The following is a 72,089-nucleotide window of genomic DNA, read 5'->3' as shown; positions in this document are numbered from 1 at the left end:
GACCTAACGTCGGTGTCAGGGGGCCAAGCCTCCTCCTGACACACCGACGGTGGCAGGGTTGAAAGCCCTCTGCCGACAAACGGACCACAGCAGGGGGGCGAAGCCCCCTGCCGATGCACCGTCGGCGACAGGGGACTAGACCCCCTGCCGACCGACGAACCCGAGCTGCGGGAAGGGGGAGAAGAACGCTTACCTGCAGCAGTCCGGCGGCAAGTCGCCGGAGAAGAAGGAGAAGGTGGCGGTCGAAGCGACCATGGAGGAGGGGACACCTCCCATGTGGCTGCCAGAAGGCCGATCGAACCCTCCCCGGTTGGTGCGTCGCCGGAGAAGAGCCGAGAACGGGAGAGAGAGAGAGAGAGAGGGAGAGGAAAGAGAATTGAGCGAGGGCGAATGCCCTCGCCCGAGGCACCCTAACCTTTTTTTAAAAGGGGGGTGTACCGGCTTCTCGAAAATTCGAGAAGCCGGGTCCGTGTCCGATCTGGGTCCAGCTCAGATCCGGGTCCAGCTCGGATCCAGGATCGCTAGCTGACCAAGACACGTGTCTGACACGTGCCTGGCGCGTGTCCGACACGTGTCATACTCGTTTTTTTTTTTCTTCCATACATTATATCCTTCCCTCCTTAAAAGAATTTCGTCCGCGAAATTTTATTATGAAAAGACTCAAGCATACAATTCAGGGTATTTATCCCTTACATCAGCCTCTGGCTCCCAAGTACACTCATCGAAGCCATGGTGTCGCCATCGAACCTTAACAAAAGGTATCGTCCTGGATCTCGTTATTCGCTCGCAACGATCAACAATCTCCACTGATTTTTCCTCGAAGGTTAGGTCATCTCGAACATCCACGTCGCCAAAGCAAATAACATGGGATGGATCGTGGACGTACCTCCGCAACATAGGCACATGAAAAATGTTGTGAATTTCAGCATATTGCGGAGGTAATGCCACCCGATAGGCCGTCCCACCTATCCGCTCTAAAACCTTGAAATGTCCAATATATCTGGGACTCAATTTCCCCTTCTTCCCGAAACGGAAGACACCTTTTGTCGGAGATATCTTAACAAACACCATATCTCCAACTGCGAAGGAAAGCTCTCCACGACGACGATCAGCATAACTCTTTTGCCGGCTCTGAGCAGTACGAAGAAGCTCCCGAATACGTTGCACTTGTTGGGTATAGTGCTGGAGTACGATGGGTGACTCAAGCCTTCGCTCACCTACCTCTTCCCAATAAACCGGTGCTCGACACGGTCTCCCATATAAAGCTTCGTATGGGGCCATGCCGATACTTGCGTGGTAGCTATTGTTGTAGGCAAATTCGGCCAAGCAAACGTGAGAATCCCACTCTCCATGCCAATCGATCATACAAGCACGTAGAATATCTTCCAGGGTCTGAATAGTGCGTTCCGACTGCTCATCAGTCTGAGGGTGGAAAGCTGTGCTAAACTTTAGTTTAGTTCCCAAGGCTTGCTGGAGCTGCCCCCAGAATCTTGAAGTGAACCTCGGATCACAGTCGGATATAATAGAAATTGGCACTCCGTGCAGACGAACGATCTCCCGAATATACATATCCGCAAGGCTATCGAGCGACTGGCCGAGACAGAAAGGCAAGAAGTGCGCGGATTTAGTGAGTCGATCAACTATTACCCAAATTGCGTCGTGCTTTTTCTTCGTTCGAGGTAACCCGACAACGAAGTCCATAGCGATATCCTCCCATTTCCATAGCGGGATCTCCATTAGCTGCGTGACTCCACCCGGTCGCTGGTGTTCGATCTTAACCTGTTGGCAAGTCAAACATCTAGACACGAACTCTGCTACTTCACGCTTCATGCCGCTCCACCAAAAACTCCTCTGTAGATCTTTAAACATCTTTGTGCCCCCGGAATGGATGGTATACTTCGATCCATGCGCTTCGGCCAAAATTTCATTCTTCAGGACAGGGTCACTAGGGACCCAAAGGCGATCTTTAAACCAAACACTACCGTCTTCCTTCAGACGGAACGAAGAACCGTCCTGAGCCGCACTCGACTTAAACCCTTCATAGCGTGGATCAACCCTCTGCCCAACAATAATTCGGGCAGACAACTCCGGAAAGACTATGAGGTTTGATAAACGCAACGAGCCTGTTGAAGAAAAGAAAGGTTTCCACGAGACAAAATCCTCGATCATCCTCTACTTAGCAGCCAATGTGCTGACCAAAACTCCAGAGGATTTGTGGCTAAGGGCGTCTGCTACAACATTCGCCTTTCCTGGATGGTAGGAAAGCGAAAAATCGTAATCCTTAAGAAACTCGAGCCATCGCCGCTGACGCATATTTAGATCCTTTTGAGAAAAGAGATATTTGAGACTCTGGTGGTCAGTGAAAGCTTCAAACTGCACACCATATAAGTAATGTCACCAAACCTTTAATGCAAAGACTACCGCGACTAACTCAAGATCATGCGTAGGATAATTCTTTTCGTGCGGTTTGAGCTGACGAGAGACATATGCTATCACTCGGTTATTCTGCATAAGAACTCCGCCCAGGCCCGTTCCTGAGGCATCAGTATAAATCACGAACCCTTCCTGGCCAGAAGGCAAGGCCAGGATAGGAGCAGAGGTAAGTCGCTCCTTCAGAGATTGAAAGCTTGCCTCGCAACTATCGTCCCATACAAACTTAGTCTCTTTCTTCAGCAGTTTGGTCATAGGTTGAGCAATCTTGGAGAAATCCTGGATAAACCGGCGGTAGTATCCAGCTAATCCCAGAAAGCTTCGAATGTCACGCACATTTCTTGGTTGTTGCCAGTTCAACACGGCCTCAACCTTCGCAGGATCCACGGACACCCCATCCTTCGAGATGACGTGCCCTAGAAACATCACTTCCTCGAGCCAAAATTCGCATTTGGAGAACTTAGCAAACAAGTGCTCCCTTCGCAAGGTCTCCAAGATAATGCTCAAATGCTCCCGGTGCTGCTCCCAACTCTCTGAGTAGACCAGGATGTCGTCGATAAATACGATCACGAAGGTGTCTAAGAAAAGCCTGAACACTCGGTTCATAAGGTCCATAAAAGCTGCTGGGGCATTAGTGAGTCCAAAAGGCATAACAGTGAACTCAAAATGCCCGTACCGAGTACGAAAAGCTGTTTTCGAAACATCGCCTTCCTTAATCCGAAGCTGATGATATCCGGATCTAAGATCAATCTTGGAGAAGACCCTAGCTTTCTGCAGTTGATCGAACAAATCCTCAATGCGCGGTAACGGATATTTATTCTTGATCGTGACCTGGTTGAGCATTCGATAATCAATGCACAACCTCAAAGATCCGTCCTTCTTTTTCACGAACAAAACAGGAGCTCCCCAGGGTGACACACTAGGGCGAATAAACCCCTGAATCATAAGCTCCTGAAGCTGCTTTTTGAGCTCTTCAAGCTCTGTAGGCGCCATACGGTACAGAGCCTTTGAGACGGGTGCAGTGCCGGGCAACAAATCAATACAAAACTCCACCTCTCGGGGAGGAGGAAGACCAGGCAACTCTTGGGGAAAAACGTCGGGGTAATCACGTACTATATCCAACTCGCCAAGGGGGATAAGTGACTCAACTGACTGAATAAGATTCACGAGAAAAGCAGAACATCCCTTCCGTAAGAAGCTCTGTACTTTAAATGCTGAAATCATCTTGGTCTCCCGCACCGACCGTGGAATCCGAAATTCCACCTTCGAAGAGCCTGGAGGAGACAGAACAATTCTACCCTCACGGCATAAAACCTTGGCATGGTATTTGTGCAACCAATCCATGCCCAGGACAACATCAAATTCAGACATCTCGAGCAAAATGGCACAGGCTGGCATATGTCGCTCAGCCATGACCACATCTAAATCTGGCAAGTAGGTGACGCAAACTGTATTCTTCCCGATCAGATTATAAACATCTAAAGCAGAGTCTAATCGAGATACAAGCAATTTCAATTGTGCAACAAAACTTGCAGAGATAAACGTGTCAGTGGCACCACAATCGAAAAGAACAAAAGCCGCACGATCTGCAACTAAAATCGTACCTTACACAAGATCTCCTCTAGTCAACTGCTCGGCCGTAGCTGTATAGACTCGTGCAGGAGCTTTCTTCACGCCGCTGGTCTGTGGCTGCTCTGGCTGGGTCGACGGTGGTGCCTGCAGCTGCAAGGGAGGCTGGGACGCACCAGGGGCCTGCCTGAATTCGTCTGCCGCCTTCTTGCGGCAATCGCGGATGAAATGACCCATCTTGCCACAATATAAACAACCGCCTGTCTTGCGGGGACAAGGCTAGCCCGCATGAAATCTCCCACATTTACCGCAAGCTCCACTAGGAGGTCGTCGTGGCGGACGGTACTGGTTTCGCTGCCTTTTTGTCGGGGGACTTGACCGTTTCTCTACTTCCATCTTCACAGTCAGAACTGGCTGCTACCTTCTTCAATTTTGACGGGCAACAATAGTTGCTTGGCCTGACCGCGTGGCTGCATCCGTCTTCGATCGCCACCTGTCGAAGGTGGCTTCCGGGTCTGAATGCTTTTGGAACGCTCCCAGTCATCATTGAGGAAAGTAGCTGTCTCGACAGCCGCTGCTAAGGTTGCAGGCATGCTAGTAAGAACTTGGTGCTTGAGTCGTTCATTTAGGCCTCTAATAAACTTCCTTGCCCGTTCACGCTCATCTTCGAAGAGGTTGGGACAATGCCTCTCCAGCTGTTGAAACTAAAATTCCACTAGAGGGGGGGTGAATAGTGAAATACGATGCAGATCGATAAAATAAAAAATAAGGCAATAAGGCACAACGCAATAAACACAAGATTTATACTGGTTCGACTGAGTTACTGACCTACATCCAGTCCCCAAGTAAAACACTTGAGCCTTCCACTATAACATCCGAGTTACCAGATAAATAGTACAACACCCTCTTCCTCAGAGGTCTACTTCTCTCAACAGAGAAGGGAAACACCCTCTTCCTCAGAGGTCTACTTCTCTCAACAGAGAAGTGAAACACCCTCTTTCACAGAGGTCTACTTCTCTCAACAGAGAAGGGATACAACAGAAATCAGAAAGTTACAACACTTTCCTATAGAACCTTCAGAATGATATGCAGAGTATGAATGCACGTATGAAGATTCTCAGAATGATCTTTTTCTTTTCTTACACACTCTTGTATTTTTCTGAGAGCTTTTCTTGACTTTTTCTCTTTCTTTTTCTAAGCTATTTTCTCAGAGTGTCGAGCAGGAATTTTTCTCGTTGAAAGCTTGCTTGTCTTTTCACACTGTTGTGTTTGAATATATATAGTCTTTAGAAAACTAGTCGTTGTCTTTTTGAAATGATTGTCCTTTTGGGATATGAGAAGTCAGGTCATTTCAAAAATAACTTAGTGTGAAAAAGATAAGTGTACTGTATTGCTTTTTCAAAAAGTCTTCTTTCCATACGAAGCATTTTTGGAGTACACTATTCGTTGGTGTATTTTAAATGAGTTATTCTTTGTATTAGGTCTTTTCTCATAATAAATGTTCTGTAGTATTTTTGAACGTTGAAGTGTAGTTTATCATGTAGTTTTGTCTTTACTCAATTTAATGGTTTGTAGTACATTGAACGTTGGAATATATTCTATCATGTAATTTTGTCTTTACTCAATTTAATGAATATTAGTATATTAATATTTTTCTTACAAGTCGTCACTTATAATAAATGTATGTAAGTGTGATAAATGTTTGTTGAGTACTTTATTTATAAATGGTCATTTCTTAAAAGCTTTTTGGAATAGCATTTAATGTTTACAGAAGGAATGGTGACTTTAAGTAAGTCGACATTCTTGAGTGTGGGTTTTATTTATAAATAAATAGTCATTTCTCAAATGCTTTTTGAGGTGACATTTAATGCTTAAAGAAATAAATGGTCATTTCTTATTTTAATAAAATAATATTTATTTTCTCAAATCGTCAATTCTAAAATGAATGGTTGTGAAGTACACTAAATGCTTGAGTAATACTTATATTACAAATAGTCATTTCTCAAATAAATGCTTGTGTACTATCTTTTCATAATTTGTCTTTTCTTACATAAATGTTTATGTATTATGAACCAAAATTTCTTACGTAAAAATTTGTGTATTATGAACTAATGCATTTTGTCTTTTCTTACATAAATGCTTATGTATTATGAACCAATACATCTTTTCACATTTTGTCTTTTCTTACATAAATGCTTATGTATTATGAACCAATACATCTTTTCACATTTTGTCTTTTCTTCATAAATGCTTATGTATTATAAACCAATACATCTTTTCATAATTTGTCTTTTCTTACATAAATGCTTATGTATTATGAACCAAAATTTCTTACGTAAATGTTTGTGTATTATGAATTAATTCATTTTGTCTTTTTCTTTCATATTTGAAATCATTAGCTTTTATATATTTTCAAGTTGTCTTTTTCATAAATGCATGTTAGAAGGTACAATTAATGCTTTTGAAATCATGAGCTATTATATCTTGTCAAAATGTCTTTTTCATAAATGCTTGTAAGAAAGTACAATTAATGCTTTTGAAATCATGAGCTATTATATCTTGTCAAAATATCTTTTTCATAAATGCTTGTAGGAAGTACAATGATTTGTTTCAAAAAGGTGTTTTTGAAATGCTACAATATACATAACGTATCCTTTTATGAAAGCTTAACTTTTTTAAATAAATGGCTTGTATGATTTCAAAGCATATAGTCTAATATGAAATATGCATGCTTCTGAAGGTTCTGTTACATATGACTCTAAAGAAGAAAAAAATCTTCATCTTGAGGTAGCCGATCTTCTTGGATAATCTTTATGAATGTATGGCCCATCAAGCTTTTTCTTCAAAGTAGTATGATTGCATCAAATAGTTGCACTTGATCAAGTTGTCTTCACTCTTCTTAAGTGAAATAACCTTGCATCAAATACTCGTTAAATACATAGCACATCATATCCAGTCATAATATAACATATTCAGTTTCACATATGAAAGCATATCATATTTATCATATCTCATGAAAGCATATCATGTATTTATCATGTATCATATATATGCATAATGAAAGCATATCATATTTATCATGTATCATCAAAACATAGTTTCTCAACAAAAACTTGGCCGCATATTCATTCAAAGTCAAGCTGCCCTGAGACAGCTCCAAAAACTCGATCTTCTTTTTCTCCCTTGCATGAGGGAGAAAATAATTGTCGAGAAATGCCTTTCTAAAAGTCTCCAAAGGCATAGTGTTGATGCTTGAGAATCGAATCCTTCGTGTGGTATCCCACCAAATACGAGCCTCATCCTTTAAACGAAAGGACCCAAATAAAGTCTTTTTCTCCTCAGAAACTGTGAGGACGTCAAAGACTCGTTCGATTTCACTGACCCAATATTCTGCTGCATCCGGGTCTGCTCCACTAGAAAAAACAGGAGGATCCAACTTTAAGAATTTCTCGAAAGAGACCCCCTACTCCGGAGCCTGACTTCTCTGCGTAGTCCCTTGATTTCGGATCGCTTCAGCTAACGAATTTAGAAAATCCATAATGAATCCCCTGCGTTCGAGCCCGTCCTCTGACAAATCCTCATCTGGTCGACGAGCCATCCTTAAAAATACACATAAGATACGTCAGAATACACCAAGACAATTAAGAAACAAAAGATATTTTATAGATCTTCAAGTCACCGCATATACAAAAATCCCAACGATGCTGGTATACAAGCCAAAAGAAAGAACTTTATCCGCATGAGAGTTCGCAGCCTCTCTTACAAAAATTGAACAAAAATTTACAAACACTTCCTTCTAGGAACATTCAAACTGTCGAAGGTATTCTCTCCTATTCCCCGTACGCCTAAACCTGCGTCGAGGGACAAAAGGGAGTGGCTCATTCGAGGGAACCTCCACATCATACATCAGAGTCGAAGGTGTGTAGTCCAGTTAAACCGAACCACTAGTGGACGAATCTAAAATGTTGATTAGTAAATCAACACCAGGAATTGGGAGAGCAGGGCCCTCAGAGACCACTGGGGGCAAAGGTTGTTCGAGGACCGCCAAAGGTAGATTTGGCACATTAAGGTCATGGATGATAGCTTCAGCAGACTCCTGGACTACAGTTGCTCTATCCTGCTCCTCTTTAAGGAGACAAAACTCTAAGGTGTGTCCGGAATCGCCACAAAAGAGGCACTCAAGTGGCACAAGGGTGGGACCACTACCATCTGAGAATTCCGGTGTAGCTTGCCGACCTGCCTGGACTTGCGAGGGTAGATGTCCTCTCATCCGAACATATACCGAGGACCAGGTTGCTGCCAAAGGTACCTGAAATTCTGGGGGCAGTGGGCTACCTGTCTCATCTGTGAAGATCAGTGGGGGTGGGCGATTATCCCAACACTCTTCCCAGGACACCATACGTCCTCCTCTCTCAACATAGAGGCCCCTACCTCTAACCGAACGAGCGCGCATTCTACGCCCACCCCTGCCGTGGTGGCCACTCGGACCAGCTGACGGATCCATTACACACAAGTACTGTTCAAAGTAAGAGCAATGCATTAATTTTATCAAAGCAAGAAAATTAAGCGTCTACTTACAGTGCGGTGGGAAGCTCGATGATCAAGGCTCAACCGTTCTCGTCTTGGCTCTGATACCAAAAGTTGTAACGCCCCAAAAGTTTGACTTGAGAGAAAAAGGTTTGCATAAAAATACCTTCAAAAATCAGAGTTTGCAGCAAGGATTTTCATAGATACCAAAGGATTTTAAAAACACGAGCCACTTCTTCTGGGTACGTTAGCAAAAAGACTCATCGCTAATACAAGTTCACTTTCTAAGCCAACAAGTACATTCATAGAAGAAAGAGTTTAATTTATACAAGGCAGAAGGGTGTCCACCCCCAAAACAACAAAAAGGTACAAAAAAACCAAATAGCCAGCGTGTCGACGAGAGAGGCAAAGCTTTGACCACGTAGCATCTGCACCACCGCCTATAAGAAGAGCTACCTGTCACCTACACCCATAAAGAATGGGGTCAGTTCTGAAAACTGGTAGGTACGCAAAAAGAATAAAATGAACTAATCTAAAGCATGCTTGAACAGAAGCAAGTAGAAACAGATACCATCTACACAAGTAACCAACAAGACTAATCGATATATCATAAATTCAAGCAAACTAGTGGTACAGTGATGTCAATGTAACTATAAACAATCATAACCAGGCTTATCATGCATACCTTCCAACTATCATAAACAACAAACGGATAATAAGGTAAAAGCAAGTAGTACGAGAATAAATAATTGTGAGCATGTCATACTGTGATCTGATTATTATCTGGACATTGTGGGTACGCACAATGTATAAACGTAGAAACAACCGAGATCCTTCCGGGGGTTCATTATGCCATGTATTTTATTATACCCTGAAGGACTGACTGAGTCCGCTCCTAAGGGGACGACCTGTGGTCGAGAGAGCAAGTCCCCAAAGGCTAGAAAGGGCCCACTGATGCATCCAACTTCTGCAGAAGTGCCGGGCGACTACCACCTAGGATACTTATGGTGATGCCATCTCCCCTACCTCCGATGACTGGGGAAGCCGAGTCTTTGCCCGTAATGGCAATGAATGGCCTGTCCACTAGAGGGTTTGTACCATCCATCCTCTCTCTTGATGAACCAGCCCGAACAAGAACAATGAAGGGTTATTTATCATCATCGCCTTGCTCTATATGCCCTGGTCTATTCGACCCATTCAAGCATCTTGCCTGTGAAGGCGCATGTTTATCGTTTAGTGAGATATTCAGAAAGCAGAACATGAGGCCCATTCACTTTGTGCTACGCATCATAGCATCGCATAGCACTGCCAAGAGATGTAGCGAAGTTTATAGCCACAAGTCACCAAGAATACTCAAAGGAGCTCAAGTGCTGACAGCAATTTCTAAAGGCACCTGCAAGGCAGAACAATAGCATAATCGAAGTCTATATGACACAAACAAGAAATGAGTCAGCATAAGTAAGCAAGGCAATAAGTAAGGTGCGAAAACATAATAGCCAGGGCGCATAAAGCGCGGGACAACAGAAAGTAAAGTGCTGTAAAAGTAAACAGGACAAGGATCGCGAAACCGCGTCTTTGAGTTAAAAAGACAGAAAAGAAAGCCTAGGCACATATAGCGCGGCGGCAGAAAGTAAAATACTGAAAAGTAAACAGGACAAGGATCACGAAACCACGTCCTTGAGTTAAAAAGACAGAAAGGAAACCCTTGGCACATATAGCGCGGCGGCAGTAGAAAGTAAAATGCTGGAAAGTAAACAGGACAAGGATCGCGAAACTGCGTCATTGAGTTAAAAAGACATATATATACGTATATAAGCAGATTGTTTAATTATCTTTCCTTTAGTTCAGTTTAGTTCATTTAAAGTCCTTTCACGCAACTTTCCCCTACCTTGGGGAGTCGCGGGTTCCTGCACGCCTGCGGGCGTAAGTTCGAAGGGTCTCAGACCATGAGACACGCGAGCGCTCCGTCGTGCAACCTGCACACGCTAAAGAGATTAGCACAAGTCAAAAGCGAAACAACCTTAACGGCAAGCTGCAGCAAGGGGCTGAGCCCTGTCGACAAACAGAAGAGACGACAGTGGGCCTCTGCCCCCTGTCGGCAAACAGAAACGATGACAGGGGGCCCCGCCCCCTGTCAGAAAACAGAAAAGCTCACAGGGGGACTTGCCCCTGTCGGCAACCAGAGCAATGACAGGGGGCGAAGCCCCCTGCCGACATTCCAAACAACGACAGGGGGGCTTCCCCCCATGTCGGCAAACAAAACAGTGACAAGGGGGCGAAGCTCCCTGCCGACAAACCGAAACAATGACAGGGGGACTACGCCCCCTGTCGGAAAACAGAACGTCGACAGGGGCCAGCCCCCTGTCGACAAACCGATGGTGACAGGGGGCCAGCCCCCCTGTCAACAGACCGAACAACGACAGGGGGGCAAAGCCCCCTGCTGGCAAACAGAGGCGACAGGGGGCTCGGCCCCCTGCCAGCACACGGAGGCGATAGGGGGCTCCGCCCCCTGCCAACACACAAACAAAGGCAGGGGCCAGCCCCCCTACCGACAAAATCGCTGGCGATAGGGGGCTAAACCCTCTGCCGACCCAACGTCGGTGTCAGAGGGCCAAGCCTCCTCCTGACACTCCGACGGTGGCAGGGGGAAAGCCCCCTGCTGACAAACGGACCACAGCAGGGGGGCGAAGCCCCCTGCCGACGCACCGTCGGCGACAGGGGACTAGACCCCCTGCCGACCGACGAACCCGAGCTACGGGAATGGGGAGAAGGACGCTTACCAGCAGCAGTCCGACGGCAAATCGCCGGAGAAGAAGGAGAAGGTGGCGGTCGAAGCGAGCACGGAGGAGGGGACACCTCCCAGGTGGCTGCCGGAAGGCCGATCGAACCCTCGCCGGTCGGTGTATCGCTGGAGAAGAGCCGAGAATGGGAGAGAGAGAGAGAGAGAGGGAGAGGAAAGAGAATTGAGCGAGGGCGAATGCCCTCGCCCGAGGCACCCTAACCCCTTTTTAAAAGGGGGGTGTACCGGCTTCTCGAAAATTCGAGAAGCCGGGTCCGGCTCAGATCCGGGTCCAGCTCAGATCCGGGTCCAGCTCGGATCCAGGATCGCCAGCTGACTAAGACACGTGCCTGGCGCATGTCCGACACGTGTCAGACTCGTTTTTTTTTTCAGACATTACAGAATTGGTCAACAAAAAATGAAATATCAAGCAGAGAATGGACAACATTACAGTTTCCTCTTTCAAAAGCATTGATACTAACAAATTCTGATGTGGGAGTGGCAGTTAAAGTCCACAAAATGTGCATGGATATGTCCAATAACCGTTTTGTATAATCAAGATAGCCAGATCTGATCTAACCGCTTTAATATCCATATCAGGACCACAATTATCATCTGTTATTATTGTGAGAAACACTACATTAAGTTTAAATGGCTGCTAGAGAAATACACATAATTTGTAAAGAGTTTGCTGCCCTAAGTTAGACTGAGTAGCTCTTAATTACTCAATGTCTGGTTCAGAGATGGTCCACCTTCAGCTCTTGGCTCAGATGAAAATTGATTATTTTTAACTATATACAATTTAGAAATTTCCAATAAATGGCTCTATTTTCATAATCACTTGATGAGATTGGTGAAGTTTACTGACAAAGCAAAAACTTCAAAAATTAAGCAGCTTCCATTCTATGTGAAAGAAAATGGGTATGTACTGCAAATTATGCAACTTACATTCCATGTGAAAGAAAGTAAATGTATATGTACCGCTTTTTCATCTTCATATAAGAAGTTATAGACAGTTTGTTCTTTCACTCTAGCTCTCTTTGTACGTGATGATGTAAATGTTTGTGGAGACCACCATGCAATGGTACCACATCATAGTTAACCAATAGTGACTAATAAAAAATTAGATACAGAAAATCTAAATGCTGTAGACATAAGCAAAAACACACCTTCTTTTGATCCAACAGTATTATAGTATCCTGCAGAAAACCCTCCAGTAAAGGCTCCATGGAATCTTCTACGCCCCTCACTGTCCCTCACCTGAAATTCAGGTCTTGCCCATTGAAGAAAAATACTTGCACCAAAGCAAAAGAAAAAAATGGTGGAATAAGATGACTGGATTGGCTAGAGTTACTCTGTCTTAACCAGAGGATCCAAGATTCAAACCCCACTGGGCATTCCTCAGCTTAGAGAGAGAGGGTACTACAAGCATTTCTGAACATGGTGAAAATACAAACTACACAGTACAAATAAGAATACTATTACATATTATACAGTTCTTGTCTGATTTTTGCATCATGGAAAATGTAGTTAACTCTAAGGACCCTTCTATTATATACAGTGGAAGGTGAGAAACTTAGTTGCAAGCAATACAGTAGAAACTTACCAGCTAGGATTTGACTACCAAACTCATTATTGTAACCAACTACTCACCTACATCAAAATATTGAGAACTGTTTCCTACCATCACAAGAGGAAGAAGAGGTGCTAAGGAGAGAAATAAAAGGCACAAAGCAAGGAAAACCTCATTAGCTCCAAATGAATACATGATACAAGTTCTAATTAGTTATAAGTAAACATATACAAAGAGTTTTGTTTGAAACAACAAGTACGTGAAACAAATTCAACACATGAAGCTACTTCGCTCCAAGATTCGGAGAATCATCCTCTTCATTGTCTTGATCTGCCCCTTCATCCATGCATCCATCAGCTCCTCTATGCTGATCATCTCTAACATCCTACAACAGAACCAAAATGTTAGTATTGATAAACAAAATATAATGAAATAAATTATATGCAATGCACCTAATCTAAGGCAATCAAAGTAACATGGCTAAATGAAATTAATGAAATAATATAGGCATATGCATATTGAAATCTAACAACATGAAACTAATGACATGAAACTTTAGATATATATTGAAATAAATGTTATACATACCTGACGAGCACCAGAACTCATGTTGAAGGCAGACAAAGTTTCTCTGTCCCGAAAAAAGTTGCACAACTCATTATGGACAAGGTTGTAAATGACTTCATGTAAAAAGTCACGCATTGTGTCCTGAAAAAGTTTGCGGACACCATTCCAAGAAATAGCAGGGTCAATCGAACATTGAGAGTCGATGCTGGCGGGAGAACTCTGAGAGCTCTGGCTGGAGGAGGCAATGACTGTTGTGGTGTTCATATTACTCCCAAACTCGAACATACGACCTTTTTGGGTTCACCGGTTGTAGTCACCCATGCTGTCGGATCAAAAGGCGGATGCTGAATGGAGTCATTGCCATATCGCTCTACCATCCGCTGCTCATATGACTCCTACAAAGTAATGATTACAATATGAATTAATAATTAAAAATTACAATGTTTATGATAATGTAATTCATGGTAACTTGTATATTACAATGTTTATTAATATAATAAATACATACCGTTGTCGCTCTCGCCTTCTCTAATACGAACTCTTTCATGCTCTTACGTTTATGTGTTTCAACAAACACATTTTTGTAAGGCACATGGCCTCCTTTTTTGGCTTTCTAGAAGGTTAAATGATAAAAAAATCAATTAGAAAGTATGCAGAAATACTTATAAATTTGACTATATATATATATATATATATATTGATGAGTTACCATTTTCTTCTGGTGGCTCCCAAAAGTCCTAGAACCACCTGTGTGTAGATGGGCATCAAGCATCTTTGCTCGGTTCTGTGCAGCCTTTGCTGAGCGGTTTCAAAATTCATGGCTCGCCCACTTGTTGCACATTGCATCCCTATAATCTGTCATGATAGTAGAAGGGCCATGACCCTTCTACCGTAGTGGATCATCTATCCCACCAGTTGCTTTTATTGCTGCAGTTTTTATATTGTGAAGCATGTTGGCAAATGGACTGACAACCACCTTCTGTGACAGTAGCCTCACGTCCTGCTCGTTCTTCTCAATCGTGAAGTGATTCGAAGCCTACAAATAATTTCAGAAAGTTAGTACACATGACTATAACAAAAAATTAAATATGAAATACATTAGCTATGATAAACGATTATATACCATAAATGAGGACCATAATCTGTCCAACACCTCCTTCGGGTACTCTTTCCATTGAGCGACCGATCCTGGAAGATGCTGAACTAGTGACTTCCTAATTTCTCAAATCACTTCTTGTGGCTTGAACCTCACACTGCATATGAATTGGTACACATTAATAATCGACTATCGATATACACTATTTATAAGATAAGTATTAGACAACTGACAATGAAATACTTACGATCGACTATTGATATACACTATTTCAATGAGTCATCGTGTGTCAGACTGAGAAGACCCAACATCTGTATGACTCTTTTGGACTGTTATACAAAAATAAGAAAATACATGTATACATTCTATCTACATGTTGAGTAAATAACTTTAACCATTATGGAACTATACATACCAATCGACGTTGACTCGTGATGTATATGGGTAGCTGATGTAGGTGGGTCATGTGCAAACAAAACATCATCTATAGAACAATGAGTTAAAAATTCACAAAATGCACATTTAAACTAATCAAGTATATAATTATTTAAATGATATACTTATCGAAGCGACACGTGAAGACGAAGGCTGAGACTGATGATCATTGAGCTGGGATCCACTGCGACCTCCACGAACCATATTCTTACAAATAAAAATATTATTTCGATGTGTTACATAACTCTTGATCTTAGCATTTCTTTGCTTATAAAAACTCCTCTGCTCTTGTTTGTTTGTGGTACTCTCTCTTGCCACTTACATACTCATGCATGTCATCAAAATATATGCCACTTGCATAATTCAAATTTGCATACTCATGTATGATATCAAAAATCAATGCAACTTGCATAATTCAAATTCACATACTCATGCATGATATCAAAGTATATGCCACTTGCATAATTCAAATTTACCTACTCATGCATGATATCAAAAATCTATGTCACTTGCATAATTCAAATTCACATACCCATTCATGATATAAAAAATCTATGCCACTTGCATAATTCAAATTTAAATTCTCTCATGAATATTTATAACAAATTTGTATTCATTTTCATGCATGACTCTATCATGTCATGATTTACTATACATGCTCACAAGCATATTTAGAAAGATGAAATCACATTCACAAACACGATACATTCATTTTAAGCATGTTTTCATGATACAATTTTTTATGCTACAATTTCACATGAAATGCATAATCAAATCGAAAATAAGTTCATGCAAGCATGGATAGTCATGTCAAACATTGCAATACATTCAATCATTCATATCACAAAAATGTCAAATATGTACCTGCAACAAACACACTTCAATATCCCGCTAACTACAAACATGACTAACATGATTTTTGAACTACAAAAATAAGAGCACTTCTATTCCTGTACATTCAAATCATGCTCAACATGATCTTCAAACTCCAACAAAACATTCCTAGATATCTACAACTAAGTGAGTGTGTGAGCATGAAAGTGTTGCATCCAAAAAAGTAAATAACCTGTAGTGCGCTTGCACCACTTACTTACCACGGGTATTTACTCGATTTGCATTCTTTTGTATTTACATTTTTTTTCTTTTTGCATGGCATTTTTTTAGCTGCATGCGATGCTTAGCACTAAGCATCGCGCAATTAGCTCAGCTACGCACCTACAATGCACATTTATATAGGCAAAACAATACAATTCTAACATTTAGATTTCTATCATACAACATGAATAACATTCTAAAACTTTAGTTTAGGAATCCTACTTTTTCGATGCGACGAAAAGTAAAATGAAGCTCAAAATCCTGAAAGTCCAATGCAAGTGCTACACGATGCAATCTACTCGTCCCTCTCACAAGGAGAGAACGCTACCGCTGCACACACAACGACCAACTTATCTAAATACGATCTCACATATGAGCGATAAAAACAAAAACAAACTTAGGTGACCCGATTTGCAAAAACCTTGAAGCGACACTCTAACAAGATCAAAATAAGTTTGGACAATACTCTAAGGTTGCACACTGCCCGTGCATCAACCCAGTGATGGCACACACATCTAGATACCCGATTCCAACCCAGTGATGACACAATGTAGTAGAGGCAGGGAGCTTGTCGAGAACCATGCGCCAGGAGAAAACCCCTGCCGACACGATGCCAAGTGGAGGCAAGGGTCTGCTTCTTCTTGACAAGCTCGACGCAGGAAGAAGGCAGCCCTCGCAGAACAAGAAAAACAGTTGGGATTAGCCCCTACCAAGTCGACAAGGCGATGCAGAAGGCAACCCTGCCGTCTGCCGGAAAGAGAAAGGAGAAACATAGAAAGAGGAGAAAAAGGGGTTTTACCTAGGAACCGCTAGCTTTAGGGTTCCGTCGAGGGTTGTTCCGACAAAAGCGATAAGAACGACTCCGGTTGGCCAGAGGATACAAGGAAGAAGGAATGGAAGGTCGGAGGTTGCTTTCACCGATCACGCTAGTCGACGGTGGTAGCAGAGAGGAAAGAAGGAGAGAAGAAGGTCGGTGGGGTCGTGCCGATCAGGTCGCCAGGGAAAAGAGGCCGTCAGTCGAGAGAGGCTTGTTGAATCATGGCGAGCAAGTGAGAGGAGGTGCGAGGGACTGCCAACGATGGTCGGAGATCGCCGGTGGCTACGACATGGCGAAAGGGGGCGACAGTGACAGAGAGGTCACCAACGTGGTTGTCGACTGCTCTGGTTGTTGTTGGCCGCAGGGAAAACGGGAGCCGGAGAGGAGGAGAGAGAGTGGCGATGTTGTCGCCGACAGCTGTGCTCACCGCCGGAGGCGGGTTGGGAAAGGCGACGAAAGGGAGATGGTTTGGGCATCGCTCGTAGGGGGAGAATTTCATGCCCTAGTTGGTCGTTTTATATCGAAAATTAGCGACATAAAAGTTTCATCTCAAAATTCATTGCTAATTAGCAATAAAATAACGACAAAAAAATTATGTCGCTCATCCGTCGCGAAGTTGTGATAGAGTTTTAGGCATAATGTCTTCGTCGCTAATTCGTCACTAATTAGCGACGGATTTTGAGACAGATTTTTTTTTACGCTAATTCCACAACTAATTTCAATTTTAGGGAAGACTAGTTTTCTCTAGCTAATATGTCACAAATTTGAGATGAAAATAATCCGTCCCGAATTAACATTTTTCTTGTAGTGATTTATTGTTTTCTGATCTTGATTATAATTACCACTGCGGTTTGTTTTTACCAACTATCCGAAAACTGCATTTTGAATCACGGCAACAACGTTTGGCAAAAAAATGTATTGTTGATTCAAGGCATGGTCTTTAATGCCTTCCATGAAAATCCAGGTTTAAGATGACTTGTTTAGTTGGTTTCCTTACAAAGATGACTTGGTCTTTGATGATTTTCATGAGAAACCAAGTTTAAGATTACTTGTTTAGTTGGTTTTGTTACTTTGTCATTTTGTTATAATTTACTACACGACTCGGTGGGTGACCAGAATGTGTAGCCTTCCTCGGCCGCTAATTCCCTATGATATCCATGGTTGAAGTATTTCTTTTTTGATTTTCTCCGGGGGGGGGGTCATTACCAGATACCTAAAGCGCTCTCTCTCTCTCATTTATTTATTTAGTTGTGCTTTTTGATTTAATAATTTCTATTAGAGTATTAAATATAGAGAGAAGAGGGAGAAAGAAGAAATGAAGTGCACAAGGTATAATGTGGTTTGAATCTTAGAAGAGTCTTAAGTCCACAACTCTTAATGACTCTCTCTCTCTCTCTCTCACACACACACATTCTTAGATTTTTGTGAAGATAGGTTCCCTTTTTTATATTCAACGAGTTATATATTTGATTACATTCCTTTTGCATTTTGTTAAATGTAAGATTCATATCTTCATCTCCTTACATTTTTATTTTCATTTCATTAGAGGTAGGGATCATCTCCGTCCACTTCCATTTCCTTAGATGTAGGGATATTCATAACAACTTTCATTTTATGTTCCTTAGATGTAGGATCATTTGATATATTTGATTACATTCCTTTTGCATTTCCTTGAATGTAAGATTCATATCTTCATCTCCTTACATTTTTATTTTCATTTCATTAGATGTAGGGTTCATCTCCTTCCACTTCCATTTCCTTAGATGTAGGGAATATTCATAACAACTTTCATTTTATGTTCCTTAGATGTAGAATCATTTGGTTGGAAGTTATCTTGGATTTCTGCAAAGTTCACCTTATCCCAACTTACCTTAACAACCCTCCTCAAGCTCAAGGGACATTGGTAGACATTGAGCTTGTCCCTAAGAAATTCCAGCTGAGTAGTGGGGAGGGGTTTGGTCATGAGATCTGCAAACTGGTCCACAGTAGAAATATATCGAACTTGTAGATGCTTCTTGGAGATATGATCTCGAATAAAATGAACATCAATTTCTATATGCTTGGTCCAATTATGATGGACCGGATTGGCCAAGAGATAAGCAACACCAATATTACACTACAAGAAAATTGGTTATTAGCGACGAAATTTAGAGATTATTCCATTGCTAGTTAGCGATGGATTAACGAGCGAAACACATCCGTCGCTATAATCAATGAAATTTACGAAAATAGCGACATAATATATTCCGTCGCTAATTAGCGATGGATTTTGTGAGGGAATATTTTGTCGTAACGGACCCACCATTTAGCGATGTCGTTTGCGACGGAAAATCTTCCATCGCTAATTAGCGACGAAATATATTCTGTCGCCAATTACGTGTTTTGATTTACGACAGCTTAGCGACGGAATTAATCTGTCGCTAAGTCGTCGCTAATTGTCGCATAACCCTAATCCCAACCCTTTTTTTCTTTTCTTCTTTCGTTGTTCCCGCTCCCGCCCGCCGCCCTCTCCCTCCCGCTGCCCTCTCTCTCCCACCGCCCTATCCGTCCCGTCGGCCTCTCTTCGGCCTCCACCGTCCACCGTTCGTCGACTGCCGATCCCCGTCAGCCTTTCGCCGCCGCCCGGAGACAGGTAATTTCTAAAATTCCGGCAGGGGGTCGACCCCCTGCGGTTCGGTAGGTCATTGGGTACTGGGCTTCTCAAGGCCTATGCAAGATGTTTTCATTTGCCTCAGTTTTTTTTTTTTGTGACTTCATTTTAAAATAGTGTTTTTTGCAGATTTCTCAACGGAACCCGCTTGTGCTCAGCCACCCGTGGTAAGTAAGTGACAAAAACAATGCAAATCGGGTAAATACCCGTGGTGAGTAAGTGATGCAAGTGCATCACATGTTATTTAATTTATTAGATGTAACACTTTATTGTTCACACACTCACTTAGTTGTTGATATCTAGGGTTGCTTTGTTGGAGTTCAGAGATCATGCTGAGCATGATTTTAATGTATGAATATAGAAGTGTTCTTATTTTTGGAGTACGGATTCCATGCTAGGCATGGTAGTAGTTAGTGGAATATTGAAGTGTGTTTGCTGCAGGTACATGTTTGACATTTGTTTGATATGAATAATTACGATGTATTGCAATGTTTGATGTAATTGTATCCATGCTTGCATATAGTTACTTTCAATTTGATTATGACTTCCATGTGAAATTGTATAATGAAAGCATGCTTCAAATGAATGTATTGTGTCATTAATAGTTTGCACATTAAAATATTAAGTTATCAATGCACGCATCATAATTCTTGTTATTGTATGACATCATATATTGCATGATAAATTTGATATTTTCTTCATCATAGCATTCTAATGGTTCTCTTTTAAGTGGTTAGGTTATTATTTGTAACATTATACGAAAATGACTGTAAACCGTGAATGGATGTACCGTAGGATAGTCGACAATGAGTTATCGCATAAATATATGAATGATGTTGAAAGTTTTAGTGAATTTGCAACGACAAGTCTCAGTACAGTGGATCCCATAGGTCAGATTAGGTGTCCCTGCAAGATTTATAAGAATAATCGATTTGTAGAACCTCATGGCGTTAGACATCACCTATACATGAAGGGTTTTGTGAGTGATTATCAGAATTGGACATTTCATGGAGAAGAATTTAGAAACAATTTTGATGCACGGGTGAATGTGGTGCACGATAATCCATATATAGATTTGATATTTGATACCGCAGAAACAAAACTAGGTTCTGCTATGAGTCCTAGTGATGTAAAAACTGCCGTAGATGAATAATCACCAAACGATGCAGCTAGTAGATTTTATGATTTACTTAGAAATGCTGATACGCCACTTTGGAACGATTGCGAGAGTCACACTATCTTGTCTGCAGTTCTTCAACTAATGAATTTGAAGTCCGAGTATAATTTGAGTCAATAATGTTTTGACCGTTTGTGCATGATTGTGAAGAGTATGTCGCCCAAAGATGAGAAATCGCCACAAAATTTCTATCGTGCGAAAGTTATGGTCAACGCTCTAGGTATGAGGTATAAAAAGATTGATGCTTGTCCAAATCACTGCATGTTGTATTTTAAGGATTAGGAAAACAACATATCATGCCCGTCATGTGGGCATCCTCGGTTCAAGCCAAAGACAAGAGGCAATGGTAGCACGAGATCAAAGGAAGTTTCATACAAGTCGCTCCGCTACTTTTCTATCACTCCTAGATTGCAACGATTGTATATGACTTCAAGCACAACTAAACACATGAGATGACATGCAAATAAAATTCGACACGATGAAAACAAGATCACGCATCTTGTTGACGCTGAAGCTTGGAATCATACTCATCAGAACTTCGCAATGGAAGTGCGAAATGTTAGACTCGGTCTATGTACAGATGGATTTAATCCATTTGGGGGTAGATCAACTCCATACTCATGCTGGCCAATATTTGTAACTCCATACAACCTTCCACCAAGCTTGTGTATGAAACGTCCAAATCTTTTCTTGTCTCTGTTGATCCCTGGTCCGACTTCACCTGGCCAAAATCTTGATGTATATTTAAGGCCATTGATTAATGAACTAAAAGTACTGTGGGATGACGGTGTTACCACGTATAATGCCTACAAAAAACAAAATTTCAATATGAAGGCCGCTGTTCTATGGACAATCAGTGTCTTCCCTGCATATGGTATGCTATCTGGTTGGAGCACACATGGGAGGTTGGCATGTCCGTACTGCATGGAGGATTCTAAAGCTTTTAGATTGACGCATGGAAGGAAGCCTGCTGGTTTGAGTGCCATCGTCGATTTCTACCCAGCGACCATCCGTTTCGACGACAAAAGAATGCGTTTGGAGGAGGCACGACTGAAATGGAAGGTCCATTCACAAGATTGTCTGGCATAGAGATTCTAAGAAGATTATGATACTTTTCAGATGTATTAACAGATGCCCGCAGTCCAACACCCTTCCGTGGATTTGGGAAGGATCATAATTGGACAAAGAAATCTATTTTTTGGGAACTACTATATTGGCCGACTCTATTGATACGACATAATTTGAATGTAATGCATGTGGAGAAAAATGTGTTTGATAATGTGTTCAATACAATAATGAATGTTAAAGGAAAAATGAAGGATAATCTGAAGGACCGTATGAATTTAAAAGTAATATGTAAAAGACCAGAATTGGAACTCTAAGAGTATAATGGCAAAGTACTGAAACCTAAGACAAAGTACGTGCTTTGACCTGATCAAATAAAGCATGCATATCAATGGTTGAGACAGTTGAGATTTTTAGATGGATATGTCTCTAACGTTGCTCGGGCTGTGAAGATTGACGATTGATAGTTATATGGGTTGAAGAGCCATGATTGTCATGTCATTATGCAACGATTGATACCCCTAGCATTCCATGATATGTTAGACAAACCTATATGGGGGTATTGTCTGAGTTGAGTGGATTTTTTAGAACATTGTGCGCATCGGAAGTCGTAGTATCTGATATAAATAATCTCGAGGACTCTGTCATCACCACTGTTTGTCTGCTAGAAAAGATTTTTCCGCCATCATTTTTTGATGTTATGGAACATTTGATTATACATTTTCCATATGAACTAAGGGTTGGTGGCCCTGTGCAATATCGATGGATGTACCCATTTGAAAGGTATATATTTTTTTATATTTGTCTCTTTAATGACATATATTTCAAATTTGAAATATATATTTTTGCCAGATGCATGTTTGATCTCAAAAAAAGGTTCGTAATAAAACAAGAGTATAAGACTGTATTTGTGAGGTGTACACTTTAGAAGAGATTTCAAATTTCTCATCTATATACTTTGAACCTCACATTCCAACACGCTACACATGCTCGCCTCGTAACGATGATGGAGAACAAGTAACTGTAGCTGACAAGCTGTCGATATTTCAACCACTTGGGCATGCATTTAGTAGTTGTCGATCAAGGCTCTTGACAGATCGAGAGCAAGACGCATCACACATCTATATTCTTTTTAATTGCTCAACGATCGACCCATATATCGAGTAAGTATATGTAGACGCAACACAATTATAAATCCTTTTATGTTCTATACGTGCATACATGGTTCAATAATATAAGTATTTGTGGTTTGCAGACGATTTGATCTGGAGTTGCAAAGAGAAGTTTCACATCTCACTGATGTAGAAGTACAAAAAGAACGTGAAACTAAGTTTGTGGAGTGGTTGAAACAGTTGGTAAAGACGCTAACATAAATTTTGTACTTGTAAACAACACTAAGTTACTTAATTGGTCGTGATCGCAATCATTGTTTATGTCTGTGCGTAGGTCCGCCATGGTGATGTTAAAGATCAAAGAATATGTGATTTAGAAAATGGTCCGACCAAAATTGTGCAATGCTACAACGGGTACATCGTAAATGGTTATCGATTCCATACAAAAGATTACAGTATAAACAAATCAACGATGAATAGTGGCATGTGTGTCAAGGGTAGCAGCTACGGTGAAAATGAACATGATTACTACGATGTTATAGAAGAAATAATGGAGTTGACTTACTTAGGCATAAATAATAGGGTAACTTTATTCAAGTGTCATTGGTTTGATCCAACTGCAACGAGACTCGACAAAGCTTCATGCATTGTGAAGGTGAATCATAAATCAAGGTTTAGAACATATGAACCATTCATATTAGCCTCGCAAGCTCAACAGGTTTATTATACTTCATATCCGAGTATAAAAAAGTCAGATAGAAATGAATGGTGGGCAGTTTGCAAGGTGAAGTCCAAACTATACCCTGAGTATGATCAGTTATAGGAAGACAAGTTAGTTGAAGACAATGATTACTATCAATCAGATGATATCTATGACTTCGCTTATGATCACGATGTTGTGCATGATATGCATGTCATATCTCAATTGTCTGATGACACATGCATGGAAGAATATGATCCAAATGATATACTAAGTGGATGGGTAAACAATGAAGAAGAAGAAGAAGATGAAGAAAAAAGTCAAACAAGTGTCGAGGAAGAATTTTCAAGCTAGTGAGCAAAATCTTGTAATACAAACCTCTATTTGAATGCATTGCAATACTTGATGTAAATGATTTGAATTATTTGAATGTATTGTAATACTTGATGCGAATGAATGCGTTGTATTGCAATACTTGATGTGAATGATTTGAATTATTTGAATGTATTGTAATACTTGATACGAATGATTTGAATGCATTGCACTACTTGATGTGAATGATTTGAATTATTTGAATGCATTGTAATACTTGATGCGAATGAATGAGTTGTATTGCAATACTTGATGTGAATGATTTGAATTATTTGAATGTATTGTAACACTTGATATGAATGATTTGAATGCATTGCAATACTTGATGTGAATGATTTGAATGTATTGTAATACTTGATGCGAATGAATGAGTTGTATTGCAATACTTGATGTGAATGATTTGAATTATTTGAATATATTGTAATACTTGATGCGAATGATTTGAATGCATTGCAATACTTGATATGAATGATTTGAATGCATTGCAATACTTGATGTGAATGACTTAAATGTATTATAATACTTGATGTGAATGACTTGAATGTATTGTAATACTTGATGTGAATGACTTGAATGTATTGTAATACTTGATGTGAATGATTTGAATGTATTGTAATACTTGATGCGAATGATTTGAATGCATTGCAATACTTGATGTGAATGATTTGAATGCATTGCAATACTTGATGTGAATGACTTAATTGTTTTGCAATACTTGATGTGAATGACTTGAATGTATTGTAATACTTTATGTGAATGACTTGAATGTATTATAAAACTTAATGTGAATGAATGAGTTGTATTGTACTTGATATGAATGATTTGAATGTATTGTAATACTTGATGCAAATTATTTGAATGTATTATATGACATTTGTTATTTGTTACAATATGGTTCATGGAGGTTACAGTGGTCATTCATCCAGTAGTAGCCAGGCCCAACCTTCATCTTTACAGGCTCCTGTGATAGGTATATCATTTAACTAATTGGATGCTTGATTAGTTGAAATGCACATTCTGAGAATTTCTAACGTATTTTTTTACATATGATGTTTCGCCTGTACACGACCCACCTACACCAGTTGATCACACAAGTCAGGAGCCAACACAGGATGCAGGGTCTTCTCAGTCTGGCACAAGAAGACTCATTCGAATAGTGTATATTGATAATCGACTGTAAGTATTTCGTTTTTAATTATTGCATATCTTATAAATATTTTATATTGATATTTATTGTGTACCAATTCATATACAGCACGAGGTTTGAGCCACAAGAAGTAGTACGCGAGATTATGAATTCACTTCTTCAACATCTACCAGGACCAATCGCTCAATGAAAAGAGTATCCAAAAGTGGTGATAAACAGATCGTGATCCTCATTCACGATATACAGTTGTTTGTCATAGTTAATGCGTTTCATATTTATTTATTTTTTATAATGATGTCTACTAACTTTTTGAAAATATATATAGGCTTCGAATTGCTTCGCGACTACGGTAGAGGAACATGATGCAAGGAAGGTGTGACAGAGGGTGGCTGCCAATCGATTTGCAGACATGCTGCACAATATAAAGATTGTAACAAAAAAAATATCTGGCGGAATAGATGATCCATTACAGTGGAAGGGCCATGACCCTATTACTATCAGGAGAGATTATTGGGATGAAATGTGTAACAAGTGGCCGGGGGATGCATTTCAAAATCGCTCTGCGAAAGTTACACAAAATCGAGCGAAAATGCCCGAAGCCCATCTACACACAGGAGGATCTAAGACTTTTGGGAGCCACCTGAAGAAAATGGTAACTCATCAATATATAATGTTAATTTTATAAGTATTGTTGCAAATTTGTTTACTATATCTTTTATCATTTAACTTCACAGGAAGCAGAAAAATGAGACATTGTACCATATAAGGATGTGTTTGTTGAAACACATAAACGGAAGACCGCGGGATACTTCGTATCAGAGAAGGCGACAACAACAATGATATATATTTATTCTATTAATAATCATTGCAATATGCAAGTTATCATAATGTTATCATTAATTATTAATGCATACATTAAACACTATTTCGTAGGAGACATATGAGCAACAGATGGTAGAGCGATATGGCGATGACGCTACTTAACATCCATCATTTGATCCTGCAGCATGGGTGACTGCAGCAGGTGAACCCCAAAAGGGTCGTGTGTTCAGGTTTGGGAGTAATATGAACACTTCACCTGTTATTGCTTCTTCCAGTTACGGTTCACAGACTTCTTCCATCAACATAAGCTCCAAGCAGCATCCTATTCTTTCCGGTGATGATGTACGCCAGATCGTTAAGGACATAATGCGTGACTACTTCCATGAAACCGTCGCCGACGTTCTCCGAGCTGAGTTCAACAGTTTTTTGCTGAACAGGAGAACTTTGATTGCAGGTCCCTCTCAGGTATGAAAGTTTCATGCAATATATTGCATGTCATTAGATTTCATGTAACTTTGGTTGCTTTAACATATTCAGTTTTTTTGACTGCCTTAGAACACATATGAGCATGCTATAATCACATATTCAATTTTTTGACTGCCGTAGAACACATATGAGCATGCTAGAATCACATATACAACTTTTTGCCTGCCTTAGAGCACATATGAGCATGGTAGAATCACATATAGAGTTTTTCTGACTGCCTTAGAACACATATGAGCATGCTATAATCACATATTCAGTTTTTTGTATGCCTTAGAACACATATGAGCATGATCAAATCACACATATAGTTTTTTGCCTGCTTTAGAGCACATATGAGCATAGTAGAATCACATATAGAGTTTTTTGCCTGCCTTAGAGCATATATGAGCATCTATAATCACATATAAAGTTTTTTGCCTGCCTTAGAGCATATATGAGCATGATAGAATCACATATAATTTTTTTTTGACTGCCTTAGAACACATATGAGCATGCTATAATCACATATTCAGTTTTTTGACTGCCTTAGAACAATATGAGCATGCTATAATCACATATTCAGTTTTTTGACTGCCTTTAAACACATATGAGCATGCTAGAATCACATATAGAGTTTTTTTACTATCTTAGAACACATATCATTCATGATAAAATCACATATAAAGTTTTTTGCTTTGACTGCTTTAGAGCACATATGAGCATGATAGAATCACATATAAAGTTTTTTTGACTGCCTTAGAACACATATGAGCATGCTATAATCACATATTCAGTTTTTTTACTGCCTTAGAACACATATGAGCATGATCGAATCACATATATAGCTTTTTGCCTGCCTTAGAGCACATATGAGCATGGTAGAATCATATATAGAGTTTTTCTGGCTGCCTTAGAACACATATGAGCATGATATAATCACATATAGAGTTTTTTTACTGCCTCAGAACACATATTATTCATGATAGAATCACATATAGAGTTTTTTGTCTGCCTTAGAGCACATATGAGTATGATAGAATTATATATAGAGTTTTTTTACTGCCTTAGAACACATATGAGCACATGATAGAATCACATATAGTGTATAATTTATTTTAATAGATTTTGTTTATCAATACTGACTATTCTTTTCTTGTGTAGGTTGCTGGCGATAATCAGCGGAGCGGAGCTGAAGAGACAGATCAAGGCAATGAACAAGAAGACGCACAAAATCTTGGCGATGATTAGATTAATGTGTTGAATTTGTTTTATTTTTTTTTGTTTCGAAAATGTAATTGTTGAATTGTAAATAATTAAACTTGTGAATTTTAAAGTGGAACGATTAATTGTTTTAGTTTCCTTTTATATGTATTTTATGTGTACTTTGTTTTTTGTTTACAGGAAATATAAATTGTACAAGAAATATAAATTGTAGCGTTCTCGATATTTAATTTTCAAATAAATTTTTTTATTTTTTTTCTTGTTTGCGATGGATATATTCGTCGCTATACATATAATTTAGCGACGACTGTAAATCCGTCGCCAAACCGAGGTCACCGTTTAGTACCAACGGATTTGCGACGGAATCCGTCGTTCGTTATTCCGTCGCAATTAGCGACGGAACTGACGACGAATTTATTCTGTCGCCAGTTAGTGTCGAAAAATTCAAGACGTAAGCTATCTGTTGCTAAGCTGGTTAGCGATGAATTAGCGACGGAATAAAGTCGTCGCTAATCCATTGCTTTGTTGTAGTGTTATCACACCACAAGATTGGTAGAGAAGATTATGTGATGTGCAACTCCTTAAGTAAATAAGTGATCGATAGAACTTCAACAACAACATTGGCTAATGACCAGTACTCAGCCTCAGTGTTGGATCGAGAGACTGTGCTTTATTTTTGGGCTGACCAGGAAAATCAAGGACTTGCCAAGAAAGACCGCTAAGCCCTCAATGGATTTTCTGTCATCAATATTCTCTGCCCAATCTGCATTTGAAAAAGCAAAATCTTGAAAATGATGAGAACGATAGATATGAAAACCATAGTGAAGGGTATCTTTGATGTATCAAAGTATCCGATTAACCATGGGCCGATGAATGGAAGTGGGACAATGCATGTTTGATAGGCCTTATTGACTACAAAGGCAAGGCCAAGCCTGTAAGCATGATATATTGGAGAGCGCCAACAACCTGCCGGTATTCAATCATCTCCTTCCACTTTTATTTCCTTAGATGTAGGGATATTCATAACACCTTTCATTTTTTCTTCATTAGACGTAGGATTATGCTGAATGTAGATTTCTACAGAGTTCTCTACCTTATCCGAACTTACCTTAATAATTTCAATCTTACCTTTCTTCCATTCTTTAGCTTGGCAAGCTGGTGGATAGTCAGTCTCAAGCATAGTGACAAATATCGCGAGATTTATGAAAATCTCGCGCGAAATTGCCTGAAAGTTTAAAACGAAAAATTCTTGCGAGATTTTCAAAATATCACGAGATTTATGAAAAAAACATAATTACTGCGATTTAAAAGTGATATTTACGTTTTAAACGGCTATTTATCATGAAAAAAAACATGTATTTTTATTTTTAAGTAATTTTTATTAATATTTTCTTATAAAAAATAAATTTAATATTTTTTAATTTATTTTTTTATTGCCAAGATTTTGCCGAAAAAATGCGAGATTTATGAAAATTTTTCAATTTCTCACGAGTTTTTGAAAAACGAGAAATTTCCGATAAAAACGTTTGTCACTATGGTCTCAAGTGAGGTCTTTAATGAGATCCCTCAACGAGAAGTTGCACTAATTCATTGTGACATTTGACTTCTTTCCTTGGATCCAACCGGATTTGGTCTTCTTGGCATAATTGCTGTGTATCTCTTTCTAACCAATCATAGTGTTCACTGTTCAGTCGTTTGCTCCAAAATGGGAATTCGTGCTGTATATGTCCCTCATTGTTGTAACATATTTCTTTCATTTTTTGGGGTGTAAATTGTTTTTTGCACGCTAGTCATTATGAATTGAATATAGTTGCATATATTTATTTTATGTATTCCAGATTCCAATTCTGATACTAATAGTAACAATTTTCAAATGTCCATCGTTTGTGATCCATGGAACTGGTTGAACAACTTGAAGTTGTACATCCATGAAGATCAAAGAGCGCAAAAGATCAAAGATCTTACGAATACGTCATGGTTGTTGAGGCTGGATCAGGTGCAATCACATTGCACATACTGGGAACTTCTTGATGACACCTCCCTTGACATTAGTCGGTTACCCCCCTAGCCAACCATGTGTTTCTTTTCATAGTATCTTTAGAATATGACTGGTAAACAAGACATGCACCCAACTCGGTTCGTTTTATAGCGATTGAGCCTAGCTTGAGCTTATCACACGCTTGAACTAAACGAGCTGAGTTTGAGTTGGTTAGTTTTGTGAAAAAATAGGTTACTTCATGGCTGGAAGTAATACGAATTAAACTTTAGACCCCTATTAAGCCAAGCTTAAGCTGACTCATTTATAAAAAAAGAATACATTGTTTCAAAGCTGGAATTTGAACTCTAAGCTTATTGCTTGCAAGTCAGACTATTTGCTATACTTTATATTATGGGATATAAGATTTTCAAATCTATCTACTACACTTAATGAATGTATACGAGCTGAGCCAAGCCAAGCCAAGCGAAACACCTGTTGTTCGTGTCTGACTTGCTGACTTAGATAATGAGATCGAACGAGCTCTTTAGAAGCTTGGCACTAAGGGCATGTTTGATGCGCCGTTCCCAGCGGGATTCGAACAAAAATCCCGCTAAGAACAGCCTAATCAGACAAACGTTGGATGCGGCGGACGACCTTCTCTGCGTCCGCCACGTCCATAATTGTATGTAATTTTTGATCCACCTCCTCCCTGTTACAAAAAGAACAGGAACAGAAGGGATGAAAAAAAAATGCATCGACGGGCGTGCCGCGCTCGTCGATGCGTCTCTCTCTCTCTCAGTATGCAAGGGCTCCGCTGGAGCGATGGATGGCGGCACCACCGCCTTCGCCGCCAAGAGGGGGCATTCCTTTGGCAGCAAAATGGTGGCTCCTCCTCCTCGTCTGCCGCTGGTCACGGTGACTGTGCCGCCTCGTCGACCTTTCATATTGATTTTTTATGCATTTCTTAAGTGTTCCTATGATGCGTTGTTGACAGAGGTTGACGAAGGCATAGAACTGAGAAGAAGCAGACAAATCTCCATCTCTTTCTAGATTTTATTGTTGTTTCTGTGAAATGGAGAATCTCTCTCTCTAGATTTTGTTGTTATTTCTCGAAAAATGAGAAAGGGAAGAAGAAAATGGAGTGTTTGTAGCCATGAAAGAGGAAGATGGAAGGTCTCTTTAGAATGAGTTTCTTGCCATTTTGGATTTTGCTTCTTGTGCCTGTCGTTCGCGCCACCACTGATCAAGCCGACGGTAATTTCTTTCTCGCTCTTGCATTTTGTAAAATAACGAGCAGAAGAGGAAAAAACCCTTTTTTGTTTATGCATTTTTTTGGTATTTTTCGGATCAAAATCTGGTTTTTCTCTTTGGTTGCAATAGAAGAAATGGATATCCTTCCTTGCATTTCCTGACTAGTGTTTTATTTATGTGTTAAAGAAATGAAAATGAGAAAATGGTTTTATCTGTTCTTCTACTTAGTTGCAGTCTGTTAATGTCTTTTTGCCATTTGATGGTTTGCTTATCGCTGTTGTTGGGGATGCATTTTCAACAATAATAATCAGAAAGACATCACCACCATCAATGATTGATGAAGATGGTCTCTGAGAGAAGTTATAAAAGTATAATTTTGGTTTTGGTATATGAGTTTTTGTACCTATCAATTTATGATTAACCATGAGAGAAAATTTCATGTTTGATTTTGGAAAAATTAGTTCTTTAACTATGTAGGATTCTGAAAAAGGGCATGAAAAGGTTCATTAAAATATCTTATTTCGGTTGACACCTTACTATTTATTGATCTTCATCTGGTTAGCATCGTTAAGAACACTGCTTAACTATAAAACATGCAGTAATCTCCCAAATGTTAAAATTCCAAGTACTATTTACCTGCAATGTCGCTTGTTTGATGTGCATAAATAATATTGGTTGTGGAATGTGTAAGTCTTGTCTATAAAACAAGAATGCAGTTGAATTTTTTTCATCAGACGAATGATTCTATCCATTGCAGCTTTGACCACTTTTTTTGGTTTAATCTATGGTACCAACCATCATCCCTTTTTTGTTTAGTTCAAGCCCTTCAAGTTATATACAACTCACTGAACCAACCAACAACGAGCAGAGGTGATCCATGTGGGGAATCGTGGATGGGAGTCTTCTGTGCGGGGTCGTCAGTTGTATCCATGTATGCACAATTTTCCTGTCAATGAGTCTTTTAAATGTGCTTTGATGCTCTTTCAACAGATTTTCATTGTTTTAATTGGACCCATTATTCATGACTGTCCAAGTTGTTGGCACATCGTCATCAAACAATGGACATTTCGAACATAGCATTTGAGTACGGTCCAGCCAAACGTTGGACTTAGAACAGTTGTTACAGAATGAACAGAACCAATGCTTAGTTCTGTTCTTTTTGTTCATTTCGTCCAACCTTGGACAAACCATCAAACACGCCCTAAGGGCACATTTGTGTCACTAAAAATGGGTGTTAATTTTTTGCATAAATGCATTGACTGGCATGCATTTTTGCGGGGTTCACAGTGACAACACAAACAGCGGAAACCGTTGTTTTCGCAAAAAACTCCCAGGCATGCCAAAATACATGCTAGAGGTAGGTTTTTCGTGAAAATGATTCCCGTGGGGGCAGGGGTCCGATTCCGTTTTATCATTAGACATTTCCACGGAAGGGGGTGCCCGTGACATGTAAATGGCTCTTAAGGGTATGTTTGATGCGTCGTTCCCAGTGTGATTCAGATGCAAATTTCGTTGGGAACAACGATTTTAAACAAACGTTGGACGCAGCGGACGGCGTTTCACGTGTCCTTATACATGTGATATTTTCGTTTCACCCTCCCCTCTGTTACAAAAAGTAACAGGGATGAGGGAAACAAAAGTTTTTCGATGGGCGTGCCCGCGAGCTCTTTGGTCTCTGACACCGCCCGCTCCTCCAGCAAAAACGTCTTTAGAGGAAGCCGAGGTGAAGCAGATAAACATGAAGAAGAAGGACCAGATTCGGTGGTTGGAGGAGGGGGAATCTGTTCCGGTCAGGATTGAAAGATCTCGAAGAGCGGCCGGATTCGGCCATTGGCGAAGAGCTCGTTGATGAAGATGGCATCGAGGTCATTGACGAAGGAGCTGAAGGTGTTGTAGTCGAAGTCCTCATCGTCGTCCTCCTCCTCATACTCTCCATCATTTCCTTCGGGAAGATCATTGACATCATCATCCTCGAGAGGGTGGGCGATCAGATCGGGGGAGACGTTTAGGAAGCGACTGTCCGTTGAAGCTTGGGGAGAGGGAGATTAGGAGGCTCTGCATCTGCATCGTTTTGTTGCCAGAAAAGACGACCTCCAGAGGACAATTCGGTGGCCGAAAATGATGGTGGCAAAGAGAACAATGTCTTCTTCTTGATTATGATTTATTCTTCTTAGTTAAGTTTTTTTTTTCATTGATTCGGGTTTTTTCTTCTTCTTCATTCTTTCCTCATCAAACAAAGGACATTTGTTGGGCTTGGAACAAAAAGAACAGAACTAACGTTACCAATGTTCTGTTCTGTTTTTTTTTTGTTCATTTCGTCCAACCCTGGACAAGGGATCAAACATACCCTAATGGCCCATCTCATTTCCCAGCTTTACATGAGAAAAATGGCTAATCAAAGTCATTCTGACCCGATAAGATGGAAAAAGTTTTGGGATCGGTTCAACACCTAGATCGGGCAAAGAGAGAGAGAGAGAGAGGCTGAACCAGGGTTACCAGAAACTCCACTTACATGTGGTAAACTCGTTTCTAAAACCTGACGCCATGCATTTTTGAAACTTAGAAGGGAACTTAAAAAAAAAAACATGAGAAACCTGTTTCACATTACATGGAAAACCTATTTACTTTATATGAGGAAACTCGTTTCCCTTGGGAAATATGTTTCCATACATTTTTGCAAGATTTTCTTAAATAACTTTTTTTTTCAATGAAAAGTTGAGATATATGTGTTATTCAAAAATATAATTAATTTTTTAATTATAATCAACTTAGTCATATATTTTACAAAAAAATTATTAATTGTTACTATTTTTCATAATTTTAGTAAAAAATTAAATTTTATGTAGACATTTGCACTTATGCTCCACACACATAATATATATATATATATATATATCAGAACTTTAGAAACCCGTTTGCGGTTCTAGGCAACCTTTTTTTCTTTCTTTTTTTCAGACAGAGAAATCTGGGGTTAGGCAGACTCCTACCAGTTACCATTTGAGGTTCGAACTTGCAACGTCCCAACACAAGGTGACGTGCACTAACTACTCCTGCTAGACAAACGGAGCCCTATTGATTTCTTGGCAACCTTGGGCTGGACCAAGTCATGAATGTACTTAAGCCACCAAGGGCCCTGCTCAGTGAAGCATTCAACATCAATTCAGGCTTAATTGAAAAATAATAAAGGTTGAGAGAGGTGAATGAGATTACAGTGGAGAGAAAAAGCATATGATACAAATGAGACACATTTGTTTCTTAGCTATTCTTGGCAACAAGGAAGGCCTCGCTTATCTTCACTTGACCTCTTTAATCTCATCCAATGCGTAGTTGTTGGTCGACACGTTGGCGTAGTTGACCTTGTTGAACCGAACCACCACCGGGTAACGAGAAGCCGGGTCCTGAAATCCAAAAACTTTTGTTATTGATCCAATTTCTTGTGGCTATTTTGGTGACAGCAATTCATCAAACTCACTAATAGTAATATGCCCTAATTGGGGTTGGCGTAGTGGGGTGAGGCCTTGGCTGACAGACGGGCACTTAAGGTTGCATTCTGTTGCCTTTCTGCCCAAGCCAATGAGTAGCATAGGCCGGGCCCAGGGGTAGGGGTCCTAGGTATGGCAGGCTGAGCCAACGCGACCAGGTCTTCGTGCAGGGTTATAAATTCAAAAAAGTCGAGGCAACACCGACATCAATAGTCGTTTCTTTTGTGTTTTGGTGAAACCCAAGGTTGTTAAATGCGATGAGGCGAAGCGAGGCGTTGAGCCTGCGCTTCGCCTCTGAGGCGTACGCCTCTCACAACTGGAATGGAAGTGAAGCGGTGGGAGGGGAGGCAGTAAGAGAAGGACCACCCGCCCAGCTGGTACGGAAGCGAGGGACATGCCTGTCGTCCGGTGGTCGGAGAAGACTGAGCAGCAGCTACAGCACAGCAACTCCGGTGGTCGGTGGTCACAACTGGTCGGAGGTTGATGAGGGGCACATCACAGCAACGCCTCAGTACCTTGAGCGTGTGCCTCGCCTCTGAGGCGTACGCTTCAGGTACTGAGGCGTACGCCTCTCACAACACTGGTGAAACCTACTGTAGCATACACGGTCGTGTAAATAAGAAGGCCCCTCCCACTAATGTAATTAGGGGTGTCAATGGGTCGGGTTTGGTTCGGACTTAGGTGAAACTAGACTTGAACCAGATTTTTGGGTATGGTATCGGGTTCAGACTCAGGTTTAATCAGATCCATTATAAGAAAAACCATACCCAGACTCAATAAAAACTACATGAACCAAACCTGGACCATACCCAGTAAAACCATATTTTTTATCATTTCTACATTGAAAATTTGTGGGTCTTAATCGAAACTCAGGTTAGGTCGGGTCTGGTATAAAATTTCACAAACTATACCCGGGTCCACGTATTATTCGGACCTTTGAGTCTGGATCCGGATCCTAATTGGGTCTTCATATTTATCACCATATCGGGAGCCTATAGGGTTTGGTTGGGGTTGGGGTTGGGTCCGGGTAAACCAGGTCGGTTGACACCCTTAAATGTAATCAGTTCAGCAATGCAATTAAGTGTTTGAGTTAGAGTGGGTCGCTCCTGTCTGTGTGAGTTGTGGTCGTGATACGTTTTTCAGGTAAGTAATTTATGTGTTGAATATTTTATTATTTAATTAGTTATATGTGTTGTGGATATCAGGACTTATTGGATTCGATCCACCTAAGCAAAATAGCACGGAAACTCTGCCGGACTTTCGCGGCGGGTGGGGGCGACCACATCCAACAAGTGGGTGTTAAAAAGCTAGACCCAAACCCAAGAAGTGGTATCTGAATGGGTTCGATCGTGGGTCCATTGGGTCTGATTAAAGATCCAATCAGGGTTGATAGTGGATCCAATTGGGTCAGATCATGGGTCCATTCCGATTGTTCGTGTATCCGTACGTAAAATAAGATCTTGGATATATTCAGTTCGACTGTGGATCTGTCCATAATGGCCGCCATGTCCGTGAAGGAGGAAGAAGAAGCTCTTCTCAGCAAGAAGGAGAAAGCGAGTGAGAAGAAGAAAGAAGACTGTTGAAGGAAAACCAATTATTTCATCTCAAAATCGAGACGAGAATGAAGAGGAATGGGACACTGAAGCTTCTGTTGCAGTCATAGTGAAGCCAAATATGGATGCTGCCAAGCAATATAACCTTGACTTCAGTATCAGATGCCGAGGTAATTGATTATGATCATGTCTGGATCATCGACTAAAGGTGCTCGAACCATATGATCGGAGATCAAAAGAAGTTTGAGAGCATGGCCAAATAAAAGGGTGGAAAGGTTGTCATGATGTCAAACAATGCAAGATTATCGATCACTCATGTTGGTAATAAGGTTGTCATCGACTAAAGGTGCTCGTGAATGTATATGAAAATTTCCAGTTACTTGATAAGCCAATCATGACCGGTTATAAGCTACAATGAGTATATGTCATGTTGAATGAGTCATCTTACGTGAAGAACACCTGTAAGAATGTGACTACAGATCTTTGGCATGCACGACTTGGACAAGTAAGCTATAACATGTTGGACAGTATGGGTTAAGGGTCCAACCCACACTGTGACCCGGTTTGACAACCATTAATGGGTCACATTAGTGGCCACATAATGAGGTTAGTGGGTGGGAGTTAGGTGAATGTGGAGAGACCACATTCACGTAACTGCCTTATTCTCCCATTATATAAAAGGGTTAGGAGGCTACGAAAATAATGAGACGTTCATAGCATTTATTCTGTCAAAACAATTCCACATTTTGATATCGTAGAACAGGGTCCTGCTCACCGTCAACCTAAGGCCTGGGCTCATTGTGGGCGTCGATCGGTTGAGGAGAATGATGAATTCCCTACAAGCACTCGATGGTGAATTCAGGTATGCTTCCTGTGTTTTGTTTTACAGGATTCGCCAACATTGGGTTATGAGCCCATATTCCACGCATTCAGCTGAGCGTGGTCGTGTAAGGCTTTCTGGCATTTTGCGGCCACTGTTGCCCTGGGGCGACTTAACTCGCCGGTTGACAACGATAGTCACCGTGAGGGTGATTGTCAATCTATTCCTGGCAAACTGTCATCATGAGGAGACAGTGTTTCCGGCAAACTGTTGCCGTGGGGCGACAACCTTCATCGGCAACTGTCGCCGTGGGGGCGACAACCATTCCCGACAGCGATCGACTCACGCGGCCCTTATTAAAAAAAAAATACAGATCGAGGGTTTTACCTGTGGCTATCGGGCTGCAGGGGTTGCCTAAGGATGTCGTCGGTGATGTCACCTGAAGCGTCGCTGCAGACGTCACCGGGGGGGGGGGGGGGGGGGGGGTTGCCGGATTGTCGGCGTCCGTCTGACGACACATCGAATCCGGGGATTAAAAAAACCCCTTCGCCATTTTTTTTGCTCAGCCATGGGGCTGCAAAGCCGGTTGTCGTCGCCATCAGGATCAACATGGGGGATCAGCCGGTGCCGGGGCTATCGATGTGGGTCGCCGGTGGGGCGACACAGGATGCTGACTTTAGCCGGCAGCTCCAGCGACAGACATTTAGAAACTTCTTTTCTGCTCCTTTAGCCGTTGGGCTACCAATAGAGTTGTCACCAGAGCTTTTGTGGGGGATGCGAGGTCGCCATCGCCGGCGGCCAACCGACCGGAGCGCCGGTGCCTGCATCGACATGTCGTCGTGGGGGGACGTGCACCTCTCTTGAGCGACATGGATCACCGTTTGAACGGACTGATCGGTTTCTGAGAAACCGAAAGCATTCGATTTCTCAGAAACGTGTTCGTTTCATTGAAAGGTTGACCCAGGTCGGACCGGGTATTCCGACCCGGTGGATATTGATCGACCGGACCCATTTTGGGTGGATCGGGTCTGTCAATATCCACCCGGATCAGGTCCGCGTTTTTGTCCCAGGACTGGACCCGGACCCATAAGGCATCGGGTCTGGGACAGATCATGCAGACTCAAACCCATTTAGTATCGGGTCAGGGTTTGGGTCAGAACCACCATTTTGGATCAGAGCCGGACCCATTAGGTTTCGGGTTTGGTCCGATTCGATTGAACCGGGTCAGGATCGAACCCAGACCCATAAGGCATCGGGTCTGGGTCAGATCATGCAGACTCAGACCCATTTAGTATCGGGTCCGGGTTTGGATCAGAACCACCATTTTGGATCGGAGCCGGACCCATTAGGTTTCGGGTTTGGTCCGATTCGATTGAACCGGGTCAAGATCTAATTTTTTTTGGACCAGGTTGTGATCCAGACCCATCAAGTTTTTGGGTCTGGGTCTAATTCGGAAGACCTGGATTCATTTTTGGATCTGGTTAGGGTCCGGGCCCGAGTCCATTCTGGTTAATACCGGGTCGGACCCGGATAAGGTTATTACCGAGTCTGACCCAGATCTGGTTATGTACCGTGTCTGATATAGATTTGTTTCAAATCGGGTCTGACTCAGATCCAGTTCATACCAGGTCTGACTCAGATCCAGTTTAAAGCCGGATCCGCTCCAAATCCAGTTTGAACTGGTTCTGACTCAAATTCAGCAGGGTCCAGGCACTATTTGTCCCGAACCGGATCAGGGACAAATTTGGCCTCTTTCGGGACCGGTTCAGAGCTGTTTTTGACCGGTTTCTTTCAGTTTTTCACCGGTTCCGAGATACTAAGACCCTATTTTTATAAATATAAGGAAATACAAGGATTTTGGCATACGGTTATAAGGTTTTATGAACTTTTGTTTATATTAAGTACCGATTCATAAGGTTCAGAACCGGTTTAGACCCTTAGATGACTGGTTCAGGGCTGTTTCATACCGATTCAGAGTGTTTTCAGACCGGTTCCTACTTGAGGACCCTGAGTTTTACCTAAATGAGCATGCTTTTGTCTTTTTAATGCTTTATAAAGTGTTTATTGTGTGAAAACATGACTTATGTGCATTAATTTATGTGTTTAAGTTATGCATGATGACTTTAAACATGAATTGTAACTAAATTCATGATAATCAGTTTATATATATTAGTTGATGCATGAACTTGTATTATGTCATGAATATACATGCATTAAAATGTGTACATGGGTGCGCTCCATAATACGAATAGGTTTTCGGTAAAAGATCTTGATTGACCGATTTATGTAATCACCAAAGTGATCTGAGTCGTGTTGATTAAGGATTCTTTGGACTGTATTAAGATTCATTATTATGATTGTTTATAAATTTATGAAACGTCGATTCTACCCAAAGGTAAGTCGTTGTGTTCCAAATTTACACAGGGTGTGATAGTAGATATGTATTCCAGCCCATGAAGCATGTTCGTACCCAAAGGTACAGTGCTGAATTGCCTCTGGATGCATGATTTGCTAGTTTCACCAACTGAAGTCAATTCCTTGAGAATTGAAGAGACGGAACAACTATCAGTATTGTCGTTTCCACCAAAGTGGAACGATAATGACTCATCTATGCTTGTCTCAGAAAAGGTGAATAACAAGGGGTCTCATATTTACTTTTTCAATATGAATCTCGTATAGAGCGATTCATCTTTTACTCATACGGAGAATAGAACAACCGTTTTGAAGGTTGTCTATGAGAAGTGGAAGCGCTCAAAATGATGTCCATGAGAAGTGGGAGCATTCGAATAATCTTAGTCTGTTGCTTTTGCAATCTTGAGTGGCTCAGAATATTCGAGGTATTATCTCTCATTGCAGGACAATGAAGAAATTTTTGAAATTCATTGGGACAAAAATTATTGATTTTATATGAGGTTTTATCTCAGGCCATTTGGATAAGAAACTTCATTATGGGTCTTAATATTGTGGACTCCATTGAGAGACCACTAAAGATCTTTTGTGATAATGAAGTAGTCATGTTATTTTTCAAATAACACCAAGAGCTCAATATCGTGTCGACACATAGAGTTAAAATATTTTGTTGTTAAAGAAAGGACTGAAAATCATCTGGTATGTATTGATACAATTGGGATGAAGGAAATGACTGTGGATCCCCTTACTAAAGGGTTAACACGGGGATTGTATTCCCAACATGTAAAGGGGATGAGTCTTTTTTATTCCTTATGTATGACAATACATTATGTGATCACATTTGTGTTTATGTTTTGATTCTCTAAGGTTTTGTGTTATTGTTGATTTTGTAGAAAGAATCTCTCATATGGGTTAGAGAGAATAGCTAAATAACAATTTTAAAGGACCAATAGAATATGTGAGAGACCAACCTATTCATAAAGGTAATTTTTTGCATGCCTAAGCACTGAAGGTGAATTGTAGTGTAGTACATGGGATTATAATATTTCATAAAGGAGTGTTCATATCAATAATTCATATGATTAATCCTTGTGATAAAGGGTGGCATGTGAACCCACATGAAGAATTAAATCGAGATAACGGTATACACCTCGATTTAGTACAGTTTTGGTATCAATGGGTCAAGTGGGAGAATGTTGGACATTATGGGTTAAGGGTCCAGCCCACAGTGTGACCCGGTTTGACAGCCATTAGTGAATCACATTAATGGCCACATAATGGGGTTAGTGGGTGGGAGTTACGTGAATGTGGAGAGACCACATTCACGTAACTGCCTTATTCTCTCATTATATAAAGGGGTTAGGAGGCTATGAAGATAATGAGACGTTCATAGCATTTATCCTGCCAAAACAATTTCACATTCTGATATCGTGGAACAGGGTTCTGCTCACTGTCGACCTAAGGCATGGGCTCATTGTGGGCATCGAATGGCTGAGGAGAACATCAAATTTTCTACATGCACTCGATGGTGAATTCAGGTACGCTTCCTGCGTTTTGTTTTACAGGATTCGCCAACATAACAGACTAAAAGTGATAATGGACAAGTAGATATTTAAGAGACTTCCCAAGGTAGGAGTACAAAAAGACACAGTGTGTGCAGGGTGTCAATATGGAAAGGTTCATCGGCTTCCATAAGAAGCCAAGTGCAGAACAATAATGCCTTTGGTCCGGTCAATCTACCATCTGTTAGTAGTTATAGATACATACTCATCTTCATTGATGACTACTTGAGATTTGTTTGAATATATATCTTAAAAGAGAAGTCAGTTGTTCTTCAGATGTTTAAGGAGTTCAAAGACAAGGTCGAAGGTGAAGTAGGAGTTTAAGATTCTATGCTTACCAACTGATAGTGGTAGAGAGTATAGTATACATCAGCTGAATTTTCAGTATTCTTAAAGGAGGCAGGCATCCGACATCAGTTTAGTGTGCAAATACTCCACAACAGAATGGAGTCGCAGAGGAAGAACAGACATATGGTAGAGACTGCAAGAAGCATGATAAGTGCCAAGAATGTGTTGAGCAAGTTTTCAGGCAGGTGCTTCAAGACGGCCACTCACATAGCAAACAGACTGCCAAACGCGAAATTGAGATTCATCTCACCGTTCGAGAAGTGGAAAATTAAACCCGCTTTAAGTCATTTCAAAGTTTTTTTTGTTGTGTTTGTTATGAGAAGCAAGTTTGAGAAGGCACATTGGTGTATATTCCTCGAGTACGACAGTGAGGGAAAGGGATGAAGATGGTGTGATTCATCTACCAATAAGATCTACGAATCACGAGATGTGGTGTTCGATGAAGCAACGTCATGGTGGTCATAAAAAAAAAATGGTGCTTCTAGAGTCGAAGGTTTGCCCAAAGAGAAGAAAAACGCCCAAGACCTAAATGAAGGCGAGACCAGTGAAAAGTCTCAACAACAACAGAGTTTGCCTTCTCCATCGAGAAGGTCTAGTCTTTGGAAAGACGGTGTTCACCAGGGTGTAGCCAGGCTGACTAATAACCTCAACAATTGCGAAGATCAACAAGAGTAAGGAAACCAAATCCCAAGTGCGTAGATTCAGCTCTAGCTAAAGAAGAAAAACCGAAGCCATTAAATAAGGCCCGGGAACCGAGTGAAAGGTTCCAAAGTTCAATAAGAAGAATGCTTTATACAAGCAAGAAATTGAGACAAGAGCATACATAATATGCAAAAAGTCAGTTTCGTCGTGGCTTGTAGGGATGGTAGTGGACTTGGGGGAAACAGGGCCCCGCCCCGCCTCGCTTCGTTTGGACCGGAGATGGAGGACATGAAACGGGGATGGTGGTTACAATCAAAACTTGTTCAGTTATGGGGGCGGGGATGGACTTACGCTTTCCGCCGCTCCACCCCGTCAATGGAACAAAGGAAAACGGGCTCCGCCCCACCTCACCCTGTTTGGACCAGGATTGGAGGACATGTAAGGATGGAGGACAGGATTGTGAGACAGGGCGAGGGTGGAGACCTTGTCCCCCCCCCCCCCCCCCCCCTCGTCTTGAGAAGATTAAGAGGAGTCATCTCTTCTATAAAGAGCCTACAAGTTTCTGACTTTGCAAAGTTCAAAAGATTACTCTCAAAGAAGATGTGAACCAGATAAGAGGTCAAAGACTAGAGATATCGATATTGAGGGGAAGAAATGTTAGGCAATACCAACATCAGTAGTCGTTTTTTAGCTTTGATGATATTGATGAAGGTTTTAAACCGACTGTAATATACATGGTCAACGATTAGTCACGTTAACATGTTGTGTAAAGTTTTCTTGTCATCTGTGTGAATGTCAACTGTCAAGTAGTGATTTGGTGAAACATGTCATATAGGTTGTGATATGATGCCACATCAAATTGTTGTTTTTATGGTGATTGGGTGGGTTATGTTATTATTGATTTTTTTAGTTTAATGGCTATGAAAATGAGATTTATTGGCAATAAAATATATATATATTTTTTTGAGTTAAATTTTTTGGATAGTAAACTCCATTGAGTAAGGAGTTTTTCATATATCCTTTGTAAATAAGAATATCCCTCCCAACTAATGTAATCAGTTCAGCAATGCAATTAAGTGTTTTAAAGTGAGTCACTCACTGTCCGTGTGAGTTGTGGTTGTGCTACGTTCATGTACATGTTTTATATATGTTGAATATATTTTTATTTAATTATTTATATATGTCATGGATATCGGGTCTTATTGGATCCGATCCACATCAGCAAATCAATGTGGAGGCTTTGCCGGATTTTCACGGCACGTGAGGCCCACCACATCCAACAAGTGAGTGTTAAAAAGCCGGACCCGAACCCAAATCTAATTGGGCAGTGCAATATACTACATCTAAGCCACTATTTTCTTTAAATATAGCATCCATCTTCTCTCACAAGCACTATAAAAAAAAACAAGGTTGAGCGAGAGAGGAGAAATAAGAATCAAACCTGATCTACAGCAACCACGGACCCGATGCCGTTGTACCAATAGGATTCTCTTCTAAGAATCTTCACCTGTAGATAATAATCACAAATTACGTGCATGGTCATTGGTGGTACTTTTAATAAGTTCACGTCTGCTGGTGTAACAATTACTAGGTGCCACTAGCCATGACCCTACATCTCAATTTAGATCAGGATGGTGATGCTCATTCTCTGTTACAGCGAGATGGTATTTGGTAGCAATGATCATGAACTTAGACCACGTTCATTTTCTTTTTCTTTTTTGTGGTTGGCTAAGGAAAAAAAACCTCATCACCCACAACACAATAACAGGCCTCCGGTTGATAAAACTATAGGTGCATTGGTACTTGATATGCAAACACGCCCTTAGTGTATCGTGTATCAGGCGTCCCAGTACCAGATACCAATATTAAACTTGTCTCATAAACCATAAAAGAAGTATCAAACGTTTAAGAAACTTGCCCGAGAAATGCATAGCATCTTTTATAAAAACATGTTTTTATTACATTTTAAATGAGTATCAAGCTCATTTCTATTAACATTTTTGCTTATGAACAATAATTTTATTTTCTAAAAATATTTTATAGTGTTTAATTTTTAAATATTATAATTTATAAAAAATTTATTATAGAATAATGATTGATTACATATGCATATTTAACTATTTTAATTTATATGTATGTTTATGACCTACACTACAAATGTGATTTTTGGTACTAGGGGATGAAAACCTACCCGCTAAGAAATATTTTATTGGATTTTTGGTGTTTTTTTGGTTTATGGTTGACCCACAGATGTGATCTATGTGCGTGTTTTCATAAGAATCAGTTCTTGGAGCATTTGATTCCGATGCATGAATAAATTTTTAATTATAAGGTTTCAAAAATCTAAAACTTACAATTTTCATAAATTTTTGAGGCTCCAAATATCAGTTTTTACATCTAAAATGCATGACACAAGTGTCAATTTCTAGTAAATCAATCATGTTAAACACATCTTTAAGGTAAGAATTAAAAAAAAACACCAAAAATCTGATAAAATGTTTCTTAGTGAGTAGGTTTGGTAGGGTTTTCTAGTGGATAGGTTTTCATTCCCCTCCACCTCATACCAGTGCCAGTATGTTACGCAATTTTTGGCAACTATGGTTAAAACCCTTTAAGTCTGCCCTGCTTTGTGCAGTTTCTATATACTTTGTGCCAAGGGCATGTCATCAGTACCAAAGGGGGCTCCGCTTGTTTGGTAGGAGCTGTTAGTGTACGTTGCTTATGTTGTTCAACTGGTGGGGGTCTGCCTAATCCCAGCTTGCCTTTCAAAAAAAAAAGGGAGGGATGTCCTCAGTATGTTTTGAACTGCATGTGGTCATCCCATGTCAAGTGACAAACTATGATCGGTCTTAACCCAGTAGACAAAGCCCTGCTAAGCTAAGACCAATTGATCTAGAAATTTTGTGACAACATGGTGTGGAGTTCTTACCTTTGTACCACGCTTGGGGCCAATGGGTGGTGGCGGGGGTGGCTTGGCAGCAGGTGCCTCCGCTACAGGTGCAGGTGGGGCACCCTTCCCTTCTTGTGCTCTGACCACTAGCCTTCCATGATTGGGGTTCTTCATGTTGATCAGGAGCATGGAGGGTCGAGATGATGATGATGAGGAGGTGAGGCTCGAGCCCAGTGCGAACCCACTGGCTGCCGATGCCATGTTGCACGTAGCCGTAGCCATCTTGGGACCCTTTTCTTCCCTCTGCCTTACAATGGACTGCACAAGATAACACAACTAAGCTTCAACCAGGAAGATAGAGAGGGAGTGCAAGGGGATTGGTTGATTTTCTATAATTCCAAAACCTTTTTTTTTTCTTTTCGTGGTCTAAATGGACTGATTATCTTCTCCTCTGATTCTTGGGAAGAGATTTGGTCCAGTGGGATGCAGCCACGTCAGCACCATATCCAATCCCTTCCTCTAGATAACACTGCTTGACTTTAATTAGCGTAAAAATTTCAAACGAGAGCCAAACTTTTAGTCCTCATTGGTATCCACCCAAAAGTTTTCTTGTATTTTGGATACACTCAATCACTCCCTTTTAGTAGGGGTGGCCAAGGGCCAGACCTGGCGGGCTAGGTTTCGGTCATGATTTTAGGCCCGGGCTCATTAGATACTAGGCCTAAACCCAGCCCATTACATATGCGGGTCGAGGCCCTGAGTTATTTATTACATTTTTTTTATAATATATATATATATATATATATATATATTTTAAAAATAACTATTATATAGTAACTTAGATAACTATTACTATTTATCTAATTAATTGCATGAAAACTTACTATTTGTTAATTATTACTATTTACCTAATTAGTTGCACTAATTAAGAATTACCTTTTCGTGTTGTATCATGAAAAATAAAGAGAAATAAATGGGTTTGGGCCGGGGGAGGATGGACCTGACCCACTTCATATTGGCCCGTTGGAACAATGGGCTTCTCTTCAAATCCGAGCCCGTTAAGAACCGGGCCGGGCCGGCCCAGTCCATTAGCGTGCCAAGATGCCCACCCCTACCGATTAGACAATTTTTTTTTACAGAGAAAGATGAGGTTAGCCCGACCTCTACCAGTTATACAACCATACCATTTGGAGTTCTAACTTGCAATGTCCCAAAACCTGCACTAACTTGCAATGTTCACTCTCATTAGACTTTTTTTGAGTTTAATTTGAGAAACCACCCTAGCCGTGCTGGCTCAGCCTGCCATACTACGATATTTGTCCATATCAGCGTAAAACTCTCACGCTTACCCCTCGACCCTAGGGAGTCGCCAAGCTTAGGCTTGCGCAAGGGGGTGACACCCATGTGATTTCATAAAAAGGTTATGAGCATATATAGTGACAAATATCGCAAGATTTATGAAAATCTCACGATAATATCGTGAGAAATTGCCTGAAAGTTTAAAACGGCTATTTCTTGCAAGATTTTCAAAATCTTGCGAGATTTTATGAAAAAACATAAATACCACAATTTAAACGTGATATTTACTGTCTTAAACGGCTATTTATCACAAAAAAAATATGTATTTTTATTTTTAAATAATTTTTATTAATATTTTCTTATAAAATTTTTTTTATATTTTTTAATTTATTTTTTTATTGCCGAGATTTTGCCAAAAAATGCGAGATTCATGAAAAAATTTCAATTTCTCGCAAGTTTTTGAAAAATGAAAAATTACCGTTTAAAACGTTTGTCACTATATATGGTTATGAGAAAGTGATATTAGATCTCTGGCCTCACCATTACATCACATTGTGTGTTGTACTCCCGTTAGACTTAATTTACACATAGAAACAACTATTTTTCTCTTACATAATCAAAAAATAGTTTTTAATAATTTTAATGTTTTAATATTATTTTAATATTTTTATAACACTTGATTAAAATTCACCGATTCAGATCGATTCAACTCTGAATCAGTATCGCCCGAATTCACCTGAATCGTTTGGAAAACGATTCATGGGCCCCAGATGATTCTTACAACATTGCTTTTTGAGTCGCATCCATTTCTTGAACCTTTTCATCTTAAGCAATAAAACTTATGACAATTAAAAACATTGCTTTGCTCTAATAATTTTCAACTATTGAGAGTAGTAATATTTGGTATGCTTTAAAGGTAAAAATAAATAATAAAAAAATCAGCATGAGGAAGTGTTGGCGATGATACATTTACATTGTAATTCTGATTCTATAACTCAAAGTTGAACCAAAAGGGTTGGAGAAGTGGGGTAATTTGATTGAAGGTAGCAAAAGTTTGAAGAATTTTTAAAAAATGTGAAGACTTTGGTGGATATATTAATTAGGACCCAATGTTTGGGAAAATAAAAATAAAGGGCAAGCCAAATTAGGCTTAAAATTGGTTCACAGAAATAATAGCTAACCCAAACTCTAGTCCAGATGCAACCACAACCAACTCACATTGTTATATGCAGTATTTGCATATAATTCCAGGCACCAGACAGTAGTGGTGTTAGGTTTGGGGCAGTGGGATGGGGGCCTAGACAGTTTGACTGGCAGTCTAGGTTCAAAACCCCTCCTGCGTAAGCCGAAGCTTGGTGATTCTCAGAGAATGTAAATCTATGGATATGGGTTTGGCTACGGTTTACCAATCTCTAACCAATTCATATCCATAACAACCTGTTTGATGGACATGTATTAGGATCGATGAACCTCAAATTGTTGTCAGCCTGAAAACCAAACGCCCTACAGTCTTACATATAGGAATATCAATGGATTGCATCTAACCGGGTCTGATATCTTTTATAGTGAACCTGATGTATGTGGGTCAGATATGAATTCAAGAAGGTCAGTTTAGTTGGGCTCATAAGATCCAAACCTAGTCCTAATAGGGCATATTTACATAGACCTTGATTAAACAGCTTTTTTGCATATAGCGGTTGGTATTTATCCCGATTCTGGATCAGTTTTAAATCTAAATTTGGGTTTGCATATTGATCCAATTTCAGTTCAAAATTGGATCTATATTTTCCCTAGAAGTTGTCCTTGGTTTAGTTCACATGCCTGATCCAAACTCTATACTAACCTAGCCGATCCAAATTCAATCTTAAAAATGACGTGCATTGAATATAGCATGGAGCCCATGTCAAATTCATGTTTTTGGCAAAACATGGGGTCTTAAATCCGAGGATTTGATATTTAGAAGCTCTCTCTCTCTCTCTCTCATCAAGCACTAGATTTTGATCCATTTTGAATTCAGATCCAGGGATCTTAAATAACAAAGGCAACAGAAAAGAAACAAAACCTATAGTTTGAACGGCTCTCTTTAAGACGTTCATATTACACCATTCGGACGCACCCATGAACAATATTGGAAAAATCAGGGTAGGACCCATCTACTGGAGGGCTGTCAATGGGTCGGGTTTGTATCCCACATACCTGATCCAGCCTAAACCGAAATTCTTGGGTATGGGCATAAAAATTGCCAGCCCGAATATTATTCGAGCCGAGGCCGGAGGTTGGCGTCGGATTTACGTTTTATATTCAACTCAACTCGGTTTGACCCAAGTATGTGTACTACTTTAATTATATAAGTCGAGGCTTGAGGTTTCTCTCATGTGTGGAACACTAGAATATGAGAACGGGAAATATGAGAACTAATGTGTGAATAGCGATTTTCATGATTTTTTTGTTATTTTCTCTTGAATCTAACCTTACCGATGTGATCCACATGATTAGTTTTATAAGAACATGATCTTGGAACATCCTATTTTGATGTATAAATTCAAAATCAATGGCTCATAATCTTCATAAATATTCAAGCATTCAAAAATAACATTTTTTCATTCTAAAATACAGGATCTAATAGTTGATTCTTAGCAAATTCACCATGTCAAGCACATTCACATCGTCAGATTTGCAAAAAAAAAAAGTGTTCGAAATGCCAATATTTCAAGTTCTCATATTCTAGTGACTCCACTTTATAAACTGCTTCTTTGTCATTTATGTTTATTTTAAGCAGCACTTTTTAGTGTTTGTATAATTTACCTTTTTTTTTTAGAAAAGAACCCCCACCGAGAACTAGGTTTGATGTGAAATCGGTAAGCATCAATCCAAATAGATCTCAATACGCGCAGAAGTGTTTCACGAGAGTGAGTTCTGATAGGACTCTGGGAAATAGAGTTTTTGAGACCCATGCACTCTGTTTCGACATAGACTATTCAAAGGAAACTTGTACACGACTCGCACGCCTTTCCAACGAATCTGAAATCAGATTCGGATCAGAGGTGTTCATTCCATGGACTCAGGACTGGGGCTGACAGACAAGTCTATGATAGACTTTCTCATATTCTAGTGACTCCACTTTATAAACTGCTTCTTTGTCATTTATGTTTATTTTAAGCAGCACTTTTTAGTGTTCGTATAATTTACCTTTTTTTTTAGGAAAGAACCCCCACCGAGAACTGGGTCTGATGTGAACTCGGCAAGCATTGATCCACGATCCAAATAGATCTCAATACGCGCAGAAGTGTTTCACGAGAGTGAGTCCGAATAGGACTCTGGGAAATAGAGTTTTTGAGACTCATGCACTCTGTTTCGACAGAGGCGGTTCAAAGGAAACTTGTATATGACTCACACGCCTTTTCAACGAATCTGAAATCATTGGATTCATATCAGAGGTGTTCATTTCATGAACTTAGGACTGGGGCTGACAGACAAGTCTATGATAGACTTTCGGGCTCCGCGGGCAGTCTGTTCAAAGGGGTTTTCGACCTCTTAGATGATAGAGTTTGCAAAAACCCACAACAGAGATAGTCCAATTCAGACCTTTCCAACGAGATATGATACACAATTTTATGAGTTTTTTATGAACTTCTACAGATTTTTGAGCTTGTAAAACATTATGTGATACTTGCTATAAATTATAATCTAGGGTTCGTAACATGTATTCACATCAACATGAATTTCAGACTTGCAAACATACGAATCAGATGAAACTCAGAATAGTAACTTGGTTCAACAGGATTTCAGCTAATTAATTCAAGTCTCAGATTCACAAGTCATGCAGAAAATATCAGAAAATCGAGAAACTCAAAAATCTAAATCAGGATATTAACAAATGCTTTAAATTCCCAACTTTTCAACAATAGCGGAAAGATGGATAATTTTGAGACCCTTAGGCAAAGATTCAGCCACAATGATGAACATGAAAGTTTCAGAGTTATGTCTTAGATTTCCACAGAATCAAACAAATCAAATTTTCATGAAGGGAATCTTGAGAAATCCCCTAAATACATAACATTGTTCACAGTGTTCTGGACAGGATAAGAGCTGACAGACTCCGTCTGACAGACGGCTTGACAGAGAATTTTCAGAACTCCGCCGGCCGATTCAGGCCATGACTTCCTCAACAAAAATGTTGAAGGTCTGTGTCTTGGATTTTCATGAAGCCTAAGAATACCAGAATCAGACCAGTATCTTAGCAGATACAGGCAATTCTTTGGAGTTATCTTTGACAACTCTGGAATTGAAAATTTGTTTTTTTGACAGAAAACGAAATAGATAAAACACTATGCTCAGAATCAAGATATGACTGAAAATCACATTTAATATCATAAAAGGGATATAAACACTCAGTACATTGACAACAATCAATTTGTTTTGTAGTTTGCAATCGATAATCAATGATCTTAGCAATAAATAACAAAAACGAGTAGTGAGGAAAACCAAACACAATATTCGGATAGATCAAGAGAGAGTGTTGCTAGACACCAACCACTGTCTCATGCCCTTGTGCAACAGTATGTTGCCGACCTTCGAGCCTCCAGCACCCTCAAGCTAGTGCAGCCACAACCAGTCACTAGTCGAACTTCACACGAACAAGGGGATTCAACTAAACTCATTTTTTTTCTCTCTCAAAAAACAAAAACTTGCATCTTTTTTTTTTCTCAAACAAAACAACCTCCAGCCCCATGGTCAACCACCAAGAGGCTCTTAATCCCTGTTAGAGGGTGGAATGATGATTCCACCTCCATCTCCAATCACTCCAAAAAAAGGGGGGGGGGGAGCTTCTTCAAGGTGCCGCCCACTTGCCCAATGCATGGGCTCTTTTTTGAAAAAGTGTATCATTATCTTTCAACAACCCTTTTGACCTTCTATGGTCAAACTAGATTCAGAGAAGGGTTATAGATGTCCAACCCAAAGTGGCACCAACTATGGCTTGGGGTTGAATTGAATCTTGGATAAGATCCAAGATCCAAATAATGTTTTTGCTCTGAAAAGCCTTCACGATATTGAGTTTCTAAATTGTAAAAAAGAAAACTACCCTGAGTACCCCATACACCCTCTAGTATCGCAAAACAATCATACAGTGCACTAGAACTAGCCGGATCCGTAGAATCCGACACTTAAAAAATAAAATTACATAAAATAAAGGTTGACGACAAAATATTCTAAATACAATTCCATGAAGAGCGTAATGGAATCAAGCGAAGGATCAAGTCGAGCATCGACTAAATTGTGGATCCACTAAGACAAGGGACGTCTTGCAAGTGGGTGGATCACCTCGGGTAGTGATGCCCAGATCGGGTCTGGAGAGTTGGATTGGGATCCAACTCCGCGTCTGAACTCTGAACCTCTGGATGCTCTGCATCATCCCCCCTAGGTTGAAAATGCTTCATCCTTGAAGTCAGCTCTTCGCCCTCATCATCATCATGGTACCGCTTCAAGTGTTTGACGTTGAACACGCTCGAAGTCTTGAATTGAGGTGGCAACTGAACCCTGTAAGCATTAAAATTAATGACATCAGTAACTATACAAGGACCAATGCGCTTAGGCATCAACTTACCATGTAATTCAAGAGGCAAACAATTTTTAGTAAGAGTTACCCATACCAGATCTACAGTTTCAAACAATACATGTTGATGCTTCTTGTCATAACTTGATTTATACTTACTTATGATGTCTTGAAGCTTCAGATATACCTGTTCATGAATATCTTGCATCAAAGAAACCCGATCTTGAACATAATTTAAAACAGGACCAACAACAGGAATAAGAGCTAAATCAATAAGAGAACATAGATTAAAACCATAAAGAACAATAAAATGACTAAATCCAGTAGAACGATTCACAGACTTATTGAAAGCAAATTCAGCTTGTGCAAGTATTAGAGGCCATGATTTTGGTTTATTATTAATTAAAGCTCGCAATAGGTTTCCTAAAGACTGGTTAACAACTTTTGTTTGACTGTCTGTCTGAGGATGATGCACAATGCTAAATTGGAGGTTGGTTCCTAACTTTTTCCATAATTGTCGCCAAAAATGTCTTACAAATTTAACATCTCTATCAGAAGTGATAGTTTTCAAAATGCCATGTAATTTATAATTTTTTTTGAAAAATAAATCTGCAATGTGAGATGCATTCATGGTTTTTTGACACGGAATAAATCAAGCTATTTTTGTATATCGATCGATGACCACAAAAATAGAATCAAGACTATGAGTGGTCTTAGGCAACCCTAAAGCAAAATCCATGGTTATATCTTGCCAAGGTTTCTCAAGAATATGTAAAGGCAAATATAACCCTGCATTAGTGACGTTTACTTTAGCGATATGACACACATGACATTTTTCTACAAATTTATTCACATTCTTTCGAATGTGGGGCCAAAAGTAGATTGAAGAAACCAACTGCATAGTTTTATCATGACCAAACTGTCCCTCATTATCTATCTCAGAAATTAAACGTTGTCTTAGGGAGCAGTCTAGGATACAAAGCAAATTGCCTTTAAATAAAAACCCATAGACTAGAGAGAAATTGTCATGAGAATGATTATTCACTTTATTAATAATTTTTGAAAAATAACTATCTAACTCATATAATGAAGCAAACTTTTTAAAACCATAAACGGATAATTTCATGGTAGACAGAAGAATAGTTTTTTTGCTTAAGGCATCCACCACGACATTATCCTTTTCTGCCTTATGCTTTAGAACAAAAGTAAACTCTTGCAGGTATTCGACCCATTTGGCTCTACGGGCATTCAATTTATGTTGTCCAGTGATGTATTTGAGAGCTTCATGGTCAGTATGAAGAATAAATTCTCGATGAATCAAGTAAGGCCTCCAGTGCATTAATGCTCCAACGATCGCGTAAAATTCTTTATCGTAGGTGCTATATTTTAATTTAGCTTCATTCAGCTTTTCACTAAAGTAAGCAACATGCTTACCTTCTTGACTCAAAACAACACCTATACCTACTCCAGACGCGTCACATGATAATTCAAAAGCAAATTCAAAATTGGGTAAGACCAACACAGACGTCGAACAGAGATATGATTTTAAACGCTTAAAAGATTGTTGAGCTTCCAAACTCTATTGAAATGTCTTTTCTTTGATACAATCAGTCAATGGAGCAGCTATGCTGCTGAAATGCAGAATAAACCTCTTATGGAAGGAAGTTAATCCATTGAAACTGCGAACGACAGTGATAGAAGTTGGCACAGGCCAATCTCGATTCGACTCGACCTTTGAAGGGTCAACAAATATACCTGAAGTCGACACCACATAATCGAGAAACAAAACTTCAGTGGCCCAAAAGACACACTTATCTATAGATGCATAAAATTGCTCCCATTTAAGGATGTCGAATACTAAACGTAAGTATTTCATATGTTCGGGCTCAGTTTGACTGTAAATGAGAATATCATCAAAATAGACGACCAAAAAATTATCAATATAAGGTTAAAAAATTTGATTCATGATTCTCATGAAGGTAGATGGAGCATTGAATAATCCAAATGGCATCATGAGTCATTCATAGAGACCATCACAAGTTTTGAATGTGGTTTTGTATTCATCTCCAGGTCTAACTCGTATTTGATGATATCCACTACGCAGATCTAACTTGGAGAGATTTTTTGAACCAATCAGTTGGTCAAACAAATCATCTAATTTTGGGATGAAAAACCTATACTTGATGGTTATTTTGTTCATGGCTCAGCTATCAATGCACATTCGTCATGTCCCATTCTTCTTTGGCACAAGAAGAGCAGGAACCACAAAAAAACTATGACTCTCACGAATGTGACCCTTAGTCAATAATTCCTCAACTTGTCTATGAAGTTCTTTATACTCCGTAGGACTCATGCGATAATGTGGGGCATGTGGAAACACTGACCTTGGATGAAAGTCTATATGATGTTGGACTTCCCGCAAAGGGGGTAATCCATTAGGTAATTCATCGAAAAAGACTTCACAAAATTCTTCTAACAAGGGTTTGACTCTAGAATCTACAATGACACGACTAGGCTCACTAGGTGATGAACCAGAATCAACAGAGAAGTAACACATGCTTGATTGATTGAGAGCCTCTTGGAGCTCATGTCTGCCAACAAAAGCACTTGAAAGCTTAACCTTCGATGCAGTAGGCTTGGAGGAAGTGGGCTGGGAGATTTGGGTGGTAGATGGAGTACAAGATGATGATGCAGATGAAGATAAAGAAGACAAAGGTGGTAAGTCTTTGAACGACTTCAAATGAATCTTTCGTTCTTCGAACGTAAACGAGTATGAGTTAGATCGGTCATTATGGATAACAGATCGATCATACTGCCACGACATTCCGAGAATGATATGACTTGCATCCATAGGGAGCACATCGCACCAGACTTGATCAAAATAAATGTTTTCAATAGAAAATTTGACCAAGCACTGTCGGTCGACACAGACATCAGTGCTCTTTTGGAGCCATGACATCTGATATGGATGAGGGTGAGTCTGGCAACTCAAGCTTAATTTGGTCATGACTTTGATCAATATCACATTTTCACAGCAACTAGAGTCAATGATGAATCAACATACTTTTTCATTGATGGTACAAGCATACTCAAATATGTAAGTTTGAAGTCAACGGTCATTCGCTTCTTGAAGCGGGGCTAAACGGATCCTCCAAGAAATGAGTGCTTCACCTCTATCAGGCATCAACACCTCCTCCACGTACTCCTCTTCCGGTTCTTCCTCAAAATCTTTAATATCTTGATCATGAACAGGATTGGATTTGAGATCCAATCTAGAATCATTATCAACATGCGATCCTTCAATGAATAAGGCCTTGCCACACTACTTAGTAGACTTGTGACCTGGCTTCCTACAAGTGTAACACTTGATGGGGGTATTATAACTACAAGTTCGAGCTTGGGTTCCTACCAAAGCATTCTGACTTGTAACCCTAGATGGGTTAGTCGCATTGGGGTGTTGGTAGGGTGGGTCAACATTTTCACTTGGGACTACAGGGGCCCGCACTTGGGGTCTAGTAGTCTGACTCGACTTCGCCAAGGTCTTTCGCTGAGTAGACCTTTCCCACTGACGTGCCTTTTGATGTGCCTCAAACACAGTCCAACACTCTATAAAATTCAGCATATCTTGTAACAGGAGGTTTAATCCTCTAATATACTTTGATACAAGTTGTTCTTCACTTTCACGAATATCATTTTGTGCAACAAGATCATGGAATTCTTCAATGTATTGGTCCACCGATTTGGTTTCTTGATTCAGACTCTGATATTTTTTATATAATTTATGATGATAGTTCAGAGGTAGGAACTGAGCACGAAGCTTCTGCTTCATGTGCTCTCAATGCTCAATCGGAGCACGACCTTGATGTCAGCACGTTTGTTTGAGCTGACACCACCAGGCTGCAACTCGACCCTTCAACTTGAGGGATATCAATCCCACACGATGATCTTCTTGAACTTCTTTGAACTCTGGGATTTCATGAACTTCGCTAATCCAATCTAAGAAATCTTTAGGAGTTCCAATTCTCTTGAATTCTGGGATTTCAAAATGGAGACCGAAATCCTAATGTGATCTCCTCGGTTGGAAGTTATCTCTCATTTTTGGACTGTGATTAATTGACTCAAAGTCATCGTCAGAATCAAAAGGTCGAGTCTCATATGTTCCTCAGGAACCGCGTGGACTTCTCTCAACTCGTCGTTCTTGAGTTCTCGCACTTTCGTCCAGTTGATGAGTTAAGTCCTCGACTTGGTGCCTAGCCTGAGCGAGTTATCTTTGCAGATCATGAACCTCATAACGCTGGTCACAATCATCTCTTCTCCTATTAAGGTCATTCTGACCTCGACCTCCCATTCGACCCGCCATGGTGAATGGTACCTAAATTTTTTTTGACTTCTCACCATATTAGAAATCATGTCGGATTGAGAAATACGGCAACCCTCCCTATGATACCAAATGATGTGGACTCGATAAGCACTGATCCATGATCAAAGGTCCAAATAGATTTCAATACGCATGGAAGTGTTTCACGGGAGTGAGTCTGAATAGGACTCTAGAAAATAGTTTTTGAGACCTGTGCACTCTGTTTTGACAGAAGCAGTCCAAAGGAAACTTGTGCACGACTTGCACGCCTTTCCAACGAATCCAAAATCACTAGATTTGAATCAAAGGTGTTTGTTCCACGAACTAAGAACTGGGGTTGACAGACAAGTCTATGACAGACTTCTGGGCTCCGCAGACAGACTGTTCAAAGGGGTTTTCGACCTCTTAGATGGTAGAATTTGCAAAACCCACAACAGAGATATCATAGGTCTGATCTAGACTTTTCCAACGAGATATGATACACAATTTTATGAGTTTTCTACAATCCTCTACAGATTTTTGAACTTTTGAAATATTATGTGATACTTGCTATAAATTGTAATCTAGGGTTTGTAACATGCATTCACATCGACATGAATTTCAGACTTGCAAATGTACAAATTAGATGAAACTCAGAATATTAACTCAGTTTAACAGGATTTCAGCTAATTAATTCAAGTCTCAGATTCGCAAGTCATGCAGAAAATATAAAAAAATCGAGAAACTCAAAAATCTAAATCAAGATATTAACAAATGCTTTAAATTCCCAACTTTTTGACAACAGCAGAAAGATGGATAATTTTGAGACCCTTAGGCAAAGATTCAGCCACGATGATGAAGATGAAAGTTTTAGAGTTATGTATTAGATTTCCATAAAATCAAACAAATCAAATTTTTATGAAGGAAATCGTGAGAAAACCATAAAATATGAAACACTATTCACAGTGTTCTGGACAGGACAGGAGCTGTCAGACTCCGTCCGATTGATGGATTCACAGGGAATTTTTGTGACTCTGCTGGCTGATTCAAGCCGCGACCTCAACAACAATGTTGAAGGTCCGTGTCTTGGCTTTCCAGAAAGCCTAAGAACACCAGAATCAGACCAATATCTTAGCAGATGCAGTTAATTTTTGAGAGTTGTCTTTGACAACTCTGGAATCAGGATTCCGATTTTTTGACAGAAAACGAAATGGATAAAACACTATGCTCAAAATCAAGATATGGCTAGAAAAACATTGACAATAATCAATTTGTTTTGCAGTTTGCAATCGATAAACAATGTTCTTAGCAATCAACAACAAAAATGAGTAGTGAGGAAAACCAAACACAATATTCGGATAGATCAAGAGGGAGTGTTGTTGGACAACAACTACCATCTCATGCCCTTGCGCAACAGTCCGTTGCCAACCTTTCAACCTCCAGCACCCTCAAGCTAGTGCAGCCACAACCAGCCACTAGTGGAACTTCACACAAACAAGGGGATTCAACAAAACTCAAATTTTTTTCTCTCCCCCCCAAAAAACTTGTAGCTTCTTCTTTTTTTCTCAAACAAAACAACCTCCAGACCCATGGTCGACCACCATGAGGCTCTTAAGCCCTGTTGAAGGGTGGAATAATGATGCCACCCCCAACTCCAATCACTCCAAAAGGGAGGGGGGTTCTCCAAGGTGCCACCTACTTGCCCAATGCATAAGCTTTTTTTTGAAAAAGTGTAACGCCCCAGAATCCCACCTTGGGAAATCCTTTAGATTTTCAGGGTAATTTTTTTTTTTGAAATACATTGCGCAAAGCGAAAAACTACGAAGGGAAAACAAGTGAAAATTCTGAGCGGGTTACAGAAAACAACAAGATGAAACATTTTATTAACCACATTTTACAAGATGATACAACATTTCTCTTTTTACAAAAACCAACTGCCAAGATCTTTGACGTTCTAGAAGTGTGTGTTCAGTCCTCTGCTGCACATCAAGCTCCATCGCACCACGAGAAGTAAAACACATGTATCCCCATAAAACGGGGTCAGTACTCTTACGAGCTGGTGAGAAATCAACCACAATAATCCATTTATGCAAATCATAACATTCATAACATGATATGCATCTAATAACATAATTAACCAGAGCAATAGCACAAATAAATTTATCATGACAGAACAGGTAAAATATTGCAATCAATGCATATATACAAGTGAACATATATGTGCATCGTGGTGAGACAATTAACATAATTGAAGTGATTAAATAAGTGTAACTGCAATAAGTAGAGAATAATGCCAAGAAATAAACAACAATGTCAACCACTAACATACTTAGGCAGTAACATCAATTATCTAGCAAGTGAGCAAGAAAGATACAGCTCTAGCATTATGATCAAAGATAAGCAGTACGATCATGATCAATCAACTAACATAATTGACATTAGCATTCAACAATGAATATTTCATTAATTATCTAACCAAAAGAAGACATCTCTAGAATTATATCGCATGAGATTTTCATAAGAAAGAAAGTACGGGTAACTACATATTTCTGACATAAGTGAGCTCAACTCACAAGGTGGGTCCATTGCCCACACTAACTCTCCATGGAGTTTTTAGTATTTCATAAAATCTCACAGATAAATGCACCCTTACAAGGTGCATCGAGTCCCCTTTATACTTACGGGACAGATCAAGTGCCCAAAGGTGAATCGTGTGATCAATGCAAACATACACGAAACACAATCAAATATTCATTAAATACTAGGATACTTGAATTATCAATACGATTCATGCAATTACTCTAAGTTTGGTGACATGATGTGCAAGTGGAAGTACTTATTCGTGTTATAGCATTTATGTCACATTGTTCTCATGTAGTGTGTAAGCGTACATAAATCAAAATAATACGAGCATAATATCGCATGTTAGCTAATATCAATTTTGACCATATTAGATGGTAAACAAGCTTAATCAGGCCGTTTGAGTTCAGTGACTTGGTGTCTCAGTTGGGCCGCACCCAACTCGACCCCAAAAGGAGAGAGATTTAAAACCAGTTAAAAGAAAATCATGACTTCCTATAATCAGCAGAAAGATTGATATTTTTGAGATATTTAGACAAAGATTCAGCCCTAACTCTAAACTCAAAAGTTGTAGAGTTATTTCTTAGCTTTCCACAAAATGAAACCAATTAAATTTTCATGGAGGGAGTCAGGAGAAACTTCAAAAATACAGAACACTATCTACAACATTCTGGACTGAACAAGGATTAACAAAAATCTGAATGTTCTATATTTTGAGGGACCTTGTAGACTGAATCAAGAAATGTCCTCAACTACAAAGTTGGCGGATTGTGTCTTGGCTTTCTAAAATGCCCAAGAACACCGAAATACAACCTGTATCCAAAGAAATACATTCAGTTTATCAGAGGTATCTGTGACACCTCTGGATTTAGGAAAGTATCAATGCATGTAAAAAAATAACATATTTAACAGAGCTTTTATAGGATGATGCAGACCAAATCAGACCAAGCCTTTAACTACAAAGTTAGAGATCTATGTCTGAGCTTTTCATAATGTCCAAGAACACCAAAATTGAACATTTATCTAGAGTGATACAGTTGATTTATTAGAGGTGTCTCTGACAACTCTAGATTTGGGAAAGTATCAATGCATGCAAAAATAACATATTTTACAGAGCTTTTATAGGATGATGCAGACCGAATCAGACCAAATCTTCAACTACAAAGTTGGAGATCTGCGTCTGAGCTTTCCAAAAGGTCTAAAAACACAAAAATCAGACATGTATTCAGAGCGATACAGTCGATTTATTAGATGTGTCTCTGACAACTCTAGATTCGGGAAAGAATCAATGCATGCAAAAATAATATATTTGATAGAGATTTTCTAGGATGATGTATACCAAATCAGACCAAACCTTCAACTATAAAGTTGAAGGTTTGTGTCTGAGCTTTTCAAAATGTCCAAGAACACCAAAATCGGATATATATCCAGAGTGATACAGTCAATTTATCTGAGGTGTCTCTGACAACTCTTCTGGAAAGCATCAATGCATGCAAAAACCACATTTTTGATGGAGATTTTAGAGAACTTTTCATTCTGAATCTGAAAAAGTCATCAACTACAAAGTTATAGGACTAGATCTGAGCTTTCCAGAATGTCCAAGAAAACTAAAATCCGATTAGTATCTAGGGAGATACAATTGAATCTTTGAAGGTGTCTTTGACAACTCTAGATTCGGGAAACTCGTTTTTACAAAATACATATTTTTTTTTTAAATATAAGTGTGTGTGTTCACGTGACACATCTCATACAAGTGCTATAAACTGAATATAAGAAACAACACACAAATCTAATAGACATGCAACTCACACACATGCATTTGAAAAATCCAGTTTCATGAAGAAAGAAGATACAAATGGACAATGAAAGAAATCTCACCTTCAATGGCTTACGGAATGATGGATGGGATCTCCTCTTGCTTGGGTGTGTAGGATGGAGTCCCACGTGGTACCCAACCCTACACACTAGCAAGGTGAAGAGAAAGAAGGTTGGCTATGGTGGAAGCCCTGCAATTTTGGGAGAGAGAGAGAGGGAAAGAGAAAGAAGAGGAGAGAATGACTTTTTCTTTCTTCTCAAAGGTTAAATATGCTAGGGTTTTAAGTGGATGGCTGAGATTAAAAGTTAGAAATGAATGGCTAGGATGTATGTCACACCCTTCTAAGTGATGGCATACTTGTAATACTTTAGTTCTACTTTTCCAGTACCAATAGGTTTATTTTATTTGAATTCTCTAAAAAGTCTTTCAAGAATGCGATTAATTAAGGTCCATTATACCCTCTTGCCTTTAAAATTTTTCAAGAAGTGTCTCATAGTTGGAACCAATCAGAATCATTTCTGAGAAAAGTCTTTCCTTAAATTACAAAATAGTCATCTCCTAGCTTGGTCAACTTGACCAGCTAGTCTCCAAGGTTATCCATGTCCACATATGGTCGACCATGGGCTAGGTCAACCCCCCCTAGTTGGTCTCAAACCCGACAAAAATTCAAATATAACCCGAATATTAAAATATGTTTTAAATTATTATTTTTCGTGAAAAACCATCTTCGGTATGACCCATACCTCTTTAAAATTTACATTCCTTATTAATTTACATAAAATGATGAGGTTTTAACATCGTTTAAATTTCTCGATTTGAGATCCGATTGATTTCATGCAATTTGGATAAAACTTAGAGTTTTGATGACCGATGCATCAAAATATGCATTTATTTCAATATGTATATAAACACTTATCCACATTAGGGTTTCCGATACACACACACACACACACACACACACACACACACACACACACATATATATATATATATATATATATATATATATATATATATATATATATATATATGTATGAATGCACATACACACATACATATGCATATACATATTTATGTATAAATACATAGATAATGACAACTATGAAATTTTATCTTCTATTGGATAATTTTCTCAGAAAATTCACGGGTCTTACAAAAAGTGCATCATTACCCTCCAACAACTCTTTTGTTTTTTTATGGGCAAACTAGATTCAAAGAAGGGTTGTTGATGTTCAACCCAAAGTGGTGCCAACTATGGCTTGGGGTTGAATTGAATCTTGGATAAGATTCAAGATCCAAATGATGTTTTTGCTCCAAAAACCCTTCGCGATATTGGGTTTCTAAATTGAAAAAAAAGAAAACTACCATGAGTACCCCATACACCTTCTAGTGCTGTAAAACAATCCTACACGACACTAGAACTATCCGGATACGTAGAATCCGATACCTAAAAAATAAAAATAAAAATAAAAATAAAAATAAAAATAAAAATAAAATTACATAAAATAGATGTTGCCGACAAAATGTTCAAAATACGATTCCATGAAAAGCGTAATGGAATCAAGCGAAGGATCAAGGCGAGTTTCGACTAAATTGTGGATCCACTAAGACAAGAGACGTCTTGCAAGTGAGTGGATCGCCTCGGGTAGTGATGCCCGGATCGGATCTGAAGAGTTGAATTGAGATCTAACTCCGCGTTTGAACTCTAAACCTCTAGATGCTCTACATCAGGGTCACTAACAGGCCCACCTCCCTACAAGGTAAAGCTCCTGGTTGATGGCACAACCACCCAACCTTACTGGACCTAACTGTGAAAAAGCAACAGCTTCCCCATGTGACAGTAGGGTTCGATCCTGGACCTTCAGCTTGACACATGACCCCGCTTACTACATGGGATACCCACCTAATTGGTATTTACTTTAATTTTTTAATGATATTTTATAAATTTTACCCTTTTACTTTATTTTTTTAATGTCATTTTATAAATTTTACCTCTTACCGTTTTTCAAAAGTAGGAGAGACCAACTGCTTATTTTCTTCAATTTCACCTCATCACCCTTACTACCATCATCACCAGATTCACCACCACCATTTATCTCTCAATCACCTCTATCATTATCACCACCACCATTGTCATCACTACCATCATCATCACCGTTGCTAGGGTGAGGACTGATCCAAGCTGTCCTGGCTATAGGATCCTTTTTATGTCAAAGGATGGTTTCCTTTTTGGTTATTTGAAAGGTTCTTTCCCAGCTGTTCAAGCCACATCACCCTGCTGCCGTCCACGTAACAAGATGAACGGCAGTAAAAAGGGCATCCCATCTATGAGTTTCTGTATGTCGTTCATCTCCATATGAACGGTATATACAGATAATGGTTTGCCGCCAACGACTTTTCAAAATTCTGAAGCCACCCAAATGCCGTTGAACTACACCGACCAGAGGGAATCGCTTCAATGCGTTGCCCAATCCATTCCTGCAGATGGTTGGTGGGCAGCACCCATCAGAAGAGCCAGAACCCACCCTTCAGAGGCCTTCCCTTGCACCGCTTGTGGAGCAACGATTCGATAGAGCTCGGTCTCTACGATCGTCTTTTGCTGGCTTTTACCGACATTGGATCCTCTTCGGAGGTCAAGCGCATCCATGGTCGGATGATTACGTGCAGTTTCATGTCCAAGTCCGTTCTCACATGCCGGCTCATCGATGGTTACTTTGCGTTCGGCGAGAATCATGATGCAGGCAAACTGTTTGAACAATTGCAGAAACGAAGTCTTTACTGTTACAATTATATGCTGAAAGGTTACATGGATCGGAAAATGTATGCAGATTGTTTCAGGTTGTGGGCAAGAATGATTTCGGAAGAAACCCTCCCTGACCCGCATTCTCTGAGTTTGATACTGACAGCATGTGTGGATTTGAAAGAACGCCAACGAGGGGAAATCATCCATGGCCATGCCATATCACGCGGGTTTGGATCTGATTGCTTTGTGGTCACTGCTCTTGTTGATTTGTACTTGAAATGCGGTCATGTTGAGGATGCTCGTCTATTGTTCGATGGAATGCCTCAAAGAGATGTGTTTATGTGGACTGTGATGATTAATGGGTACATGGGGGTTGGAAAGTGCGGGGAGGCTTTGGCTTTGTTTTCGAGGATGGAAGATGCGGGGATAGATGCCAATGTTGTTACGTGGAATGCTTTGATTGGTGGGTTTGTTAGACAGGGGCTCACTCTGGATGCAATATTCCATTTTCGGAGGATGCAAATGGTAGATGTCATGCCTGACAAGGTGAGTATGTGTTTAATTTTATCTGGGTGTGCTCACTCTGCAGTGTTGAAGTTAGGTAGGGAATCACATGCTTTTGTACTTAGAAAGGGGTTCAAGACTGATCAGTTTCTTGTCTCCACATTAGTTGACATGTATGCAAAATGTGGAAGTTTGGATTTGGCGTATTACTTGTTTGATCAAGCTGAGGTGAAAGACGTGGGTTTATGGAATGCAATCCTTGCAGCTTATGGAACCCATGGGAAGTGTGAGGAAGCTCTGAGACTATTTATTCAAATGCTGAAGTCTAAAGTTAGACCAAATGAAATTACTTTTACTTCACTCCTCTATGCTTGTAGCCATGCAGGAATGGTGAATGAAGGCCTCAAATGCTTTAATATCATGATTGATGATTATCAAATCATTCCACATGTGGAACATTACGTTTGTATGGTTGATATGTTTGGTCGATCTGGGCTTTTAGAAGAAGCTCATTACTTTATTAATAACATGCCCGTTGAGCCAAGTAAAGATATTTGGGGAGCTTTGCTGAGTGCTTGCAGGGTACATCGCAATGTCGAGCTTGCAGAGGTTGCAGCCCGCCAAATATTTTCATGTAAGGACGTTGAGGATGCTGGGTATCATGTCATGATGTCAAACATTTATGCAGAAATAGGTCAATGGAAGGACATGGGCAAGCTGAGAACATGGATAAGAGATAAGGGGTTGAGGAAGAAGATAGGTCTCAGTTGGATTGAGGTTGAGAATCACGTCCATACTTTCTACACAGGAGATACAAAAGACCCACAGTCAGACCAGATCTATGCTGTATTATGGGCCTTAGAAGCTGTGTATTCTTCAGAATCAATCTGATGCATAAGTCCGTGTAAAATAACTTGCTTCAGAACCCAGATGCATATCTATTTGCTATTGACAGATGAATTTCAGACTGCTAAAGAGTACAAATAATGATGCTTGAGGTAAGTGAAATGGGTTTGGATGATAGTTGATCTCCAGTAGTTGAAACTTGGGCAAAGTTTCTCAAAACCAGGCTAGATAATACAATTTTGAGCCATATAGCTGACATCGGAGAGTTTATTACTGACTCTTTGGCCCAGGAAAATTTGAGATGATTCATCCAATTCGGAGGCTTCAGTTGCCCCTGTCCAAATACCTATGATTGATCACAAGCATGACTTTGATAGAATACTGTGAAATGATAGATAATTTTTAATGAGAGACATTGTTGTTTGGGATGATCTGCCAAAGTTGTATTCTATTCTCAAATATTTTGCAGATCCCTTTTCCATCTGTAACAAGCAGTAAAATGTGAATTCATTGTAAATTATCATTTTTTATCAAAATGAAATGAAACTAAGAAAAGTGGAAAATTTTTACCATGTATGTTACTTTATTATAGATATTTACTCTCTCTCTCTCTCTCTCTCTATATATATATATATATATATATATATATATATATGCACATGCACACAAAAATAATTGTCTTTCAAGCATATTGGTATTCATGAATATGATATGGTTGTAACTTCTCGAAGCTCCTAACGTGCCTGAAATTTCATTGACATTTGCCAGAAGCTCTGTCACATGGATGCAGCTGTGGATACAGAGATACAATCAGTTTTATTTTTTCAATATGACTAATATACGAGAAGATCCCCAACGGGAATCAAAATGAAGTATCAGTGTCACATAAACTAGAAGTATACAGAAGTTAATTATTCTATGATACCTAAAAATGTTAAATGGTACAGACACTAATAATCTTACACTTAATAAAGTTAATGCAGGGGTAATCTGGTGCAAAATTTGCTTGCTTGTTTGAAACTAAAAAGGATATAAAACTTTTTGCGTTATTGCATCAGGAATATCTTGTATTAAGACAAGTTTCCAAATGAACCTAAAAATCAATGGTTTATATTGCACCAAGACTTTATGATTAAAACAATCAAGCTTTTTAACAGAAACAATTCAATCCAAAGTATGCTTTCTAGCAAATATACGATGATGATCACATCTACCACATAAGATTAAGCCAATCTCTCTCTCTCTCTCTCTCTCTCTCTCTCTCTCTCTCTATATATATATATATATATATATATATATATATATATATATATAGGGTTTAGATTTGCTAGTTTGTATGTGCAAACTACCAAGAAAATGGGGTGGAACCCGCTTGTTTGATTTTTTTCTCTCATATAACACCATAAATGTGATCTACATGTTTTGTTTAGTGGGAATCAGCTTTTGGATCCCCAAAATCCGACCTGTATACAGTTTTTTCCGGCGATCCAAAAATCAATGGCCATGAAGGCATCGATTTTTCCTCTCATAAAAACATATTTTTTTGTCGAAAAAACATGATCCAAGAGTCTATTCCTACTAAATCGAGCATGCTGAACACATGTGGTTAGATTGTGTCAAAACTGCTCGATTCAAACTAGATTGCAGGTAAATCGATTGTACCAAATATAAACCCATATATATATATATATATATATATATATATATATATATATATATATATATATATATATATATATATATATATATAAAATCTGATCCAATGCAGCAATTTTGGTAAACAAACAATGATGAATGCACCTTTTGGTTTAGAATATGTAATAACATGACTACAACTAGGGTTGTCAGCGGTTCGGGTTTGATTCGGACTCATGTGGAACCAGACCTGGTCCTGATTTTTGGGTATGGTATTGGGTCCGGATCCGGGTCTATTCGGACCCACCATAAGAGAAACCATACCTGGACGCAATAAGAACTACATGAACCAGACCTGGGCCATACTTGGTAAAATAATATTTTTTATCTTTTTTGCATTGAAAAATTGCAGATCTTAATCGGAACTCAGGTCCGGCCCGGGTATGGTATAGCATTTCACAAACTATATCCGGCTCCATATATTAATTGGACCTTCGGGTCAGGATCCGGGTCTTAATCGGGTCTTCTTATTTATCACCGGACCCTATAGGGTTTGGTACGGATCGGGTTCGGGTAAAATGACCCGTTGCACCCCTACCTACAACTATCCATTTCAAATTGGTACATTCCAATCCATTTGTTCCTTGATTGGTGGATTTATGATTTCATTTTGAAGAATTATCAAATTTTATCTCATTTATGTAGATTGCTTATATTGAGCATGATTCTTGCTTGCTTATTCAAAAGGTTGTAAAAATTGTCATGTGATATATTGTTGTGCATATGATTGCACTACATTCATTCTAAGATTTCATTTCCTTTATTGGATTTTGATTTGAAACTTTGTATTTTCAAATCGGTTTCTTTTTTTTATAAACTCACCTATTTTAAAATTGATTTTCTTGAGTATGTGTTGCCTATTTATGGCATTTGGATTGTTCATCACTGAATTTTATATAATGCATCATTTGTTTTTGGCCTTGTTGTTATTGGGTCAGGGTTAGCCATTGAGGTGAGTTGTGTGTGCACATCATGTCATCTTATCAATCTAGATTCTCAAGTTTATGAGTGTCGTGTTGTTATTTGCCTTGGGTTTGATTGATGAATGATTGACCTATGAACTCAATTGTTGTTGGAAATTCGAGTTAGTCGTTGGGGTGAGTTTTGTGTGCACCTCATGTCATCTTGTCAGTTTAGGTAGGTATCTAACTGGTAGGTGATTGACCTCGGTTTCTATTAAGTATGTTTTATCACTCATTTGTTTATATAGCCATTGTTATAGTATCAAATGTTTGATATCTTGTTTTTCTTGTGATGATAGTTATGTTTTTTAAACCATGGAGTTTCAAAATATTGGTAAAATCATTATTCTTATTCTTCTTGATGGCATTAGTTTGTTTTTTGTTACAAACTCTCTTACCTCTTGTGTTCTCTTCTGTTATATCTCGTATCTATCATTAAATGTAGTCAAAAGATATTTATTCACATGTTTGTGTGTTTGTTTAGCCCATAAGTGACATTGAGATTATACTCTTGTTCTATTAGCTGATACACTTATTTTGAGTATCATTATATATAGACAAGAGATAGCTATTTACACTTTTATGTGTTTGTTTAGCCCATAAGTGACATTGAGATTATACTCTTGTTTTAGTAGCTGATACACTTATTTTGAGTGTCATTATATATAGACAAAAGATGTTTATTCACACTTTTGTGTATTTACTTTGCCTATAAGTGGCATTGAGATTATGCTCTTTATTTTAGTGACTGATACACTTGTTTCAAGTGTCATTTTATGTAGACAACTGATATTGTTCTTCAATGTGGTGAGTTATGTGCACCCATTGTACTCTTGATCTAGTCCCTGATACACTTGTTTTAAGTGTCGTTATATGTAGACAAGAGATGATGTTTTAGCCTTTTAGTGATATTATGATTATGCTCTTATTCTAGTCACTGATACACTTGATTTTTGAGGATTGAAGGTCTAGTGAGGTGATTGCTTATTATTGTGGTGGTCAAACTAGTGTTAAGATATGCAAATTGTTAGAAAGTGACTTTGAATACATTAGGTTCAATAATGAACTCGTACACATGCACACGAAGTGCGAATATACCCACTCAATGGAACAACACAAGCACATCATGTGCTAATACATAAACCCATAAAAGGGGTAAATATGACTTAAAGTCATAAGTTGAATATTATTGAAGAAAAAGGAAGAAGAGGGTAAAAACAAGAATACCCTTGAGGGTATTTTAGGAAGATAAAATATATATTTATATATATATATATATATATAAATAGAGATACGTATACATATATATATGTATACGTATCTTTATATATATATATATAAATATATATATGTACATTCAAGGATAATATTTCAACATATATGTGTACGAGTACACATATTTTAACACCCCCCCTCAATCTTTGCGGGGAAACGAAAAGATTGACAAAAGGGGAAGACTCCAAGAGGCTTTGGCAAGGATGCAATTGAAACTTGAAAATGCCTTCCTCCAATTGTCTTCTAAAGATGAACACCTTTCCCAATCCATTCTGGGTACTTCTCTTTGTCCTATCTTCAAGATCCTGTGGAATAACAACAAAGAACAAGTAAAAAATATCTTTGCACTTTACTCAAATGGAACATTCCTAACAATATGCAAAATTTATGCATAATAGGATAATTACTTTAGCATGAAAAGAAATTTTAGAAAACCAAAGTTTCAAAAATCAAATATCATGTTTAAAGAGTGAGCAGAAACGAATTGCAAGAATGCATAATGCATTCATAAGGTCCAACATTGGACAAATACAACCCCATAATGGGGAATAACAAAATGGTCCACTAAGGGACACCACAGTAAGCCTACGAAGAGGCATAAGTTACATATGCTTTATTGAATGAGATCCTAAAAGGCCATAAAGAGCATATGCATATATTATCATGAAATGAATTAATACTTAAAGGAATCATTAATGAACATGCTTCAAACATGTAATGAAGTGCCAAACAAGAGAAACGAAGTCTCCAAGCATACTTTAGACAAAATAAACACAAGAGTTCACAAGGTTTTAAATCCATTTATGAGGCAAAACGAAGAGTGTTATTTGAGTAGAGAATCTTACCCATGTAGGAAAATCTCACTCAATTGACAAAAAACACATTTTGCATACAAAAGTGGCCAAAAAACCATAAGCACTTAATATATAAATTAAATGCCAAAAAATCAACTTGATTTTAAAATATGCATATCAAAAATATGATTCACTTGAATATCTTAAAACACAAGTCATGAATGAAATTTTGCAAATTTCAACAATAGTTCATCCATTACAAACAACTACCTCATTAGTCCTCCAAAACCCATAAATCAAGTGTATAAGCTACTAGATCAATAATATAAATATAATGCCATTAAAGGTCAAAGACACACACAAAGGTGTGCAAAAGAACCTCTTGTATACATATAATAATACTTGAAATGAGTGCATCTACGACAAGAACAAGAGAATACACGCCAACATGGACTAAAAACACACACCATGGTGTGAATCAACGTGCCTTGTCTACATAAAATAACACTCAAGACAAGTGTGTTCAACTACTAGACCAAGAGAGCAAAAGCCAACAAAGGGCTACCAACACACGAAGGTGTAATAAAATTCTTGTCTACATATAATGACACTTAGATAAGGGGCATAAAAGGAGAAGATTTTTGAGACAATAAAACTTGTAATGACAAACATATAAATAAAACCTTGAAACAATATTCTTCAAAAAGAATACCCATAACAATATCATTTTGGAATAAATGTGTGAATATACACACACCAAGAACACTTGTGGACAAAAGCACAAAACATAAATGTGCAAATGCACTCATATGATTCATAAACAATAAATGGTTGGGCAATAATCCCCAAAACCTTGATTTTAGTATACCTTAAAACATTTAAGGTTTTAAACACCATATATCCATCACATTTACATATAAATGAGAGCATCCATTAGATCAATGGTCAAAAGAGAAAAAATGAGTGACACACTCATAATTAGAGATCATATAACAAATCATTTTAGAGTCTCAAGGTGCCCATAACTCACCTCAACAACCATCTATAATATGGCAAGTAGACAATCTAGAATGATATAACACGAGGTGCCCATAACTCACCTCAATAAACATCTCTAATAAAACAATAATAAGGCCAAACAAATGATGCATTAAATAACATATGATGGACAAATATAAATGCCACAAAAAGGCAATAAACACTTTAGGAATCATTTTTCAAAGAAAAGAGGACCGATTAAAAATTGAATCAAAGGTCCAATATAATCAATCACAATAATATGCTTTATAACAACAATTTTGCATAAATCCGAATTATGCTTAATCTTCAAAAGAAGTCATTTATACAAAAAAGACTTATTATGCAACTAACACAATTTATGAAATATTAAGCAACATCATGCGTAAGAACCGATTTGGAATAATCAAAAAGTCAAAAACAAGCCTCAACTATGATAGATATAAAGTGCAATTAAATGCACACCAAATGATAATAGATACACTTATGCAATGCAAGATTTTTAAATGGCAATAATCTTGAATGAGCAAATAACAAACTTAGGCCAATATAGGCATTCATAAAGATGGTGAAGTTTGAAAAACTTATGAAATCCACTATTGTAACTTAAAAAATGATGCTCACAACCAATCTTCTCACAACAACCATGAAATCTTCATAAAAGAGTATATACTCACAAGAAGATTATAAGGACCAAAAGGCTCCTTAAAGAGAGCTCAAAAAACACACAAAATTCCCAAAGAAGGGGGAAACTCCACTAAAGTGGGAGAAATCCCAACAAAGAAGAATAATAGATTTATTAAAAAACCTTATGATAAAGTAAGATTGTACTATGACATAAATCTATAAAATTAAACATTTATCGAGGAAAAATTCAAAACTCTTAAGTTTTATCAAAAAACATGACTTAATAGATTATTACCAACTCCTAATGCAATAAGTACGCAACAAACATTAGTGAAGACCATAAATTTTATAATGAGACAAACTCTTTAAATCAAATTGAAAAATCTTTTAAGAGTATAAAGATGCAAAGAAAATCACCATATTCCATAAGACCATTTTAAAACTTAATTCAACCGGAAAAAAACCCTTCTTAATTAAATGTTGCTCATATAAAAAGGACACATTAGGAAAGTGAATCAAAACTTATTAAGGAATTTTTCATATATGTCAAGCATTTTTCAAAAAAAAACTACACCTCATAAACATTTTAATCTTAACATACCTTTCTTTAAAGACTTACCATTCATATAAAAGGTATTCTTATAAACAAAGTTAGGTTTAAAATATAAATTCAAAGCTCCAATGGTCATAAATTTTTACCGACTCATTAAAGCAAGTTTTGAGCAATCATATATCTAATTTTTCGCCAAACAAGTTATCATTTAAAATTTTTCAAAGAACGAAAAAGTATGTATACGAAAAAGATTCAATAGAGTATCAAGTAACTCAAATTTTTATAAAAAGACATAATGACAAAGAGTACACATAAAAAAAGAACATATTAAATTCTTCATACAATACTTAAAGAAATAGAATGCATACCGAATAACTTTAAGAAAGAAAAGAGAGAGAAATGAATACTTCACCATTTTTCTTTAAAAATTTCTTGAATACTACGCTTCCCGATGCACCAAAGAGCAACTCGATCTCAACCGCGCTCTGATACCATGTTAGAAAGTGACTTTGAATACATTAGGTTCAATAATGAACCCATACACATGCACACGAAGTGCGAATATACCCACTCAATGGAACAACACAAGCACATCATGTGCTAATACATAAACCCATAAAAGGGGTAAATATGACTTAAAGTCATAAGTTGAATATTATTGAGGAAAAAGGAATAAGAGGGTAAAAACCCTATACAATGGAGCATAAGCTCCTACAAAGAGTGAAGAATACAAAGGGGCAAACCCCCTATTTATAAGCACAAAGGGGACCACCTTGGGGGCTCCCAAAGGAGACGTTGGAGAGCCCCCAACGGTCACATTTGTGACCGTTGGGGGCTCCCAACGTCTCTATTGGGAGGCCCCCAATATGGTACGAATACGAAAATAAAAAATAAAAAATAAAAAATTTAAAGGAAATATTACAATGCATATTCC

At 39.0% G+C, this 72,089-nt stretch overlaps 2 protein-coding genes across 2 annotated transcripts; one reads left to right on the top strand and one right to left on the bottom strand.

Moving 5' to 3' along the window:
• Nucleotides 1-33,996: 33,996 nt before the first annotated feature.
• Nucleotides 33,997-44,960, bottom strand: LOC149845546 (photosystem I reaction center subunit IV, chloroplastic-like). Its single transcript, XM_089995816.1, has 3 exons — nucleotides 44,594-44,960; nucleotides 43,106-43,171; nucleotides 33,997-34,246 (listed from the first exon to the last, which is right to left on the bottom strand). The coding sequence occupies exons 1-3, from the start codon at nucleotides 44,834-44,836 to the stop codon at nucleotides 34,142-34,144; spliced, it is 414 nt and encodes a 137-aa protein (XP_089851942.1). The 5' UTR covers nucleotides 44,837-44,960; the 3' UTR covers nucleotides 33,997-34,141.
• A 17,637-nt stretch (nucleotides 44,961-62,597) lies between these two features.
• On the top strand, nucleotides 62,598-64,277 carry LOC149845545 (pentatricopeptide repeat-containing protein At2g20540-like). The gene has a single exon (XM_089988338.1). The coding sequence runs from the start codon at nucleotides 62,598-62,600 to the stop codon at nucleotides 64,275-64,277; it is 1,680 nt and encodes a 559-aa protein (XP_089844464.1).
• Nucleotides 64,278-72,089: the final 7,812 nt, after the last annotated feature.

The sequence above is a fragment of the Nuphar pumila genome, chromosome 2 (assembly GCF_984573655.1).
Source record: "Nuphar pumila chromosome 2, dmNupPumi1.hap1.1, whole genome shotgun sequence".
In the NCBI taxonomy this organism is placed as follows: domain Eukaryota; kingdom Viridiplantae; phylum Streptophyta; class Magnoliopsida; order Nymphaeales; family Nymphaeaceae; genus Nuphar; species Nuphar pumila.
This window is presented reverse-complemented; position numbering and strand designations above follow the sequence as displayed.

Coding starts and splice junctions, on each gene's coding strand:
- LOC149845545 (XM_089988338.1), top strand. CDS start 62,598: ATGCGTTGCCCAATCCATTCCTGCAGATGGTTGGTGGGCAGCACCCAT.
- LOC149845546 (XM_089995816.1), bottom strand. CDS start 44,836: ATGGCTACGGCTACGTGCAACATGGCATCGGCAGCCAGTGGGTTCGCA. Junction 43,172..44,593: donor GCCCCAAGCGTGGTACAAAG/GTAAGAACTCCA, acceptor TATTATCTACAG/GTGAAGATTCTTAGAAGAGA. Junction 34,247..43,105: donor CCGTGGTTGCTGTAGATCAG/GTTTGATTCTTA, acceptor TTTGGATTTCAG/GACCCGGCTTCTCGTTACCC.